At 36.9% G+C, this 62,874-nt stretch overlaps 1 protein-coding gene across 4 annotated transcripts; it reads right to left on the minus strand.

Moving 5' to 3' along the window:
* Positions 1 to 2,465: 2,465 nt before the first annotated feature.
* RBM26 (RNA binding motif protein 26) lies at positions 2,466 to 56,865 on the minus strand. 4 transcript variants are annotated; one of them, XM_054389335.1, is made up of 22 exons: positions 56,795 to 56,865; positions 42,928 to 43,046; positions 42,281 to 42,417; positions 41,239 to 41,327; positions 40,465 to 40,676; positions 37,467 to 37,727; positions 34,498 to 34,737; positions 32,982 to 33,122; positions 32,468 to 32,608; positions 31,419 to 31,530; positions 30,508 to 30,667; positions 28,907 to 29,071; positions 25,628 to 25,759; positions 24,473 to 24,544; positions 21,291 to 21,419; positions 19,038 to 19,112; positions 18,197 to 18,367; positions 13,619 to 13,723; positions 11,274 to 11,483; positions 9,113 to 9,199; positions 5,887 to 6,000; positions 2,466 to 3,146 (listed from the first exon to the last, which is right to left on the minus strand). In XM_054389335.1, exons 1-22 carry the CDS (start codon positions 56,863 to 56,865, stop codon positions 3,057 to 3,059), a joined length of 3,033 nt encoding a protein of 1,010 aa, XP_054245310.1. In that variant the 3' UTR covers positions 2,466 to 3,056. The 4 variants fall into 4 exon arrangements, with proteins under 4 accessions (XP_054245310.1, XP_054245318.1, XP_054245325.1 ...); XM_054389343.1 differs by having other exon boundaries at positions 32,468 to 32,623; XM_054389350.1 differs by lacking the exon at positions 24,473 to 24,544.
* Positions 56,866 to 62,874: the final 6,009 nt, after the last annotated feature.

Genomic DNA, 62,874 nt, shown 5'->3' on the forward strand with positions numbered 1-62,874 from the left:
TAATCCCACGCTCAGTTTTTCAGACCAAGAAAATCCATTTGCAGAACTGTTAAAAAACCCCAATGATTTAGAAAATCACAGAGGAGGCATACTTGGGAATGCATTCAGAAGGATGAACTAAGTAAAGAAGGAAGTGAAAATCAGCAGGATGCTTGGTTTGTTGATGCAAATGGAGGATGCTGCTCCAGGTGACAAGAGACTTCACTGAAGGCTATGCTAATAAGAATCTGATGGAACTGAAATGACAAGAGTTAGCTAAGGTAGTAACAAAACAAAACAAAAAAAAAAGGGAAAGGAGAGCAGAGGGAGACAAGGAATGGAAACACAGAGTAAGCCAAGAAGAAATACCAAGAAAGTTATTTCACAATGACAGAATAGGTACAGAACCTATTTACATCGCCACTTGGACACTGTCCTTGACCATACACGCATTCATTTGCGTTTGTCTCTTAAAGCAAGAGTAAGTCAAGCCACTCTGATCCAGGTTGCTTTCAATCATTCAGTGTCACAAGGTGGGGATGAGGACAAAATACACACCAGTAGAAATCCCCCCCCTCTGCCTCAGACACCCTTCAATTGATGGAAGTTTGGGGGAGGTGATAAAAAGAATTTTAAAAGGTTTCATTCTCCTGCATGCAGACCGGGGTGCAAACAGTTATTAAGAAATAAATCTTGCATTACCAGGCTGAATTCAAACTAGCAGTAAAATTGGACATACTGATTTGAAATTTTGTGATACAGCAATTTCAGATGATTTGTAAGAAGCATCCATGTAAAGAACAGACTAATCGCTGTCATTAATTTGCATTGATTGTCTGCAGTGAAAAGGCAGGCTTGGGCAGCATGCACAGTCCTTTCCTGTGCATGTACCTCTTCTCTAAGACAACACACAAAAATCTTTCACCTCCCAGACTGTCAATCTCGCACCCTTCTGATGTACTGAATTATTTAAAAAGAAAAGTAGGAAAGCTTGTATTAATTCAGTGAACTAGGACAGCTCATTCAGAGCACTGGATTAAAAGGTTCTTAAAATATTTTATTTTGCCTGAAATTCAGTTTAAAAGGAAATCAGTTTCCCAAATACAATTTCTTATGGCAAGATTTAGAACTTACTGTAACACGCATGGCAGTCAACTGTGAAATTTCAATGTGAAACTAAATCTATACAAAAAAATTAAGTGCATATTTTTGCACCAAGATATACATACACACAGGGACATTAAAAAATGAAACAACAGACAAAAAAAAACTTAACACCAAACCAAACAAAAAACCCACAAACCCCAAACACCCACGTACATATGCCACCCCCATCAACCCAGGATCACAAAAATCTACGATTTTGGGTAGGAAGAAATGTTTACAGGTCCCTCTAATTCAAACCATGTGGAAGGGAGAAGGAACACCTTCAAGAAGACCAAACTGCTTAGTGATCCATCCAATCTGACCCTGAATGTTTCCAAGAATAGGGCATCTACCACCTATCAGGATAAAGATCCAAGTCACAAAACCCCCTCACATAGCTGGAAAGCATAGAACAAAAAATTGTGCAGCTGGAGCTCTGTTCTCTGGGATATTACTGCTTCTGTTCTGGAAAGAAGGCAAGGACATGACATAGCAGTTCTCCCCCATCTCCATCCCCCCAAAAAGATATTGTTAACTGAAGTACTATCCCCTACATGATTTTGATAAATGAGATTGTAGTTTTTATGCTGCATTCATTAATGGGAAAAAAAGAAACAACCAAAAAAAAATCCCCAAAATAAAACCCACAAGTCTTAATATTAAATAAATGGATTTTCCTTTGAAATCAAATCTTTCCAGTGAGAGGTCGTTTACTGCAAAAGCCCAGGCAGTTCCCCTTCCTAGGAAGAGGAGAAACTTCAGACCTCACAGAACCAAACATCCAGTTCAAAAGATCCAAGAAAGTATTGCTGTGGAGTATACTGAATTTTGTGTATGTACATTTTAAAATGCTAAATATAGACTAGAGCTTAGAATTATACCTACCATGTATTTCACCTTCTAATCTGTTTTTCTAAATTACCGTTCAATAATTCATGTATTGTTGTGGGATGAAATTTTCTTCTACTCGCACAGTACAAGGGTACAGAATAAATTCCTTATTGTTGAAATATTCTTCTGTTTACTATTTGACTTGAATCAGTTTAAAATTCCAAAGTAATCCAAAAGCTTTTCTGCAACAAACTACACTTGTGTGTTAATGTAAATGAAATGCCATGATGTTGAGATTCCTTTTATATTCAATGCTATTTCAGTACAAGTGATAGTGATTAGAGCTCCTTTTGTGAATATGGGGGTGGGGTTGCCATTTGGAATGGTCTTTTTTCTTTTTTCTTTCTTTTTTTTTTTTTCTTTCTTTTTTTTTCATTATGAAGGAACATTGCCTCAGCTTTTTTTGGTTATTGCTTTTTTTTTCTTTTTTTTTTTTTTGAAGACCATTCCATTTCTTTATTTTTTAACATCTTAAAGTCATAAGGACTTATATGCAAAGCAGTCATACACTTTTATCATTAAAACCCATAGGTAAAATACGTACACAAATCCAACAAAAGGCTAGTACATAGTAAAGCCTAAGCATACTACTATGCAATATTATGAATACATAACTTCAGAGACTTTGATTTAGTACTGTTATCTATTCATTTCTGAAAACATTCACAAAGATTTTAAATGCAAATTTTCATTCCGTATCTGGAATAGAACAAAAATTATCTATGTTATAACAACTTTTGGTCATTTGTGTTTGACCAATTTGGTAAATTACAAAGAACCCAAAGAATTCTGTAACTTCCTGTAGAACTATGTAATAAAAACATTGCATATGTTCCTAGTATGATGTCTTTAGCAATCATTTACTGAAATGTAACTCAAACATCAATCTCTCAAAACATATAACTGACCAGCTGCTTTTTAGTCTATATCTGAATCCAAATTCATCACAAAACCCCTTTTTAATACAAAGATGCAGAAGTACATTAGATAATACTAATGCAACACAGGTGCAGTGCTAGCATTGCCATTGATCAGTTGAATCATCTTCTCCATGAACGAGACTCATTATCCTCCTCCTCTTCATCATCATCTTGAAGCAGCGAGTCATCCACCAAAGATTCTTCCTGAAACTTCAACAGAAAAAGGATGTCAGATGATGTTAAAGATCAAAAGGCAAAATACAAATCTCTGATACTTGTTGTTTAATAAAGAACACATCTATTTTCATCAACAGTCATGCTTTCAAAAAAGCACACCGTATGTGTATGTATCTTACACATATATTAATAAATGGCAAATGAAACTTTATTCTCTTTTCACTGCACTTCAGAATGATTGAGACACATGCACTTCATGTTTATCAAACAGCTCTTCTGATTCTTCAGTGTATAATTCGTGGCCAAGCTGCAAAGCTTTCATGAAATTTTAGATGCTTTATTAAAAACTAACATTAGGTTTTGCACATTCACAGTAATTACAATTCAGGTATTTTCATTTTTGACAGCTTAATCAAGCATAAAACTGATAAAAAAGTTTAGAAGACTGAAGCAGGGAGCAAGGTGTTTAAAAAATTTACACAAAATACATTAATATATTTTTAATTCCTTTCAGTAACAACATAGTAACTTGACAGATTTAATAGACTAGATTGAACTTCAGTGAATTAACATGAAGTTCTTCAACCCGTCTGGGACCTGGGGATCACAACATTATACTTCAAATACTAGCTTAACCATATGCTAGAAGCAATAAAAAGCTCACAGAAGCAAAGAATGGCATCTAAACACAAAATTGCCCAAGGAATATTGAATAGAAACCCTTCATGTGAAGAAATTTGGTGACAGTTAATTCAATTGTAGAAAATTCAAATAAAATCCATTCTAATTAAAGAAAGAGGATAGAAGAGCTACAAACATTTGGCTTGTTTTGCAAATGGGAAAGGGCCAGAGGTAGGTATTTCAATTCTGCTCAATTAAGGGGGGGGGGAATATCTGTAAATTCTGGGCCAAGTAAGAAGTTAGCATTGCCAATAACAAATGTTTAGGCAAACTAGTATTTTTAAAGATCTCATCAACCATACAAAAGCAAAGAACAGCTAGGGTGTTTGATCCAAAACCAAATCCTATACATTTTCCACAAGAACATCCGGCTGAGAAATGACTGCAGAAACAGTCCAGGGTCAAATGAAAACTGGTAAAGAACAAAATCAGATCTCAAAAGAAGTGTTAGAAAAATAAGTGGTCAAGAAAAAACAATCTATTATAAGGATAAACATTCCAATAAAGACATTTTCATTTTAAAAAATGTTACTTTACTCAAATTTTTAGAATCTGGCAAGTTTTAGATGAGGCCATCCATTTAGGAATTAGAGAAAACAGTCCCAATGCAGTCTTTTCCTTGAGTTTTCTTTTGGTATCAAGTGACTCCTGTTATGAACAACCATCACATAAAACAGATATATCCCACTACAACAAACACTTCTCAGCTGACAGGTTGTCCTCACACATCTAGGTCTGAAGTCTTTTCACGAGTAAGTCCCTCTTCATTTACCAGGGCAGTCGGTGCATAGCACTTGCTATTCTCTTTGTTCCCTTTTCCCCACTACCTGTACCCACCTACACTCTGTTTTCAGGTAGAGTTATAAGATTAATCTCTCTGTTATTCATCTACTCATTAATCTATACTTTCCTTCCTCTACTCTGCTGGTCTTTGCATATCCCTCCATGTCCTTCCTTCATTACACAAAATGGAGAAGTCTCAGTAAAGTAGTTACTCTCTGAGATCTAACAATACAGTAGACTTCTTGCAGCAATAAACATTGCTGTTGATCTTCAGAGGCAATACATCCTTGAAGGAGAAGTGACAAGACATCTAAGAAGCTCTGAAGATCCCCCAATATGGCCTCTTGTTCACTCATAGCTCATTACTATCTGACAATGATCGAGGTTTACATACACAAAGGAAATAGTATTTCGTTAAGTCAGAAGGCACAAAAGTCTAGTGGAGGTAGTCCTTCCACCCCACCCCCCCCAGAAAACTACAAACCAAACAACAACAAAAACATCCACACCAACCTCCACAAACCTTGAGAGTGAATGCTACAAAAAGGCAAAAAATCTAACCAAATTTGGCTATAATCAAAACAATCTTGTGAAGTTTATTCTATGGTAAGTCTGCCAAAACATCCCAGGAAAAATAGACAGACAAAATAACATCACCAAGTCAGCCATCCTATGGCAACTATGTACATGCAGTTAACTGGGAAAAGACTGTTTTGCCTGCTTCCCCATGTGGCATTTCTCTTTCAGAATTGACAAAACAATTCGGTATTTTGAGTATAATGAGTTAAATCCATCAAGAGATCTTGTCCCACTATTCCTACATTAACCAATTAAGGGTATATGGATAAAGCTTGAAAGTCTTTCATGCATTATGATGAAGATCAACACACAGCAGGTGTAACAAAGAAGTTACTAAATGCTCAAAATTATTCCTTCTCCTGTATTCTCCAAGCCATTTCTCCAAAAATGAAAATTACATTCTGATATTTGATCCTCTAGGATGGTACAAACCCATCTTTGGGACAAAATCCTCAAATTTCCCTCATGCAAGTTCAAACTGGACCCCTGCCATCTTGCTAGGTATATCCTCCAGAATTTTTGCTGGGTAAGAAATTAAACATTTCTGCCAGGAAAAGTAACATTTCTGGACTTTTAACAGTCTAGATAAACAAGAAATGTATTTACATATTAATCCACTTTCTGGTATTGAAACATGAGCTAGATTCAAAAACAAAAGGACGAATCAACAAATTCCTTTGAAAATGCTGTTGTCTTAAAAAAAAAAAAAGAAAAAATAAAACAAGCTTACTTCTTCTTCTTCAGGTTCAGCTTCTTCTGTTTCAACAGCTGACATAGCAGCAACAGGCTTGTTCCATGCCAACTTTAACTCCTGTCCTTTAAAACGAGACCCATGAATTGCAGCCTAAAACAAGTTCAAAGCTTTTAGTTACATCATTTGTCCTGGGTAAAAATTATTTCAGTAATACTTAAATGTCAGAAATAAACCAACAGCCTCCTCTTCCAAAAGAAAATTCAAGTCACAATATATGCTCACACTGAATTACTGTTAATAGGTTAAAACAAATCAGCTTCATTCACTGCACACAGAATTCACACATTCTTTCAGGAAAATAATAAAGATATATTCAGAAGAAAATAAGCTTGGGAAACTATAAATCATTTGGTGATGTGGGTAACATACTGAACCAAACCTTCCTAGTTCTTAATACTATCTTGACAGGTTATTCACCTTTCAGACAGACACAAAACTGCTAATGGATAGCTTATTGGAAGAAGTAAGACATCCCACAAATACAAATGACTCAAATTATTTAAGAAATGCCAAAACTCAGTAACTAGGAAAACCCCCTTTTTGATTACAACCTAATCTACTGGGAAATGCTCCACTTCCTGTAAAGCCATTGTAATTGAAATGTAAAAATTTTTAACTTATGGGATATTCATGCCTTTCTAAGTACCAGCTGCATTAAGTGGCTGCTTTGGAAAGAGTATGTTTAAATTAAAGTAACATGAATGAGCATAAATCAGCGTTAGCAACATTCCGAAATAACCGTCATGGTCACAAAAGATTTATAGTACAATCTGAAAGCACAGCATAATGTGAAGTGTAGAAACAATTACGTGTTCAATGACATCTGAACATGAATTGTGTGATATTAAAGTCCCCAGGTATAAATTTTAAATCTGTACATATAAATTTATGATAAATTTAAAAGATTTTATGCTTATTAAAATGCAGCTCAGGAGCTTTTTGTCCATGGTCTCATCACAATGTCACACAACTAGAATTTCTAGACGCATTTATACATGACACTTTAGGTCCAGAAACAACTTGTAATCTTTGGAAGAAATTACTACTACATAAAAATGCAACATTTTACAATAGGGAATCCTCTTCTTACTTCAAGGCTAGAAGATATATGGTCATAAAACCTAGGTCTACTTTCATTTAAGAAGGTAAAATATTAGCTACGTTTACTTCACAATTGGCCTCAACAGAGGCTTTTAATGATTACTTTCTACAGCTTCCCCAGTTGCCAGTCTTACAAGTCTGTTTTAGTAGTAAACACAAAAATTCCAGTGGAAACATATAGCTTGTAAGAACAACTTAAGGAAAATGCAGATTTTACTATATTTGAACAAACAGAGATTTGATAAGATTTTAATTTAAAAATGAAGGCGCAATTTAGATACAAAGTCATGAGACAGTTACAAGTTTTAACGTTAACTGGAACACACAGATCTCGAACACTGATCATGAATTCTAAGCCAGCTAGAAGATCCCCACATCCTGGAACATATTCTGAACTTCACCTTGAATACAGCTTGAAAACTCTATATATTCTATTTGAGAAAAACATAGCACTTCTAAATGCAGTGAAATTTCCTTTCTTCCCCTGCCAGCATTTTTCTGCACTTCTTTTTCAGGTGCTCCCCACCTCTATAATTTTATGTTTGGTTCCAAAATACTGCTTTTTGTGTAGAGAAATTTATCTATAGCCGAAATGATTCTCTATGTCAATTTTTCAGCAAAGGAAGTTGTAACAGTAAGTACTGTATTTTGCTGATCAACAACTCGCTGTAATAAGATACTGTCATGTTCCCTGTGAATCATACTTCACCTGGGAGAAGTTAAGATTTTATTTGAACAGTCCACAAAAACAGATTATTATTCTAGGTGACATTTTTATTTTCAGGGAAGCAGAAGTTCTTCTCTTGACTTAAAACATTCCTTACGTGAACTACAGCATCAAAGAATATGAAGGTGCAAAGTGACTACCCAGTGTTAGTAAGCACCAAAATTAAAATGTCAATCTTAATTCAGTCTACTTGCATGTAGACCCATTACAACAGATTTTGGTATCTATCAGTCAGTATACAGTAAGTAGCATTAATTATGTAATTATTCTGTAAAATGAAGCAATCTCCTTTGAGTTAGTGCTCATCACTACTATATGCAGGAGTTTCACAAACAAAACTTCTGTGTTTCCATATAACATCTCCGGCGCACACATCAAATTGTTTTTCCAAGTAAATCACAAAAATCTTATTGTTCAGTATCCAAAACTGCTGTGTTCACCAGCTAGCCTGCATTGTAAATAGCACTGGTATCTCAAAACAAATCAAACAAAAAAAATAAAAGTCTAGCCGGGTATAAAAACTGTGCTCAAGTAAACTCTACAAAATGAACTCTGCAAAAATATAAACATTGTGCAAAATATAAACATAAACCAAAATCTTTCCATACAACCATACCGTAAATATGAATCCATTCTTTCTGGAGTCCCTACTATTTTCAGGATAACTCCTTCCCAACAATGATGCAAGGATTTCAAAGAAAACAAAATCATTTGTGGAACAACTATGTTTGTTATTTTGCACAGGTTCACATATTGCCTACATCACAGGCTGAATAAGGCAGGGGTCTCACTATATAGAGAGTCCTAATGATCCACATGTAGGGATGCTGAAATATAACATAGGTCAACCCTGGATTTTAGTCTCTAAAAGTTAGTTGCGTAATTTTATACCTTTTTTTTCCATTTCCTAATTTAAAAATAAAATAAAATAGAAGAAAAAAAGAGAATCACATCACACAGGTTTTCAGGTAAAAATAAATCCAACTGATCCCAAACAAGATATACAGTCTTGCTATGTAGGTTGTCAGTTAGAGTTCAGAAATACTGTGAGGGTATCAAATCTTCAGGTGAAAAAAAACATGACAATGAAATACAGATAAACCAAGACATCCATCTATTGAATCCCAAGCATTTCCTTTAATTTGTCTTGCACACCCTGTATTTAAGTTTGCTATATATACCTTTGCTTCCCAAGTATTTGAATTATTTCATGAATATGTTGTTCTGATAGATTCGTTTAACCTGGAATTATACTTCTGTGTCAGACTTCTTTTAAAATGTTTTAAAGTAGTCAGCAGGATTATATTCAATCAACTATAGAAGTAGAAATGTAACTGAATGTCGAAGAGTATTTTCAACAAAGACTATACTCACAGCTTCAGCTTCTGCTCTTGTTTTAAAGGTAATCACTGCATGAAGAGAGGAGTCATCTATCTGGCAATCTTCAATTTCACCGTATTGCTTTTAATAAAATAGAATTTTAAAAAAGCTTAGCGAAATAGTTTTGCAACTTCATAAATGCTGTCCTAAATCACACACCGTCACAAAACCATGTAAAATTTAAACAATGTACCTTTCACAGTCATAATGCAAATCAGAGTACTTGTCTTTGCAAGGAATACAGTTATTTTACTTGCATTTTTAAAACATGGAAGAGTTGCAGTGTCTGGATTTCCTGGCTGTAAACATGCAGATATGAAGTAAAATTGTAACACAAAAAGAGGTTCTTCTGCTTCCACAAGATTTATTAGATACAGCGACTGCAGAAAAACTTTCAAAATTTAACAGAACTTCAGTGTCTGAAGAACCTGATCCATCTGTTCCTATAGTGGTCTCTGTAGCATTGCTACCTTAATGTTGCCATCACTGCAGGCTGTGATGCCCAACAAATCTGTACAGCTGGAGCACTGCTCATGTGCAGAGCTGTGATTTATCACAGAACTGGAAATACAGCCCAGTTCACTTCAATGGAATTTGGAGGAAGTCTGAAACAGCAAATGTACAGCTTGCAAAATTAAGTAATTTATCTCAGTGTTACACTACCAATATTGGGAATATGATTTTATTGGGGTTTGCTTTTTGTTTTGGTTTGGGTTTTTTTCTAAAAGATACTAAGTTTCATCCTGCAATAAAACTGAAGTATATAAAAAAAAAAAATATGTTCTGAGCAAATTCATGACCACAAGCTGACATCACATATCAAGTTTCTAACAGTGGCAAATTCTCAGTCTGTATTTTTATATTATTCGCAGTCAGTAACAGAAGTACATAATGAAATGAAAAATGACAGTGGCCAGCAAAACTTACATTAGCAAAAAACGTAAGGCAGACTAAATCACAATATGATGATGTAGGTTAAAAGTAAGTATTTTTATTAATGCACATCTTTGAAAGTGAAATGTCCTGTGGCTGACAAAGTGGATTATACCACTTCATTCTGAAGTTAGACATGCTTTTTTGTTGGTTTTGTTTGTTTTGCTGTCTTGGGGGCTTTTTTGCCTGTTTTTGTGTGTGTTTTTGTTTGGTTAGTTTGTTTTTTTTTTTTTACAAAGTAAGACAGGTCTTGTGTCTTGTCCTTTTGAAAAACTGTTTGCATGGCTGTCAGACAGTAATTACTAAGTATGCTGATTGGAGTAGAATCTACTGGCCTTGCTTGCTCTTGGACTTCTACCTTCAGAGAGGGCCACTGCAAATAAATCATGAAAAAAAACCAAAACCCTACCCCAATGCAGGGGAGGGATGGTGGACAACACCTGGATGAGCATTCAAACAATTACATGCCAGTAGATATTCTAGCATTCATTTCACAGAGTAAATAAATTTCTTTGAAATTTTTTAATGGAGGATAAGAGGTTTTTATAAATTTGTTGATTTCTTACTTTTTTATATAGTGAGAATGTATTTGCAAACATATATTCGCCAGTAAAATATTTGCTAACAGTTACATACATCAATTTATCATTTTCTAGAACAAAACCAGAAGAAAAATGTACAAAAAGTTGTCTTAAGCTTACAGACATGGACAGATGCCTTTGTCTGCCCTGCCAATATGTGTATGTATATAGTTGCATAATTCTCATCTTGATTCTTAAATTCAGAAAGTTATGCAAAAGCACTAAACATTTGCAGAGAAAAGTGTCATTGAATATTTGTTAAGGTATATCAATAAAGACAGAAAAACTTCAAGAATTGAAAGTTTGGTATTGAATCAGTCCTCGTTCTCACAACTCCTTCATTTATCTAAGAATCTGTAATAATTTTAACGCTTCTCCTGGACAAATAATTCATTACTTTATATTCCCATCCTCCCCTCTATGAAAACAAGCTTAGTTATAACTGTAATTGAATAATTGAATCCACTGTGCAATTTCTTTGTTTCAGCTTTTTCTGATGCATTTTTTTTTTCAGGAACAGATATATCATGTTAAAGATTAATTCCTAAATAGTATTTCCAGATTAATTGAATCCAGAGAAGAAAAATCATTCAAAAGACAAATGTCATCCAAAGAACAGAGAACGTGAAATTGCCACATACCGCAAAATGAGGAAGAAGATCTTCTCTGTCACTTTCTGTAAAGGCAGAAATCTCTAACGCCCTAGGTCGATGATCCACAACTGCATGCACAGGAACTCCTCTGCCTCTACCCCGGCCTCGTATTCCTCTACCTCTGCTACGGGATGCACCCCGACCTCTTGCATGAACCCCTCTACCACGAACTGAAGAAAGAATCCCTCGTTTGGCAGCCTACGATGTTTATACATAACATATTGATGTATTAAAATTCATAATCTAAATATTTAGATAAAATTAACAAATACATATTTGAGGATTTATTTTTAGGAAACATCAGAGTAAGTCCCAAAATTAACAACTTCAAGGTCTCAAAATAAGAAAAAATGAACATGTTATTAGCATTAAAAAGCTAACATCGTTAATTATTAACAGACCAAAAATAGGATAGAAATGGGAAAAAAGAACCAGGTATTAAAACCAGATTATAAAAAAAGTCCTCATCTGTGAGGATAATTCCTCACAGGAGAAAGGAACTGCAGAATAACACTTGAAATTTCATTAACAATTTTTTCTTTAAGTGATGGCTAACTACTTAAATTGTCTCTTTTCTCAGAAAGTCTAGATACAGATTTTATTCTGACCACAATTAACGCTGCGTAATAGCTTTTGGGCACAAAAAATTGTGAGGTAAGAATCAGAGGCTCAAAGAAGCATCTCCAAGGACAAAGTAAAAATCTGTCATTACATTCTCAGTAATTTCCACAACTTTCCACGGTACTCTTGTACCCTTTCTAAAAAACTGGCATGCAGTCTCCAAGAGAAGTCAAAAGTAGGGCATGGGGGGATGTTGGGGTTTGTTTGTTTGTATTTCATTTAAAACATTTTAAAATGATTAAATGATCAATCCAGGAGATTATTACATTGACTCAATAATCCAGCTGTATACTGTTTGGGTTTTCTCAGTGTAGAATCAGGACCACCTGGAACAGTACAGCTGGTTATGAGCCACAGAAGCAACAAATGGATCTTGTGGGAGTTAAAGTCACAAACACAATGTGAGATGAGAATATTTTCCTAAAGAATTTGTAGGAATACTAAAGAACCAGGTAAATGCCTAGGGGAAAAAATTATACAAGGGATATATTTCATGCTCTTCTTTGAAATATATTGGTGTATTTTACTATAAATAATAACCATGGTTTTCTCTGTTTTTTTCATCAGTACTTAGTAAAAAATCCAGAATATTTATTTTAATAGCAAAAAATAATTTCCTGGAAAAGCCACTTTTTTTTTTCCAATTAAAAATACAAAGAGACTCAATAAGGGGAACAGTACTAGCACACTCAACTATGGTGTAACTATCTTGAACAAGCATCTACATTCCTACTGCCATTTTACACATCATTCAATTTACATATTTTCTAAAATGTATTATTTATAAATAAGCTTTCAGTATATTTAAAGTTTGTTCACCTTTACAGCTTTTACATCATATCTATTCAATTGGCTTGCGTTACTAACAACCTATTTCCACAATTACCAAAGCTGAGTTAACAATTTAGTTTCAAAGTAAGATCTTAATACAACTTAGCCATACGTATGTGCACTGTATGTAACTGTAGTTATACATAAGACATGACCAAACTTCATTAAGACAAGAGCGATTTAAGCGACACAGCAGCCTGTTTAACAGTAAAAAGAGATAAGATTATTATGCAATTAAGCAGATACGACAATTATATAAGATGGTGCAACAGAACACAGAATAACACACACGGCATTCAGAATTTCTCAAACTTATTAAGAATCCTGCACAGCCTTCTGATTTTTTTTTTTTTCAAGGCAAGTACCTCAAGAAAAAGTGTGTTCTTATTCATTGAACACTCCTTAAAACATTATATTTGCTTTTGGCAAATCCTCCTCTTAAAACCAAGACATTTGAGCCTTTTTGGTTAATCTCATTAAGAGAATGCTAACATTTTAAAAGGAAAAAAAAAAAAAAAAAATCAAGCAGTGTTTCACTGTTCTGTATCAAACACATCATCACCTACAGGAAACAACTAAAAAACATGCCACACTACCCAGGAATTATTAATATCACATATCTACAAAATAGCATGTTATCTAAATAGTTACATAATTTAAATACATTAGCAATCAAAATTCAAGACTATTTCTCTACCTCAATGAAATTCAAAACCTGTTTTTTTTTTTTTTCAAGTATCATTGCTCCATGCTTCCACCTACATAGAATTCAATATTGCACTCTGGAAAAAAGAAGTTTATGGTACAATATACGATGTGATAAATAGATACGAAAATATTTGAATAAAGTGCAATTGCTACAAAAGAAGAGATACACATACTTCCAGCTGTAGCTCTGTGTATTTTCTTCTTAATTCAGTAACTTCCTCCCCAGCTTGCATCTTCTTGTATAAATCCAGTTCAGTATCTAGTAACTCTTTCTGCATCTAAGGAATTGTTATGGTAAATTATTAGTTCCACAGAGCACATTCTATACTAAGGAAACAATTTTCTCATAAAATACAAAACTCCATGGCTATGCTCCTATCAGCAGGCTATTTCAGAAATACACAACTACTTAAAATACTGGCCAGCACTGGTCTCCAGGTAAGGTAGAAGCACAGCAGCTCTATCTGAAAAACAGATTCCTAGAAAGTAAGGAAAGGAAATTTGAAAACTGGAAGCTGTAGTGAAATTTTAAAGTTGTGACTTATTGACATCACAGTGTAACTTTGCAGGTATACTGCTCAGTATGCTAGGTTTCCACTTCTGAAACCAAACCATGCAAAAGCTGAGGAGCCTTCTTGGCAGAATAAAAGCTGGATCTGCAAGAAGCACACTTCTGAGCTCAGTGATATGAAGACTTTTGACTACCACACAAAGCCAAAGTCAATGGAACTTTTTCTAAACTAGAGATATGCAAAATAGTAAACGCAAAATTATATGGTAGTGATGATGAGACAAAACAGTGTGCTATCAAAAAAGCTACAGTACAATTATGAATGGATACAGTACACAATCAGTATTAAAAAAAAAAAAAGGCATTTAAGTTTCATAGAATCACAGAATCAGTCAGGGCTGGAAGGGACCACAAGGATCATCTAGTTCCAACCCCCCTGCCACGGGCAGGGACACCTCACACTACATCAGGCTGGCCAGAGCCTCATCCAGCCTGGCTGCAAACACCTCCAGGGATGGGGCCTCAACCACCTCCCTGGACAACCCATTCCAGGCTCTCACCATTCTCATGGGGAAGAACTTCTTCCTCACCTCCAGCCTGAATCTCCCCACTTCCAGCTTTATTCCATTCCCCCTAGTCCTGTCACTACCTGACAGCCTAAAAAGTCCCTCCCCAGCTTTCTTGTAGGCCCCCTTCAGATACTGGAAGGCCACAAGAAGGTCACCTCGGAGCCTTCTCTTCTCCAGACTGAACAGCCCCAACTCTTTCAGTCTGTCCTCATAGGAGAGAGTTTATTACAATTTCATAATGCAAAAGCACAAATAATAGTTCTGTTCAGACTACAGTAGAAAAAAAACAGTAACAAGACTTCTGCCTGCAAAAGGTTGGTCTTTGATGTACTGGAGTTGCCTTCCAGAACGTTAAAAAAATATACTAAAAAGTTCAAACATTTGTGTAAAACTGAAAGGTATCTTTGAATCCAAATTTATACATGTTCATTACAGCCACTGAGGTACAGGTGCTGATACAGGTGCAGGAAAAGGCTTTATGTGACCATGACAATTTTACTTCAAGTGCTGTTGCAAATTAAGTTTCTTCCTCCCTTTTTTTTTTTTTAAATCTAGATGGGAAAACCAGCAGACAAATGTTCCAATGACATTACAAATGAAGGACAAAATTATAGATTATGGTGAAACAGTTTTACATTTACACTCATTGATCTAGAACAATAGCATGTCATGTATTCAAAAGCTGGTTGCCAAGAGATGAAGGCTTCACAGTTGTGACAGTTGGAAAACAAATATCACCACTGAATGACAAAGAAGGGGCAAGGGGCTGTTTGGTTGTTTTTTTCCTGGAAGCTTTGAAAGAAAAAGAAGCTGTATTATTTAAACCATTAACTTCAAACTGAACCCCCTTCAGCCCCACTTTCTGATTATCTACAACTATAACAAATGAAAAGAAAAAAATCCATTATTTCCTGTGTTATGGTTTTCTTAGTTTTCAAAATTGGAAACAGTATTTCTAGTGTACTTAATGAAGATTTCTCTTATATAGAAAGCTACACGGAGTCTCAAGAAGAAACTACGTTCTTCAAGATACACCAAGAGGCAGCAAAAGATTCTACACCTTGTGGGGAGGGGAAGAGTATTTTGTAATCTTCAGGAACTAGAGCAAGATAAAGATAGGTAAAGATTATGGCCCTCATATTCAAGTTGGCAGGATCTTCTGAGATGTCCCAGGTTTTAAAGGCTAAGAATATGGAAGACAATCTAGAGTAAAGTCTTTAAGAAAATTGTCAAAGTTGTAAATTTTAATTGAAGACTCTATTAATTCCTCACTTTCACAAAGGTCAGATGAGACTGATTGTTCTCACTCAAGTGCTAGCAAAACAGACACTACAGTCCCCCTCAGACAGAAGCCATCAATAAAATCAACTTCTCTACAGTTTGTGTATTTTGTACATTACGAAACAGGATTGCTTAAAATGCTTCTTCATTTTACATATTACAAAGATAACAGAAAACCCACTCAAGAACTTCATTAAAACTGTAATTCAAATTAGCATATCACCCCACTTTACTAAGCTAAACTGACAATCACAGAAGGAACTGGTAGACCAGGTTGCCAAGCAAAAAGTGATGTCGGCAGAAGAGATCTCAAGGATAACAAAACCAGTTTGACCTCAAGCACACACATAGCAACCTGCGTAAACAAGGGAGGGCCTACAGAACAGTACCACAGGGGAAAACACAAATTTGTTTTCTGGGAAATCAGTGTCTCTCCAAAGACTCTGGTACACTAATGTACACAAGGTGTAAAAGAGGAATTAAATGTCTGTGTGCAGTTATAGGGTTACAATCTCAGAGGGACCACAGAAACATCCTGAGAAAACACGCTATTGGAGCAGTGCAGCAGATGGATACTGCAGTTTCTTAAGGAAGGGCAAGTTTAGGACAGCAAGGAGCAGGAGCTGCCCTTTATAAGACAGGGCAGTATGAATGCATAGACCTCTGCCTGGGGACAGATGATTGCAGAAGTTTAGGAGTCAAGATTAAGATGGCAGATCTACCTGGGTGACATTGCAGTGGGTATGTACTACACACTGTCTCATCAGGTGAAACAAATAGTTGAGGCCTTTTTCATATAATTGAAAGAAGTGTCCTGTCTGAAGATCCAGGCCTAGGTATCTGCTAGAAAGGCAGGGTATTTTCCAGAATCATGTCCTCCAAGTTGCAGAGTATGCAGGAAATAAAGCAAAGGTGGCAGAATGCCTGCCTGGATGAACAGGGAGACCTAACAAAACTTAAATACAAACCAAGGTGTATAAGAGGTGGAAGCTGGGTCAGATCACAGAAGGAATATAAGGAATATAGAGAAATTAGCAGAGAATGCAGGCACTGGCTTGGAAAGCTGAAGCCCACTTAGAGTTGAATCTGGCAAGAAGAGAAAGAAACAAAAAGAAAAGCTTCTTTCTGCAAGTCTATCAGCAGCAAGAGGAACACTACACTGTCAAAAAAAGAGGGTCAGCTGCTGAATGCGCAAGAAGACCTGGCAATAGACATGAAAACAGTCCTGGCAATAGACGGGAAAACAGTGAAGATACTTAACAACTTCTACTCCTCAGTCGTTACTGGAAACACTTCCCTCCAGCAATCCCAGGACCCTAAGACTAGTCGGAAACGCCTGCAGAAAGAGACTTGCCTTTTATGAAGGAGAATCAAGTTAGGAAACATTTAAACAAACTGGACATACATAAAAATCCGGGACCCTATATAATGCAACCAGTAAATACTGAGGGAGCTTTCTGATGTCCTTGCAAAGCCAACCTTAATTATCTTTCAAACGTCACAGCATTTAGAGGAGATTCCTAGGACTGACAAAAATCGTATCTTTACTGGAAAATACTCTGTACAAAAACTTGCTCTTTTATTAGTATGCACTTCCTCACTACATAAAGCAAGAAAAGCTTGTAATATATTTAAAAGAACACTTACTAATTTGCTAAGATGCTATTTCTCAAAATCTTGCTTAATTCTTAACCACCTTGTGACCTGTTTAGGAAGGAATACTTCTATAAAAAGCAAAATAATTCCTTCTAAAATGTAATATAATTGCATCTTTAAACAGATAGGAAACTGGTTATAGCCATATACGAACGAGAACGACAGCAGAGAAGAGAAACACCCTTCACAGGTACAACCCAAGCATGGGTAGCTCGATGTAAGAAAAAGTGATGAATGTAATCTTCAATCTAAAATGTATAATATATTGAAAAATCTCAGAGACATAAAAAGACATAGAAAATTATGTATTAGTCAACTAGTTTCATTAAGGTTTATGCATTAAACCTGAACAGAGCTAACTGTTACATAATGTTAATACTTCTGCATAAGAAATACTGTTTACATGATTTCCACTCAAAATTTGAGAATGCAATAAAAGAGACACAAAAGACTGGGTAAAACACAGGAAATAATTGCACACCTTCTGTTTAGATTACTGATTTTCCAGATGATGTAGCATCTGTGTAACAGCAGGTAAGCCTGTTAGACAACAGCCATGGGTTTAAAATTAACTATATTCCTTTCAAAAGAAAGCAAACCCAGTGCCACTTGAAAGACTACTTCAAATTAAACAAGTATGGTTGTAACTACTGCTGATATGGCTGCACATTTCTGTTCTATTGACATAATCACAGGAATTCATTTTACAAAAAAGCTCACCAAAACTTCAATACCTGAGTCTTAGTTTTCATGCTTTTTAAAGGAGTGCCTCCTCCTGGTGATACACCTTTTAATTCATCCTTTAACTTGGTAATGCTGTTAGTCAAAATCTCCAGTGTTTTCATGATTTCTGCTTTGTCTTCTGACTTCATGGCTTTATTCTTCTCCAGCTTTGAAATCAGCATCTGTCCAATTTAAAAACTAGTAAGAAAAACCTTCTTACTCAGAAACCATTGCAAATCTGCTTTCAAGTACTCAGTACAACTAAAAGAAAACCAGAATATTGCATTTCTTGCATGTGATCCTCAATCTCATCATATAGGGCTGGTAAGAGCTTACATTAAAATCTTTGTCTGAATCTCTGATTAATTTGCTAATGAACTTGTCTGAATCTCTGATTAATTTGCTAATGAACATCTGATATCTCTAATTTAGACAGATTTGTTCAATATACTTAAATTATTTCAGAATTTTTATTCAACTACAATGACATTTTAGCCTTTTTCTCCTAAGCCTAAATGCAATCACGCATATTTTTCTATGTCGTTCTCTCCCACTCTCATCAAGTAGAGCTCTCAGGCTTTCACTTCTCCCAAAACGTGTATGCATGCTGTACCCAAATTAGGCAATTTCAACTAAAATTGGGGCTGAATTGCATAAACTTGTAGTTTAAGTGAACTGGTAAGACAACTTAGATTAAAATTCTAAATTTAAGATAGCATGCTAATATCATTCTAAGAGACTGCTTATTTTATAAGCCAGTTTTTTATCTCATGCTTACAAATTATGAAATATTTCAAGTGAACTGAGATTTTACAACTGAATTGCTTTGTTTCTTTAATGCTAACATTTTACCTTTTGTGTTTCAATGTGCTTCTCTAAGATTTCTTGCTTCTTTTTTCTCACATCTTGTTGAAGTCGTAATGCTTCCTAGAAGCACAAAAAAATGTAGACAGTTTCTAGATTTTGAAAAATAATGCCAGGAGAGCAATATACTATACCTAGCAACTGTACAGTAGCAACTTACAGTAACAGAGAAAAAAATTCGTAAGAAATTCAAAGTACTAATATGCAATATTTCAAATTATGTTTTGGAAAACAATGCATCACCAAATTAGTGAAGAATCTAATGATCTTTCTTAGATCTGTGCTGGGAAGACTTCATTATCACATGTATACAGAGTAAGTAATCCCTTACATAACTCCACAGAAAGCTGAAAGGCAACCTAACACCAGGACCACAAAAGGTGCGACATAGAAGAGTTTAAATATGCAAGGACAGCAACCGCAAATCAAATTCATCAATAAAAACACATTAAGTAAGGTTACAAGCAAAATAAAATAAATTCTGTTTTCTAAAATTAACATGTTACCTAAAGAAAACAATTTCTTTTGCATCTGAATGCTATAATTTAGAAGTGACAAGCACTACCACTCAAGGAAAAGAAAAAAAAGGAACTGACATTGCAACACGCTGGTCGAATTGAAACTGAGAAATTTGAGACATACTGCACTCAGGAGAAGCAGGAGGAGGTACCACAGCTGCTGTGTTCAGCTCCTACTAATGCTGCTTGAAAGAAAGCAATTGCTTCTTGCTCTCAGATACAGACTATAGAAGCCTTCAAAAGCAAGATACTTGCAGAAAACCAGGGCTTAGTTATCAGCATATTTAATGGGGTAAGAGAGGACAGGAAGATGATGATTTTACACCTCTAGATCACCAACCAATTGGGATCAGACTACAACTAGATTATCTTACACAAAGAGTGCAAATGCACAACAGCTATAAAAAAAAGAGAGATAAATAGGAATAAAGTTTTTGTATCTCTTCCCAAATACTGACAAGTTCTGCTGCATGAAATGTTAGATTTGCAAATAGCATGCAATCGTTTTTCTGCAGGGAAAGGGAAGATAAGACAAGGGGATGGATGCTAAGAAAAATTAGGGAGACAGGAGGAAAGAGGGGAGTGAGTCCCACAAAATCATGTTTTTCCACAAGTACTAGCATACTGTAATAGAAGCCTCTGAAGAGAGGAAGAAGCATAAGAGCGCATGAAAAGAGCCAATCACTTCGCATATCTTCAGTGTCTTCTCTTAAAAAAAAAGCTGAGCTTTTTGCCATTTCACAGGAACTTAGCATCTTAAATTGAAAGGTAAAGGCTCTAATTCTGAAAATCACGTTTTAGGGAACAAATATGAAATTCAATCTCAAACTTGTAAGCGATTTTTTTTAAGTCCGGGCCAATGCCACAACTGATGTGCATCTACAAACTGCTATTTCAAATTGTATTAGACATCAGTTACTGAAGCGTACCAGTAAGTTATTCTGCTTTCAAAAATTACGGTTGAATCTAACTTAGTATTGAACTACTGATATGTGGTTTGAAACCAGTAAGATAAACACTGTCCTATATATAAATTTTTCTAAATGACATGAAGAAACCTGGAAAAGGAGCTTTACTGGGCTCTTCTGAAAATTCTACATAAATTAAACTACAATTGAGTGACCATTTAAGGCCAAATGCATTTTTGTTGCATCTCCTCTCTAACATCATAGAAAGAGAAAAAAAAACTAGTACTATACCAAAAAAAAAAAAAAAAAAAAAGGTAAAACCAGAACAACTTCAGTTTGGAAACAAAACACAGATTCATACAGTTCTCAATTCTCTCAAATAAAGAAATAGTTTTGGTTGATCATAATAAAGGCCAGTTCCAGAAAGGCCTAAAAGAAAGTGACTACACTTCACTACCTTCTCACTCACAACAGACAAATCGGGTCTCAACATGGAGATTCTGCTTCCAGGAAAAAGTATTTCACATTTTGAACTTTTGGAGTTTTAAACCTGCATCTACTTCCTGAATATAAATAAATCGGGGAAAAAAAAATGGTGCTGAATTTTCTAGTCCTTTGGGAGAAAAAAAAACCACAAAACAAAAAAACCCCAACAACACAACAAAACCACAACAACTAAAAACCACATTCTAGTGAATTTAATCTTATAACTAATTTCATCCATGCTCCTAAGATGAATATACATTGTGAGCTACCTCTAATGGTCGCAAGTTCCCAGTCTATTTCCATTTTATAAAGAAGCATATGTAATTTACCTGTTTTTTCTTCTGTGCTTCATTAGAGTCTAGCACGGAAGTTGAAACAACAGGCAAAGATTTCTGTGCTGCCTTCAAAGCAGCAGGGTTGTACACAGTTTTTGTCAAGCCAGTAGAAGTAGATAAAACCTATAGGAGGAAACCATTTTATATTTTTTGCCAGTGAATTTCAATTTAAAAAAAAAAAGAGTGCTTTAAAAAAGTGTCTTTTCTTTTATCTATTTTGATGATAATGGAATATAAAAATTTGGTGTAACATCTATCTAGAGTTGCTTCAGTTAAACAATTTTTAAAGAGGCAGCCCCACATCCATATATAAGAATTACAAACATCAGAGTATAAATTCTTTCTGCTTCCAAATTTCAAACATATGAAACTTTACAAATTTGATCATAATTAAGGAAACAGAAGACTGAGACTTTCCCAAGAATAACTGAACTTTGTCTTTTTAATTTTGAAGTTTAAAACAGAATTTGTCATGGCTGCCTGGATTTTCCAAGAAAAAATCAACATAATTTCAGAGACTAAGGTCCAAAGTGGATACAATAGTTCCTTTTCACATGCAGTTTGTGCAAAGTAGAGCTTGCACAATCAACAAAAAGTAATTCAAGTACAGGGAAGTCTTCAACATCATACAGCAAAGGATGAGACTCCTGTGTCTCTCTTCTATGTTTGTAAAGAGGTATGAATTTTCTCCACAACTTACTGAGAACACAGCTATCTGCTTTACAACCTCTCTAAGGTATACTCTGTACATTACACAATACCTGAAGACTTGAACTGTTCTGTTTTCTTATGTTACCTTTTGGCCAAGTTAGAATAGAAAAATTCACTGCTAAGTGCTGAAGATAATATGAGAAAGATCCTATCCTCCCTGTTAGCAAATCACACCAATTACACAACTGAAATAATTTCTAGGATTTTAAAAATACTTTATGCATATGTGGAAAGTCAAAAGATGCATGCAAAGTCTTTTGGTCACCATGCACTCCATAAAATAGACACAACACCCATCAACAGGAGAAAAAGGAGACAGTCAAGAAACAGAATGACAGAAAAGGTCAAGCGATCAGAAGAGTTTACAACAGGAATGTTTCATATAAAGGCTTTTCACTTTGTTGTGCTATTTATACTATTTCTTTCCACAGTATTTTCTAGAGGAAGCAGTGCAGAGAGAAGCACAACAACAAAAATAAAAGCATGTTAGAGGGTATGATACAAAGTGAAGTAAAATACTCTAAGGAGGTCATTAAAACGAAGATGAAGGAATTTTTATTTTAACTTATTAAAGCACATCCCAATTAGACAGTTTCTATTACAAAGTAGTTTTAGGACAGAGCACATCGCTAACAGATGACCAAGTAAAGTCAAGAATAAAGACACACTCCTTTGACCCTGAACTGTCTTTATGACAGAGTGAACCATGCCTCCTCATCTCTTTTAATGTAAGGAGAGATGCCACAGCAGATGTACCTCCACCAACTACTACAGAAGAGCAAGAAGCAACACATTGTCTTCTAAATCCCTTAATGTTATTCAAGAGAAATAACAGTGTGTGAATGTCTTCAGAAGTTCGTAATATCCAAGTCCCTATATAGATCTGAAAAGGCCTTACAATGACTGTTTCGTCTTTTCCTCCTGCTCTTTGGGAAGCATAGCTACTGACTTTTTTGCTGTAAAGTTCTTGTCAAACTCTGCACTCAGAAGCAGAAAACATCTAGGAAATGACACCCATTTTTTTCTGACAGCTGTCAGTCTGATTTCTAATGGTTAAAGAGCATTATCATTGCAACCAAAACCAAGGTTATTTCCTTGTACACAGACACAGTAGCAGATAAAACCAAGTCAAATCAAGTTTCAGAACACCAAGAAAAGTGCCGGAGGAAACATACTGCTTCACACCTAGTCCATTCAACAGCTGAGTAGCTAATCAAGATCAGTCATTACTATTAAGACAACATAGCAAAACACCATTTTAGCATGAATTTACTCCTTGTAGAAAAGTGCTTTAGGATAACTCAACTCAGACAATGAGAAGACAAAGTATTTCCACTCAAACTGAAGCAGACTTATTTCTGAAGTAAGCATACAGAATGTATGTAGCCTCTATTTCAGGAACACACAGCAAAACATGTATCTGCAACTCATTTAGGGCAACAAAATGCAACCAATCAAACCAACAAAAAATATAGGCAAGAAGTCAAGATTAGAGTATTTAATCGGACAGCTTGGCTTGACATGAGTAGAAGAGACATCCTCTGTAATTGTAACTCAACACTGTTGTACCTTTGTATGCTAAATACAGCATAGTTTCTTTGAAGATAATTTTTATTAGCTTTCACTAAATGCATTAACTGCTTTTAGTGGCAGGGGGGGAAATGAAGTGGATGCTGCATTTCATTTCAAGTCAAGGCAATTTCCCAAGAGAAAAGACAGGTACCTAAGTAGAAGAATCTTGTTACCAGGTAAAACTTGCTGCCTTCTTACCCCAAGCTGTCTCAATAGATGTTATGAACACTGGGAAAACCCTGTTCCCTAAGGTGCCAGACAGTTCTGGAAACATGCATCATGAACTTTGCTATTGAAATAAACACATCAACAAATTCATGTTCTGACAATTTTCTGACAATTGCAACCACTGGGCAAAATACATTAACTCATAACCACAATTCAGATGAAACCTTTCCCACCTTACCTTTCTTTGTCCTTTCTATACTGATTAATTTCCACTTTTATCTTTTCACAAGTACTGCAAATTTTAAGACCAAACAAGTGGGTAAATGTTTACAGCATCATCTTTTCAGTGACACAGAAACTTAAAAAGTTTTTACAGAAAGGCTTCCTACAGATTCAAGAGCAGTGTAAAATTTTTCTTCTTTTTTTTTTTTTAATGTATTTTTGTATCAAGTCAGGATCCTGGAACATATCTAGTTGTTTTCATAACTAAATAAACAGAACCTACTGTATTAAAATAAAACCCAGAGAAAAGCAACTTCTGTCCTACCATGTTTTTTTATTCTTATAATCATTTAGCCATCTGCTGAGTTTTGATTACTCTAAGTTGTAAAACTAGCCTCTAACAAAACTTTATTAATAGTTCTGAAAAATCTTACTGCCCACACTTAAGTTTTTCTCTATTAAAATTAAATAGGAGAGGAAGAGAATATGAGACATTCTCTTACCTTTTCAGTTGCTGGAGTAACTGGCTTTGATACAAAACCCAGTCTGTCCTTCACAGATAATTTAGTCACATTCTAAGGGAAAAAAAAAAGTTTACATATACTTTACTATTTCCTCAGTAATTCCAAATGCTAGGAATTTATAAAAAAACATAATAAACTTCTCAGAAAAAAAATACAAGAAAAATAATATTCAAGCAGTTGATAAAAGTAATTTCATATTTATGATTTTACAGTTATATCTATCTATAAATACGTAAGACACTGTCATAGAATAGAAAAGAATCATGGAATGGCACGAGTTGGAAGCGACCTTCAAGATCACCTAGTTTCAACCCCCCCTGCCATGGGCAGAGACACCTCCCACTAGCTCAGATTGCTCAAAGCCTCATCCAGCCTGCTCTTGGAACACTTCCAGGGATGAGATGTCTCCACCTTCTCTGGGCAAGCCATTCCAGTCTTTCACCACCCTTATAGTAAAGAACTTCTTTCTCATGTCTAATAGATGAAGCCAGATTTGGAATCAAATATTATACTATGCATTTTTTTAAAAGAAGTCCATGACATGCTAGCTGACAGAGGACTATCTACATAGACCCTTTTAAATAACTTGGTTTTGTTATTTGAATTTAAAAAACTAAGCATGTGACACTATCTTTTCAGAAGTGAAGCTAAAGTAGTGCCATGATGCTACTTCTAACATAATCTAAAGGCTATTTCTAGTAGAAGCAACATGCCAGATTCCATCACTATTCATATTGGCACTGTGGTTACATTCTTTCTCGTAGTGAAGTACAGTGAGAACACTGTGGTTTAACAGATATAATGTTAAATAAGGAGAGCTTTATTTTGAAATCTGAAAAGTAGAACTTGACATTACTGCAATATTTTCCGAATCTTTTGTTGTTTTGGGATTTTTTTGTTTGTTGGAGGTGTTTTGGTTTTATTTTTTAAACTAAGTAAGAAGTTATGATACTAAAAACTCAAAGCACCAAACAGCACCGGGGAAAATTTTAATACGAAAACACCACTCACAAACTAGATAAAAGTAGTAAACTTCTGTCTTCACTGTGAGTAATCATAACACATTCATACATTATGCAATCTATTACAGAAAGAAAAACATGCAACTGATTTTTTTTTTATTACCATACATACCTGAGTGACTTCCGTATTGGCACTCTGTGCTTCTGCAGGTTCAATGTTACTTGCAGGTACTGGACCTAATCGCTCCTTGACTGATTGTTTCACTACTGGTAAACTAGGTTGCTGAACTAAGGGTTGTATTACCTGTAACACCACCCCAACCCCAAAAAAGCACATTATTAACAACAAAAGGATGCCTCATATGCAGTTCAAGAAACACATAATGAAACTGCTGCAATAACATTCAGATTTACATTTCTTCCTTCCATTCTGTAGCTGTTTCACCTGATGGCAAAAACAAACACTTCATGAGGCTGAGGACATGATGCTGACTACTTATATAGTGCACAGCAAGAACACCTATTTTGCACTTGCAGGTCACAGAAGCAGTGAGGTAACTCTGGTATATTTCTATTAATCATGTCTACTTAGACTATCTTAATTTCCTCCTGTTAGAGCTCAATAAAAAGTAGTAAGCAATCTTCCAATTTCTTTCACATGGCCAACAGCATCCTGGCATGTATCAGGAATAGTGTGGCCAGCAGTAGGAGAGAAGTGATTGTGCCCTTCTACTCAGCACTGGTGAGGCTGCACCTTGAGTACTGTGTTCAGCTTTGGGGCCCTAACGACAAGAAAGAAATTGAGCTGCTGGAGTATGTCCAAGGAAGGGCAATGATGCTGGTGAAGGGCCTGGAGAACAATAAAGCCTGAAGAGCAGCTAAGGGACCTAGGGTTTAGTCGGGAAAAAGAAAAGGCTCAGGGGAGACCTCACTGCTCTCTATGACTACCTGAAAAGAGGCTGCAGTGAGGTGGCTGTTGGTCTCTTCTCCATAGTATGTAGTTACAGAATGAGAGGAAATGGCCTCAATTGGATATTAGGAAAAATTTCTTTATGAAAAGAGTGTTTGAGCATTGGAATAAGCTGCTCAGGGATGTGGTGGAGTCACCATTCCTGGAGATGTTCAAAAAACATGTGGACATAGCGCTTCCAGACATGGTTCAATGGCCATAGTGGTGTTAGGCCAATGGTCAGACTTCATGATCTCAGAGCTCTTTTCCAACAACAACAATTCTATGTGTCTATTATCTGCCACAGATGTGGAGTGCACATTATTTCTACTTCTTGGCAGAAGTCTTGTATTTGAAGATTTATTATGGTTGACTCCCATCATCTTTACTAAATACTTCCACACCTTTCAGAATTTCCACAGTAAAAAAATCTCCAAAGTAATCCTGCTGAGGAAACAGCAAGACTCAAGAAACTGTGCAGGACCAAATACTACTGAAGGGACAGATTACAACCTAACTGATTTTACACTGGAAAAAGATTCAAAAGCCAGTCTTCAGTGCCTGACAAAAAGCCATGGAAACCATTATAAATATAACCAAAACTAATTCCATTATAATTAATACACGAGAAATTTTGACAAGAATTTCAATACTTGAAGTGTGAGAAGTACTATAAAGGAAAGTTTTCATAGTACTTCCAGATACTGTATCATATGTCAATTTCAATTAAAAGGGAAGTAAATGTTCATGCTCCTGAAAGGTTTCTGGATTCAAAACACCTGTTTACTGACTCAACAATTTGGCAACTTTTGCACTTTTGGGTCAGAAGAACATGAAAGCATTGCACTTTCAATTTTAATTTCTTGCTACTGTGTGCCCTCTATCACTTATGAAGCCTCCAAGTTGTAGTCTCCTAAGACTGTTCTTTGTGAAGAGGGAGCCCATAGTACTGTCACCTCGTATCAAGGGGAATTCCCAAACCATCAAGGTTAACTTGCCCCCAAAAAATTGTGCTGGATAGTAAGTATCACTAAAAGCCGTATGTCTTTTATACAGATCAGATCTTTGTTTTAGAAATACACAGTTATTACTGCATAATCAGCAAATAAACTGATGGCAACAACTCTTCAAGCCATCCTTCTCAAAAGACGTAATATTTGTATGAATGCAAATGGCATACTCCACTGCCCTCTTCTGGCTGATGAGAGGTAAACCAAGCTTAGAAAACACATTTTGAGTAGCACTAGTTCAGATCAAGGTTATTTATAAACTGGATTCCAAACTTAAGCATAAAGGATGATAACTAGGAGACAGTGAGATAGGTGTGGTTAAAGTTTATCTACAAAATGAAAAAGTGTAGCATTTGTAAAAAAAGAAACTGTTAAAACCCTACATTAGGACTGCTATGGAGAACTAGGTCATTAATTCTGCATGATGATGACAACATACACCATTGAGAGAAAGAAGGAATTCAAAAATTACAGCAGCCATTGAAAGCATCCTCTAATAACTCATTTGTTCATTTTATCAGTGTATATTAATAAATGAATATTACTTCTATACAACTTGCCTCATTTTCTCAGTGTAGACCACATTGTTCTACACATAGTAAACCCAACAATGCAGACTAGTTCAGACGGCAGAGACCTACAGGCATCAGCAAATCCAACTGCAGGATCATTTCAGGGCTGAACAAAAATTAATACATGATATTAAGGCTATTATCCAAATGCCTCTTTAAACACTGACAGGCTTGGGGCATCAACTGCTTTTCTTATAAAGCATGGTCCAGTGTCTGACCACCCTCTCGGTAAAGAAACGCTTCCTAGTACGAAGTCTGAATCTCCTCTGATGCAGCTCTGAACCATTCTCACATGTCCTGTCACTGGGCATCAGGGAGATCAGCCCCTCCCTCTCCACTCTAAAAAAAATGCAGAATGTCCCTGATTCATTCCTACAGAATTAGTTTAATAAAGCTCTCCTCTTACACTGTTGTTTGCCTGCCTTACCTCTCTACATACATGTAAGGTAGCTTTGAGTAAAGCAACTTCTACTCCTTTCTGTAACAGTGTGCATGCTCATTAGTAATAGAAAACAGAAGACTGGAAAAAAACCAGCACCTTCTAGGAGAAAACTTAGATTATCTTAGAACAAAGAAATATAACTGCTGTATTTCTTACACTCACAAGAAGAAAAAAAAGAGTCTATACCAGCTAAAGCAAAATAAATGTTATTCAGCAGACAGTAGCATTAACCTTGCTTCACATGAGATGACAGAGAGGAATTCTCCACAAGTCATAGAAGTTCTTTCTTTAAATACCTTCAGTCTTAGCTTATCTGACCCTGTATCTGAGGTCAAAGAATAAAGAGTAACTCTTGGAAAATAATTACATAAAGTATCCCTATTTTGAAAGTGTTTAGTTTAGCTTCTCTAAACATTTTTTAAAATGTTTACAAGATTGTATTTTTCATTAATGTTCAAGATGGACTTAGATCTTCTACCTTCTGTGTGGTGGTCTGGATTTGCGGTGCACTGCCCTCTCGATGCCAATAAACTTTAATGAAACGATTATTTAATACTGCTTCTGTACTTGATATAGCTTTCTTTGCTTCCTCATGTGTGGCAAACTGAATAAGGGCACCTTCTGGATCACCCTGATATGCAACCTAAAATTTAAAACAGAAGAACAAAACTTACTGCATGATTGTCATTCGTGTCTTACCATAAAATCACTTGTATCAAGGCTCAAAAGCTTGCAATTTGAACACAATATGGGTTATTAGGGAAATATTTCACAATCATGATTCTGTTTGGAAAGTCTGGTGTTATGAAGCAACCTTCAAATTAAGCTAATAAACTTTAAAAATACTTAAAAAAAAAACCAAATCAAAACCAAGCCCTGGAGTAAAATACCCTCAACAGTTAAACACTATTTCTAATTGCAAATATGAGGTTATTTGAAAGAGTAAGCATCACAGAAGTAAATTACTACCAAAAAAATACACAGAGGTCAGTTAATAAATATCCTATCTTGTATCAGAGGTAGACAACAAAGTTGGTTTTGGTTTCCTCCTTTGAACATTATGACATTTTAGACACCTTTAAAGGATAAAATCATACATTCTGGAAGAAGAGCATAGATAGTAATATCTATCTGCATATCTGTCTGTCCCTTTATATACATCCACACACCATTTTTACTGAATTACATTGCTTGCTAATACACCCATATTCTTGTGTGAACTATGAACAGGCTTAAAAAGTATTTAAGAACAATTAAGAGAACTTAAACTTCTTTGGTGTTTAGATAAGTACAGTAGACTTACTATATACTGCATCAGTATGCAAAAAATTCTATTACAACTCCTCATTCAACCTCTCAGTGCAAACAAGAAAAAGTACATAAAAACACAAGCTAGCACCTGAAACTTGTTGATAATGAAGCATGATGAAGGATCAGATTGAGTAGCTTAGAGAGCAGATATGAAATACTGGTATTTAACATACAGCCTGCAATATGTAACACCAGTCTAAGCTAGACTCTAGTTCTTTGCATCTCTTCTGTATCTTTCTCCAATTTTGTGCATTACTCAGATACACCACAAAGTAAGTCTGACAGACAAAATGCCACTGCTTTGAGAACAGAAAGCAGCTGCATCATAGGGACTGCTTTCTGGATGAGAAATAAAAGTTTCCTGTATGCACGATTTATCTCAAAAAATACTGTTTATGATACCAGATCCAGACTTGAGAAAAGGGCTGAAGAAGTAACATTTATCACCAGTTTTCAATCTTTTAAACAATGTGTCTTGAAAGCCTTATGTGACACGAAAACATTTGTTCAAAATCTGAAAGAGGACTGGAACATTTAATTTTTTCCACCTTCAATTAAATTTATTAAAAATGGAATTTATCTTCAATTCCAAAAAAAATGAATGCACATTCAATTAAATTTCATTAAAACAATGAGACCATGTTTAAGAAACAAATTGGGAAAATAACGAGAACAGATTCAGGGAACCAGTTCATAAACACTTGGCTTCCTCTTTTCAGCATCTGTCATTAAGTCAAAGCATATTGACTTCTCTTTGTTGACTCTTACCTGCAAGTTGACTAAGTTTCCAAACTTACTGAAGTGCTCATTAAGTTTGCTGATATTGTTAAGTTCTGGGGGAACTTTTCTCAATTCAAGTTTTGTATTTTCATTTCCAAATTGCACCTTCTTCTGGAAACCTGGACTGTTTGTTCTATTAAAATTTTGCCTGCAACAAATAAAAAATCAAGCCAGAAATCCATAGCAAGCTAGCAAACACAACGTTAGATTGCACATGCTTACACATAAGCATATGTGTACGAGACAGAAGTATCTGTAGACTTAAACACAGTTTTAGAAAAGTGTACCAGAGTACAGCACACAGGCCCATATGCCTGCAGCTTTCCCCATTGATACTTTCAGCACAGAAATCTGGGAGACAATTCACAAAAACGTGCTTCTGTCAGTAAATTCTGACTTCCACATTGCTTCTGTACAAAAACTATTTCTCAGCTACAACACAGCATCTTCTGCCCATTTCAACAAACTTACTGCAAGGCTCTCCCCAGTCCCAGTAATCTCTTGAAATCCCTCCAACCTTTTGCCACCTGGACACTAAGCACTGCACCCTGTTATTTTCTGCCAGTAACATACCTGGCAATTCCAACCAAAACAGCAATGACACAATTCACAATTGACAACTAAAATCAGTCATCTCGAAGAACCACCATACTGCAGCTTCTCTGCTTCTTAGATCATTCCAGCTTTCAAGGAACAGATCCTGGTATCATCCAAAGCAACTTCAACTATCTCTCTACTGCCTTTGAGCGAAGACAGCCTAATACAGATAGTTCCACAGCGTGATTATTTTAATACAATCAGCTTATTCACAGTTTAACTTGCTTGCATGTTTCAGATTGCAGGAAAAAGCTCCACAGAATTCCAAGTATTAAGCCAAGCTTCTGTTAATGATCACTCACTTGTCAAACCAAGTCTTCTTTGTAGGAACTCCACCATCCCCTGCACCAATTGTTCTTTTCCTGGATTCAGCATCTACCACTATTCTCATACTACTTTTATTGGGAGGTTTTTCTGTAAACAGATGAAAAGATTTTACAGTATTTTTCATATCTTCTCTGTGATTGTAAAAAGGTATTCTGCTCACACTGACTTTGCATTGAAAAGCCTAATTGTTTATTTGGAAATTACTATGATCCTTATTCGAACTGAATCAAAACTGTCATAGATTTTTCTTCTTAACTATCAACAAATGCTGTGACAGATAGAAATAACCAACAGCTTTCATCTTGTCACAGTAACATCACACATATGGAAAATAAAAGTGTGGCAGAAGGCATGTGCCTCAAGATGACTGCCCTTCCTGATTCACAATGTCCTATACAACACTCTGAGGCTCACACCAGTTCTGCTAACACCTCCATTCTACTATTAGATGGCAAACACAAGACTTAGGTATAAAGTGGGAAAGGAGTGGCTCTTCATGAAGAATCTTATTACAAGATTTCATAATGAAAACATCAGAAATATAGCAAGATTAAGTACAAATATATACAAATGTAAACAAAGCCACATTTTAAAAAATCAGGGGGTTTATCCCTCTTCCCTTCTCATTTTGTGTGCTGCTGATTCTTCTCAGGGCCACAAGAACTACGAGGTTAAGATTAGCTGTGCTACCAGACAAAAATTACTCCCTCCTCTCTGCAGCAAAAATCTTCTTAAAATTCTGTACAGAAACATTAACGTTTTTCTGTATAAAAGAGGCCAAAGTGACCAGTTACTACAGCCAAGGATAACTGTGCAATCCTCTAGCAAAGTTATTTCATTTTACCTGTAAAAATGCACACACAAAGCAACTACAAGCATCATTTCCTATTCAGTTAAATTTCTCTTAACTTCAGATTTTTAAAAACGCAATGTTTTCCAGTATTACATTCTCTGGAAACTGCCTCAATCTGCATTAATGTATGGAAACCAGCTAAATTAAGTAAATGCAGCTTTGAGAGCATACCTCTGGGTGGTAGATCCATATCACCTGATGTGAGTCCTATCAAATTTGGTCTTTGGGCATGTACCCTATGTCGATACATAGGTCTTGAAGTATTTGTTATACTTGGAGCTTCTGGATTATAGCCATCTGTGTCATACGTTTCTGGTAACAAATGAAATTGTCTAATTAAAATATAATGCAGTTAAGACCCCTAAAGTTTCAAACATAATATTTCATTTAATTACAAGACACAGTTAAAATGGAAGAACTGTATAAGAATTATCCTAAGAAACTGCCATGTCAAGTTTTCTGCTTAAACACAATGAAAATATTATTCCACAATCAAGATTCACACTTTACTTGCAAATTTCACTTCTGTCCAAAGTTATAAAACAAGTGTTAAGTTACTGTCACAGTCTAAATTATACAAACATTCTCCCAAACTATGAAATTATAATCTCTAAAAAGTACAGTATAATATGAATCAATGTTATTCTATTTAGCAAACCTTGTGGGCAAAGCCTCAGTACTACACCTGCTGTAAAAAGAGAGGGTGGAGCAGGAGGCGGCTGGTGATGAATCCCCGTTGTAACGACAGTGGGAACTGAGCTAGTTGCTGAGTTTGGAGGGGCATCCATTCCAGCAGGCTGCAAAGGGGGAAGTGGAGGGGGTGGTCCTGTCAAAACCAAAGGAAAACACTGCATTCATTTATTACCCACTGGAACTGCATTACACTCAACTCATAAAGAATTGACCTGAAATCTTTTCAAGGCTTTTTTAAATATATAGGGAAAGAGGGCATGCATATAGACATGATGCTATACCACTCATTCATATGGAATAATCCCTAGTAGGAAATAAATCAATTTAGAGAGAAAAGCATTTAAATAGTTGAGCATTTCTCCAAATATTTTTTTTCTGTAAGTAAAATTTAATTGCTAACACAGTCTTTCACCTTACCAACAGAAAGCATTTATAGTGCTCTACAAAATCCCCTCAGTGAAAAAAATTCTATTTTTAATAGTGTAACAAAAAAAATTCTACAATGACAGTAGCTAACTTGACTGAATTTATTTTTCTTGTGGAAAGTCAAATGGATCCTTCTTAAAACTGTGGGAGTTTTTTGTTTTTAGAATAGATAACATGACACTTTCACTTTCAAAGCTAAGTTTTGAAGCCTGACCAATTTTAATTTTTCAAAACCAAGAGAAAAAGATTTGGACTTTCCACACAACTGGAAATAGCACCTGAGACAGAACTTGTCACCCTAGCAATAGTTACTCTCTGTACTCAGTGAAATAAATACATTCGGACCTTATTTAAATATACTATCAACTGCAAATTAAAACAGTTTAAGAAACTTCCATGCAATAACAAATATCAATTATTCTTGAGTATTTTTAGCAAGTCGAGTACCTAAGTTAATAAAAATGAGACTAAGGATTAATCACATAAAACTAACATCACTTTTAAACCACATAAGGAAACTGAATACTATTTTATAAATGAGAGCTAGGCACACAGGTAGTTTTTAGTGCTTGAGTCTCTAGTACAAGATGGAAAATCTTATCTTCGTTAGAATTTTTGTTTTTAAATTAATTACAAATTACATTTTCAGGTGTAAATTTCATGTAGTCATGAATTCTATTTTATTATTACAAATTTAATGCCAAATATCACAGAATCACACAATATTATCTGGTTGGAAGGGACCTCAAGGATCATCCAGTCTGTTGTTTCCAGGATCTTCCCTTCTTCTCTAACTATTCAGTTTCAGGCAACTTCTCCTGTAAAACTCAAGGAACTGAGTTTTGCCATGCCCTGCTTTTACTTAATCACAATTCAAGATTCACATGCAAACTTTACAAAAAAAACCTTTGCAACAATTGCCTTAGAAACCAATTGTTTTAGATAAGCTGTGCCATAGTAGAACATATTACAACTTTCCAAAACATAGCTGACATTGTTAAAATAGCTTTTTGCGCTGCATTCAACCCAAGGAACATCCAGGCCTTACTAATGAAAAGTAAGTCTTAGTCTTGTTTCATTACCTGTTACAGGTGGAAGGCTAGGTGGTAAGGGGCCTGGTGGAGGTACTGGAGGTCTAAGGTTAACAGGAGGAGGACTCAGAATTGGGGGAGGGGGAGGAAGTCCAGGAGGAGGTGGTCCTTCAACAACAGGGGGTTGTGCTGGAAAAGGCAGAATGCCAGGAAGATTCACATCTTCTACCACTACTGGATCACTTCCATGATCAAAAGGGCACATGTCTCCTCTCATACAGAAACCTTTTTCTGAAACATCAAAATCAAAAGAAATTTTTGTTAGTATTCAACAGCTGTACTTTGATTCAGAGCAGATGAGACATTCTATGTGTAATGCAACGGTTCGTAAATTAAAAGCTTCACATACCAGCAGAAATTTGTATTAGAAAATGAAATTGATCATTTAACAGTCAGCACAGAAACTGCAGTGACATTCTTGCAGAAAGCATAAAGGAGTCAAATTTTTCTTGAAAAAATAATCCTATACCAAATTGTAACAAACTGTGAAAGCAAAGAATGGAGGGTATCTAAGTAAAAAAAGGGCAGATACTTACACTGAGAAACTCTATTAAAGATAGAAGTTAGTATTATAAAATTCTAACATGAAAAAATAAACTCCAATTCTGTTGTTCTCTTTTACAATTATTTCAGTAAGAATTATTTTGCTATAGTTTAACAAAACTATGTAAGAGAAAAAAATTCTTTTATTTACATATGTATAGTGTATGTATGTGTATATATATATACACACACACACATAAATAAGAAATACACACATACAAATCAAACTGGATATATATTCACTTTTTTTTTTCCTTTACATGAAAGTAAAACATTGGAGTGGGTCTGGAGGAAGGCCACAAAAATGATCAGAGGACTGGAACATCTCTCCTGTGAGGAAAGGCAGAGTGTTGAGATTTTTTCCCTGGCTCTGGGAAGACCTTATTGCAGCCTTCAGGTATTTCAAGTGGGCCTAGAAGAACTGCAGAGATGTTTTAGTCAAAAAAGACCTCACAGATTGAGTCCAGCTGTCAGCCTAACACCACCATGACCATTAAACCATGGCCTGAAGTGCCACGTCAACAATTGTTTTGAACACCTCCAGGGATGATGACTCCACCACCTCCCCGGGTAGCCATTCTAATGCCTGACTACTCTTTCCATAAAGAAATTTTTCCTAATATCCAATCTAAACCTCTACTGAGTGAAGCCCAATCTGAGGCCATTTCATCTCATTCTATCACTTGACAGAAAAATGGGGACAAACTTCGTAATAAGGCATGCAGTAACAGTACAAGCGGTAATGGCTTTCAACTAGAGTGGATTTAGACTACATACATATATATGTGTGTGTGTGTATATAAATATACATACACACAAAATAGGATGAAATATTTTACAACGGAGGTGGTGAAACACTCGGAATAGGTTGCCCATAGAGGTGGAGGATGCCTCATCCTTGGAAACACTTGAGGTCAGAGTGGATGGAGCTCTGACCAATCTGGTCTAATTGAAGATTTCCCTGCTGACTGCAAAAGGGTTGGAACTAGATAACCTTTCAAGGTCACTTCCAGCCTAAACCTCTGGTTTAGCTGTTTAGCAGCAGCACCCACCAAAAACCCAATACAATGCAATATGAGGGGCAAGCTCAAAACAACTTCCGGTATAAAAGGAAGAAAGATGAGTGTCCACTTTCAAACCAGTGCTGAGTAGTAGTCTGTATTACCTTTCTTCAGCAAGTTATAGAACATGCAATGTTGAAATGTTAAGGAAAAATTAAGTTCTGCAGAAAGAGAGTGAAAGGAAAGCAAGGAAGACAACAAGCAAGAGATGATCTTACGAATTTAGAAGACACAAATAGGCATGAGAAAAGTAAAAGGAAGACAAGTCTACTAGAGATTTTAGTAATAGTCAGAAACAGAGTCAGAGGGAGAACATCAAACAGTAAAAATTTGATGACAACTACAAGTTTTCCCAACATCAAAATTTGGTTTGTACTCAGAAACTGGAAATCATGTGCTATTATAAAAGGCACACTGTTAAAGATGTCATCCTTTATAATGTTACTCCAAAAGTATACTAGCCTGCACGTTTTGTTCCTTTATAAAAAAGCTGCAAAGCTGGAAGACCATGACACAACTGTCTGCAGCTCAGCTTGCATCAGAAGAAAACTTCAAAAAAAACTTTCACAACTCTACTTGTTCTACAGTATTGCTGTGCCTTATACTGGAAAAACTATTCTTCACAAGTACGAGTCTGTCAACATCTCAGCCTTTCACTTTTTTCACTAAAAAAAAAATTAACCCATTCTAATAAGAATTCTCAATGTAAACTGGCCTAGATCTTAAACTAGTCATTGTGGTAAGCAACAGGAAAACAAAAATCAGAAAAAAAAACTATAGGGTGAAATGTGAATTTCTCTGAGCTAACAGGTCGATTGGCTGAATTTAGCCAAGATGCTGCCAACTGCAGCAGCCTTTTGTGCAGATTTGGGCACAAGCCATGCAAAACAATAGCTATTGTGGGTTTTTGTGCTTAAGAAACATCTACACAGAAAATGAGTTAACGTGAGCCTGTGAAGTTGCAGGCTTTAGACCTTTCTAGTTAAAAATTACTCTTCAACAGGATGGAATAGAAAATAATTATTAGGTCACTAACGTGTTCCTCACAGTCAAAATTATCCAATACATTATTTGGCTTGAACGTGATGTATGACAGAATATCTGGGTAATAATGGATTTTTAACTTCTTTGTACAAATATACTACTTTTCATCTGTATAAAATAATTCTAATAACTGAAAAACCTTATACAAGCACTAATAAAGAAAATCTAAGTTAACAAAAAATGAGATAAAAGTTTACATCCAAGAAATGTGTAATAGAAAAAAAACACAGTCTTAAAGAAGATAAGGAAACTACCTCTTTTTTTTCAGGAAGGCAACAATCATAGTTGCAGCAAGCAGTAGCACAGGCTTACCATCATAATCTCGACAACGTTTCTTTGGCAGCGGAGGTCTTCCATAGGAGTTGTGGTCTAGTTGCTCTTCATGGAACTCTGACCAGCTTTCAGTAGTGTTATTTCCATGATGAGCAGGAGCAATAACAGTAATAGTGCTGCTCAGTGTAGGGACAGGGTAGTGGCCAGATGAAATATTTGTCACAGAAGAAACTGGAGTATAATTGTTCTCTAATGGATCTGTTCTATCTATATCATATTTTGGCTTTCCCAAATCCCTTTCTGCAAGAAGAAAAAGAAAGCAACAACATTACATTGGAGAATTTCTCTTGCACGTTTTCAAAAGAAGCTGCCACTAGCCTGTATTAAGTATCTATATTCCATATTAATAAATCTCGAAGTATAAAAATGTTAATTGAGATGCTGTACAGGTTGCCCAGAGTGCCTGTAGTCTCCACCATTAGAGTTATTTACAACTCAACTGGATAGGGTCCTGAGCAACCTGCTCAAACTGCAATCTGCTTTGAGAAATAGTGTTAGAACACAACATTCTGAGGTCTGTTCCAACTGTCATGGATTGAATTGAACCTGCTGCTGTTATTCATACCATGCCAGAGTCATGCCAGCTTTAAAAATTAAAGTGCTGACTGGAACAAGGCTTTATGGGGCTTGAAATTCAGATTGCAACAAGGGAGGCTTCCTGTTCCAGTTGCTGCCTCTGGGTTCCACATTTTTTGGGTGTTGGCTTTTTCCACTCAGATGGCAGGGGGACAAGGAGGGATGGGGGAGTACTTTTCTGGCTTGGGTTTTTGGTTCACTTGTTTCTGCTTGTTGCTGCTTTGTGCCATGCTTCTTCTGCAAATAGGCTAGGATAATTACGCATTTTCTACCATGTTTATCTGATTCTTGATCAGTAAACTCTATTCTTCTCTCATTTTTTTGTCTCAATTCCATGTTTTTTTGTATGTTACTTTTTCCTCACCTCTGTGTTGGGGAAAATAGCCAGGTTAACCCACTGGTTTGGTTTGACCCATGTTGTTCTGATTCAAACCATCACATATATTTTGGCACCCAACGTGGGGCAGCAAAAGTAGTTGTTTTAATTAAGACAGTCAATTTTGGCAGCACACCAAAGGATTGAGATAACAAAAAACAGAGATATCAAGAGGATTCAACTAAGGCTTGAAGATTGTTAAAAGTTTTATATATTTCCCCCTCCCCCCCCCCCCATGCTGTGTTCACTATGTTGGAGTATTTGCTTTCTGGCACCTGGCTCTGGTGTGCTGGCATTTTGTATATATTCCTTCTGGTGACAAGCTTTATCTCAGGGGAATGGCTTACAGTTCTGATGATCCTGTGTTGGATACCAGCAGGCCAGAGTTTTTGCAGAGCAATACACAACTTTAAGAATATCACTGAGAGATCTGCCCCAATGCTGAATAATGATGAGTAGCAGGGTCTATGAGAATGTAAATTCTTAGGGCAGTGGAGCCCTGTGATTGTGTGGAAATTCACCCCTGAGCAAGTGCAAAATCCTAACAAGCTGGTGAAATGTTTAGAAACATGATTCTACGTTCCAAAGGTTTAAGCGGAAAAATAACAATCTGAAAGTACACAGTCAGACACTGGGTATTTTAAAAATACCTATACTGACAGTAAAGCATAAATCCTATTCAAGTATATTTATCTACACTGATAAATATATTCTAAAATCTTCAGATGGAAAGTTACTCTGAAAAAAAAAAAGCAGCGATGGGCAAGAAAAAGATAACCACCACTTGAAAACACTGTAAAAGTTACACATATATAATATTGCAAGACTGTTAGTTGTATCATCATGTTGTTTACCTTTGTTTTATCTGCATTCAAATGCATGTATTTATTACATGCAAAGCTTTGCCATGACTAGAGAAGAGTGCCTGACAGGTGTGGAACACTCCTGGATAGATACAGCAGTAGCATGACCTTTTATTCTGAATACAAACTATTGTCTTGATTTTTCTTATGCTCAAATAAATGGTAAGTATCCGTATTAAGAAGGAAGAGCTCTGTCATGAGGTAGACCATTTGGTAGACTCAACTCCACATTAAAAGGACAGTAATAAAAACGTCTTAAATATGGCAGATGTGTGGGTAAACATGCTTCCTTAATGTGTTTAGAAAAAGAAACAAATCTTTCACTGTGAAATATAATCATTGTAGTTTATGTAAAATAATCTGAGACTTAGTCACATTGTAATTTTTCAGTTAGACTGCTACATGTCCTTTAACTTGCTTCTTCCTAAATTGTTTGGAAAGTATCTGCTCTCCATTCCTCCTTTTAAGGCTGAGTTACCAAGGCCCATTCTACACAAAGAAAAATAAGATACAGGAGACTTAAATCAGACTGTGTCTCTATCTGTCTAAGACAGAATAAAGATATAAAATTATTCTCAATGCTCTTTTCCAACGTATCAGTAATTACTGGGGGGGGGGGGAAGCACTCTTTTCTGCTGAATAAAGAGCTTTGTTTTTAAAGAAGTTTGGTTTGAAAAGCTAATGTACTGAAGCCTTAAGTCTCACAGGTATGTACATATGCAAATATTTACTGTAATCATTTCAGCCCCTATGATGCCCAGAAAAAGACAAGATGAAAAGAGGAAAGCTGTATTGTTCTGCTTGACAAGTCATTTGCTGCCAAACATGTAACTTGTCTCAGTTCTACCTCTGTAGATAGGTATTAATTCCTGCTTCTTCCCACATGATACTCTCAGTTTCCTGAAATGTAATGAAATGTAATTAACTTGAATTTTTTTGCTTCTTTTACAACACTGCTTATAAGTGGCCACCACAGTCAAAGGTATTATAGAAGAATGAAGCATTGAAAACTTATCATGTAAGCCTTAATTCCATAAAAAACCAAGCTACATTTGAACAAAGTAATAAGAACAATAGACAAAATTTTGGTACATCTTGCTAAGTTTAGTGTCTAAATTTTGTAGGCGACATTCACCGTATTTTAGAGACCAACTGTTGGTACCTCTGCTTCGTGTTCTACTCCGGCTTCTACTCCGGTCTCGATCCCGGTCCCGCAATCTCTCTTTGCTCCAGCTTCTACTTCGACTTCTGCTGTAGCTTCGACTCCTCCCTCTTCTCCTGTTATATCGATCCCTATAGGAATCTCTTCTGGGAGGATTTCGGTCATAATCTCTCTTTCGAGAACGTTCATCTTTTTTCCTTTCATCACGGCTTCTAAACATGTCATTTTGTGAGTGAAATTACAAGAATTAAGCTGTATTTTAAAACCTTAACTACTTATAGAAACCTCAAGAAACAGCAATGGAAAATTGAAGAAAAGCTACTATGGCCCTTCCTGTATTCTGGGAAGACTTTTAAAATTCTTTGATTTATGCATTACACTTTACTATCAGTAAGATTTTAAAACATTAAATTCCTTTTCTGACCAATGATGCACTTCCTAAGTTGGAAATACAAAAAAAGTCAGTCACTGAAGGGCAAGCTCTAAATTAAAATCATCACAATTCAATCTCAATACTGAGCAGAGTAAGTATTGTAACATAAACCACAAATCTAACATAAAACTGAATCATAGAAGTCAAATGTGATAGCTGTGCACAACTCAGATAGCTCAGACGTATATGCTCATCATTGAGATACACATGGATAAAAGCACACAGTCTTATTTTTAGGTTTACTAGGTGGTGATACAGAAAGAAAACATTTAGAAACATCATAAAAACCCTGATCCATTTGATTACTGTCATTATACAAAAGGTTAAGCAAAATTTATTACCTGGTATCTCTGTAGCGAGAACTTGACTGAGGAGGGCTGTGATTTAACCTTCTAGAAAACTTCTTCTCTCGCTCTTCCTCTTTAACTATCTGAATTTCAAGTACATGTATGGGATCAAAACATGAGTACACTATAATGGAGACTTCTGTACAATTAAATAAAACCAAAACCTCAGAAGCTGAGCAAAGTCAGCAGTAACACTGAACCAAACCAACATTTTTGATCTAACGCAATTGGAGAATCTTTGTAACATAATAGATTTCTCTTTCTAGGAATATTCAAAACACGGATTAGGAGAAAACAAAGGAGAATAAGCAATCTTTACTGTGCAGCACTAAAAATACTTCTGCTTTTGCCACAAGTGAACAAAAATCAATACTAAGGTGAAGTGACAGATCTGGGAAGACATAATATTCAACAATTGACACAGCAAGGTTGTCTTCTTCATCAGCAGGTTAGCTGGTTCAGATCACGGTTAAACAGTCTCATGCAGCCAAACGTAGGCTGCTGCTGAAAAGGACAAACCTCTTCTGGCTCAAAGAACTATATGAACACTTGTGTTGGAATAAAGTTGTTATCTGGATCAAGCACCTGAAGGAATAAGCACTGCCATTTGGAATGGCAGCCTGGATTTATACTGAATTAAAGAGTGTTATAACTACAACGGCAATTCTCAGAAAAAAAATTAATATAGGGATTGATACGCTACTCAGTAACTTTATTGACATCTGCCTAGTCAGAACCATTTTGGTTTACCTTTGAAGCACCCACTTACATTTAGAAAAATTGTACGGCAGCACTCAACACACTAGGCACAAAATCTTCTGATATATTTCAATACTGTAGTGTAACTTTTGAGACTACTATTAATAAAATAATAAAAGTAATGAAGTTGAACCACATAAAGAAACTACAAGGATGAGAAGAAACGCACAAAAAAAAAACCCACAGAAAAACAAACCAAAATAAAACAAAACAAACACCACCACCACCCATCCCATCCCCCTCCCCCCCAAAAAAAAACCCAAAACACAATGCCTACCTCTTCTTTTTTTGTCTCTTTTTCTTGATGCTGAAAAAATTCTACTTTCAAGCTTCCTGACGATGGTTGTTCTGGTGGAGGTAGGTAACTTTTTGTATTCACAGCATCAAACAGTTTTTCCACAAATATCTGAGTTTCTAAAAGTGTACAAGCATACATTACTCAAAACTTCAGTTAAAATTTGCTTTTAAAATAAATAACTGCCACCCCCACCTCCAAAATTAGCATTCAACAAAAAGTTAAAATTACATGATCACATGAAATGGTATTAAAAAGGACATTTACAGAGTCAAGAAATATATCAGTAACAATGATGTTTCACAAATTTTCAATCCTTGAGACATTAGATAACATCTCATATTAAAACATCTAGAAGAATACTTCTTGAATACATAGAGAGCTCAAACACTTATGGCATTAACTCCAACATTCATAATGTTCTTCCAGGAATTCAAACAGACATAAAACATGCACTTAATATACACATTTTGTGCATACAACTAGTTTATAAAACCAGTTACTCCAATGTCAAAAGTAATAAATCTAATGAAGAAATGAATGTATGATTCTGTGCTAAAAGATTGTCTGAATGAATTAAACATGACAGTCTCTTCAATCAGGCTTAAGTTTTATGTGAAAGACCATACCTTTCTGAAGAAATACATCCAGCTGATCAACACACAGTGCCTTCAGCTCCTTCTCGCTTTTATCCTTTTTTACCAACGCCAGAACATATTTAGCTAGGGCAGATGGATCTGCATCACATCTACAAATAGATTAATTTTTAAAATAGACAGAATTAAGTTACATAAGTTCTTGTCTGAAACCGGTATGGCTAATACATCAAAACATTTCCTATCAAAGCAACTGTAGAACACTCAGGGGTACTTTTTAAGACAAAGTCCAGATACATAAGATTGTTAAGTATAACATTTCTTTTCCAGAGACGTAACTGCCTAGAGTGTTTCCAAACAGTATTCCAAGGAACACCTTATAGTACACTAGAACTATTTAGAATGGAACAGCCTCAACTACCTAATTGTCTTAAAACCAATTACAACTATAACAAATACTTCCATAATTTCCCAATGATGAAATCAGTAATTCTGATTGTAATATTGAGTGACTGTTCACAAGGAAAAAGGGAGGTCGTGGATGCCCCCTCTCTTGGTCAAGGTCAGGTTGGATGAAGCCTTGAACAGCCTGGTCTAGTGGAAGGTGCCCTTGCTGGAACTAGATGATCTTCAAGGGCCCTTCCAACACAAACCATTCTATGAATCTATGAATACAGTGATGCAGTAGAAGTGATTTATGCTATAAATAAATAAATAAATAAATACATTTTTTAAAAATTATCGGAGACTCTCTTAAAAATATTTTTTTAGAATCTTATTACTACCTACATATAAACACCATTTTAAAAATGAAAATAATTTTAATTTTGAAAGCTTAAAGCATTCATATATTACCACAGAAATCACTGAGAGGGGCACACGATGAAGGGAAATTAAGGGGATTATTATCCATATCAGACATCTAAATTCAGCCTAAAATTAAGTATGGAGCACTTCCATGTAGAAGCTGATGGTCTCATGCACATCAGTAAAGAAATCAGAACCAAGTGAGCTGTATATCTACAGTAAGTAGAACATTATTTAATATAACTCGTGTAATTTTATTATAATGCTTTGTGAATTGTAATCTACAATGAACTTTGTAGTAGTATTACAGAGCAAAATCTGACAAAGCAAATGAGAACACTGCAGAACACTGTTTCACACTTCATAATTCAAAGCCAGTAACTAATAAAAGCGGTAAGATACTGATTTATCAGACAGAACAGCAGCGTTTTTTTAAACTATTTAATCCCATTATTTAGCATAAACCATGAAAGACCCTCAGATTCCACAAAACCAGGCAGGATCTCACACACACACACACACACACACACACACTTATGTGATACAGACGTTAAGCTTGTTTTGGTGGTGATCAAAGTTAGTATCAGTGTTTTTTAAATACTACAATAAGAGGAAAAAAACTTGCACTGATGCATCCTAACTGTATGTTTTCTTCAACAAAAGTAATGGGGGAAATAAGTAAAATTGAACAGTAGTCAGGGAGTTGCACTAGCACACAAATTACCGTTCTAACACAGAAGTCCACTAGGCACAATAAAGGAATAAAACAGCAGTTCCCAATTTCAATCACATTAAAAGAAACTAAATTTCACTGCTGATCTTAATTATAAATTTGAATGTTCATCATTTAAATGACATGTATTTTAGATACTGGGCACAAGAAACCAAGTACATCGCTATATCGCACCAGCAAATTCCTCTCCCAAAACATTATCTCCTGCACAGCAAGAAGCATCCTCCTATCCAATAAGCAGAGGAACCAGGTTTGTCAGCATCCACCCTCAGGAGATACTCTGGATAGTCTGGGCCCAGCCTAGAGTGCTCTGAAGTTAAAGGTCAGAGCTTCAAACAACTCAGCACCCTCTAGAAAGTAGGCAATAGCAGAATTTCATGCTGTAAAAGCAACTTGAGCTGCTAGGGGAGGTACCGCAGTATTCTGTATTAGTCTGCATTATTTATAGATACAGGAGATAAGAGGTCACAACCAATCCACATTTCAGAACAGCCTGCATGCAGTCAACTGACGAAACGCAAATAAACCCTGCTAATCAAAACCCAGACCGCACATCAATTGAAAACTGTTCAGAAACGTTCTCCTTCGGCTATCACACCTAGTTCACTTCATTCAGATTTAAAAATTCCTTATCCAGAAGAAAATGCCATTCAAGCACCACATCATCTTGGAAGCAGGCACATAACCACCTACAACAAGAGTGATAGGTCTGCACAGTCATTTTGTGCTGTTAGTCCCTAAGCACATCATACAAGCATATTAGCAGAAAGCCTGGTACTGAACAGCTGTTCATCATAGACTGCCATGAAGAGTTCTTGCCTGGGACTGCACACAGAAGACTCCAAGGTCAACATTTCATAACTTGGCTGGAATTTGCAAAGTTATTTATTTTTTTACTGTTCCTTAGTGCAACTTCAGTATTACTACAGAATCACAGAATTAACCAGGTTGGAAAAGACCTTCAAGATCATCAAGTCCAACATATAATACAGGGTTTTTTCAGTACTCTACCACTTTCAAGCTGAATCATGCCTCAGAAAATGAGTGTACTATTTTCATATTATCTATCTGTAGTTACAACAGGAAAACAATTTGGGAGGAAGGGAATATTTTCGCATGGTAATTCCTAGTTCTTTTCTTCTCCTTTCTATTATCCACAAAAATTCAATACACTACAAGTATTCAGTTTAAAGTAATTCCTTTCTCATGAGCAGTATAGAAAATGGAAAAGCCACCTAGACTCCAAAAGGTATTAAAAAAAAAACAAAACCAAAAAATAAACCCACACTTCAAAAAAACACCACCCACAGATGAACAAAACCTCAAAACACAAGCAAACACAAATTGTTGAAAAATGAACAAGTAGTGCTTTAACTGTTCCCCACCATGATGATTTTGAACTCATAGCAATATAGACCATGCTAGAGTAACCTCAGAATTTGAATATATCCACCCATCTCCAAGACACACTCAAGTGTACATAAACGTTACTTTTAATTTCCAAAGCAGAGTCACTTTCTCCTGTGCAGTATAACCACATATGAACAATGCAAACAATCATACTAAATTCTACTACTATTACACAGTGTTAGTCTAGAAATTCCCCTGCACATAGCAGTAAGAATATTTATTTTGGTTACTCAGCACATTTTTTGAGAAATACTAATAGACAAATTAAGTTGATGCCAATTAAGTAATAGTGAATACAACACATTTCATGGTACAGAGATGGAGAGAATGTTTTGTGTAAATAGACACTAGGATTTTATGATTTCTTTTCCATTTTTAACACTAAACTTCAAATTATCTTTACACAGCCAAAGGCTGACTTTTCTTTCTATATTGACTTAAAACAGAAGACTTCTCCTCTGTATCTGTTCAAAGCTTGAAGACACCCACAAACTGATGTTTCTTCCACACTATTATGAAGACCATGTTTGTTTCAAATTGTGGAAATCATCTTGAATAGTTTTGTTTGGAAAGAACTGCTGGTTTAAAGGCAAATCCTTTCTGAATTCTGAAATATTGTGCATAAATTCTCCACCATTTTGTTGGGACAAAATCTGCTGGCTTGGACTGTAGGTCCTTTGAGTTTTTCTGATTAAAAAGTTCTTATATTTTCCAGTTTGTAGTATTTTCTTACAAAACAGCAGACTTTTTATGTGAAAAATACGCAATGTGCTGGCTGTATCTTTTTTGTGCATACACAAAATTTTCAACTATTTTAAGCTAACTTTACCAGTTCTTCCAAGCCTCTCTCTTTCAGTCAATCTTATTAAGTGATGTCAGCAGGAAAATATACTGTGCAGCTCAAGAACTTAGCATACAGTATGCATCATGCTATGCTCTTGGAGATTACAAAAGAAAGGTCCTTATTTGACAATTCAGTTTGATTTTGTGTTGTTTTTTTTATTTTAATCAAAATAGAACCATACAATCAACCAGGTTGGAAGAGACCTCCAAGAACATCCAGTCCATCCTATCACCCAGCCCTATCCAATCAACTAGACCACGGCACGAAGTGCCTCATCCAGTCTTCTCTTGAACGTCTCCAGTGATGGCGACTCCACCGCCTTCCTGGGCAGCCCATTCCAATGGCAAATCACTCTCTCTGTGAAGAACTTCCTCCTAATATCCAGCCTATACCTCCCCTGCAACAACTTGAGACTGTGTTGCCTCATTCTGCTGCTGGTTGCCTGGGAGAAGAGACCAACCCCCACCTGGCTACAACCTCCCTTCAGGTAGTTGTAGACAGCAATGAGGTCACCCCTGAGCCTTCTCCAGGCTAAACAACCCCAGCTCCCTCAGCCTCTCCTCATAGGGTTTGTGTGCCAGGACCCTCCACCAGCTTCGTCATCCTTCTCTGGACACATTCCAGTACCTCAACATCTCTCTTGAATTGAGGGGCCCAGAACTGGACACAGCACTCAAGGTGTGGCCTGATCAGTGCTGAGTACAGGGGAAGAATAACCTCCCTTGTCCTGCTGGCTACACTATTCCTGATACAGGCCAGGATGCCATTGGCTCTCCTGGCCACCTGGGCACACTGCTGGCTCATGCTCAGCCACCTGTCAACCAGCACCCCCAGGTCCCTTTCTGTCTGGCTGCTCTCCAACCACTCTGTCCCCAGTCTGTAGCACTGCTTGGGGTTGTTATGGCTAAAGTGCAGAACCCTGCACTTAGCCTTGTTAAATCTCATCCCATTGGCCTCTGCCCACCCATCCATCCTGTCAAGGTCCCTCTGCAGGGCTCTCCTACCCTCCAACAGATCAACACCTGCTCCTAACTTCGTGTCATCTGCAAACTTACTCATAATGGACTCAATTCCCTTGTCCAGATCATCAATAAAGATATTGAATAGGATGGGGCCTAGCACACCACTAGTGACTGGCCACCAATTGGCTGTGGCACCATTCACCACCACTCTCTGGGCCCGGCCCTCTAGCCAGTTCTTGACCCATTTCAGAGTGAATCTGTCCGAGCCATGAGCTTCCAGCTTTGCCAGGAGCTTCTTGTGGCAGATGGTGTCAAAGGCTTTGCTGAAGTCCAGGTAGACTACATCCACAGCCTTCCCCACATTCACCAGGTGGTTACACACTTCAAATAGCCTAAGTTGCATTCAGAATTAGAAATAAATTTATTTTGCAATTCTATTTTTTGCAGAGTGATTAAGTATTTACAATTATTAGACAAAGTTTTGCATCCTTAGCTTGACTTTAATACAGTGTGGTACATCACAAACCTGAACATAGATGGTATCAGTGTGCTAAAGCTGACTGAAGTTTAGACATAACTTCATTTTTATGCTTTAGAAATTGGCAACTATGAAAACAGTCACATGTACTGGAAACTGTAAAACATTTCTCCATTTTGAATCCCTTCTCTTCATCCCCTCAACTTTTTGTACGCATGTGCTGTAAGCAGTAATAACAGTAATGAGATACATTTCTCCTCCTATTTCATCTTTCATGTTTTCTTTAATAAGCAAACAGCTGGCACAAGCAACTGTACTCATTTCCACTGCAACAAGTATATAGAATCATAGAATGGGTTGGGTTGGAAGGGACCTCTAAAGGTCATCTAGTTCATCTGCATCCCAGTTCCTGATACATTTAAACATTGCAGCATACTTTCCTGCACTCACTTTCTGAATGCATGACCCTACCCAGTAAAGCTACATGGTTTTACCTCTAGTAATGCTTTTTTTACAGAGTCTATTTGTCAGAGAATATGAAGTGTCTGCTGCTGTGTTACTACACATGGGAGATTGCTTTTCTAATCCTGCTTTAATAAACAGCATTTAATATACAGACACAGGTGAAAGGACTGTCTTATTAGAGCTCTACATGTTTCTTCAGAGAATGATCTGGATAACTCCAACTGCTAAGCACCATATAAAAACTTTAAAAAGTAATCATACAATCAAATATCATGCTTAATTGTAAAAGTAAGCATTCACAACGGCAAAAGAACTCACAGAAGAGTTCAAAATCCTTTGTTTCTGGTATCAAGTTATTTTGCAGTCATGATTTGAAATTATTTCAAGTAAGGAAAATAAAGGAGAAGAGGAATGGTTAAGTTGTTAAGAGTAAATTGAAGCCTTAAAAATAAGTATTTTTAAATAATGCAGTTTTGAGAAAGCAAAAGTAATTTAGCTGGAGAGGACTCACTTCTCTGTATGGTCACGGTTTTTCTATTAATTCAATAGTTAGCAATTCATTAACCATTGATTTATCTATTTTCAATACTCAGATTTACATATTTTCAAGTATGAAATACTAAACATATCTTGAGAACCCACCTTGATTTTTATAGTTGCCACACAATTACAGGCATTGGCCTTAACTTTTATATTCAGTGGATGTGGAATACATATTAAAGCTTTTTGCAAAAACCAGATCTTACTGGTGTAGCTGTACACATAAAACCCCTTATTAAGAACAGAGCTTATACTGACTTAGGCTTCACCATAATAGCTAGAAGTAATTTAAAAAGGCAGATAAGCTAAATCAGCAAAATACCCTTGCACATAAATATCACAGAAGAACTATTTTAAAAGACATTTGAATATAAGCACACATTAAGTATCCCTCAAGTATTAAGAAAGAATAAATACAAACTTTGAGTACAGTATGCTAAGGACATATTTTGCCAAGTTAGTGCCTACAAATGTGTTTCTCAAAGCATCACTATGAAAAAAAAGTCATGTTGTTTGAGTATTTTTAATGCAAAAGGTATCAAAAGGGAAGGCAGATCTGAAAGTGTCTGTTGGACTAAATATCCCACTATCAACTGAGAACTTTGGGCATGTGTCTCTAACAGGGCCCTGAACTCTCAACAAAGCAAGTATCAATACAAAGCAAATACTATGAGGCCACTAGGACTTCTGTTCAAATACTCACATCAACAGCAAAAAAAAACCCAAACACCTGATGAATTCTTAAACCAAGAGAAGGAAAAAGAAAAGCAAGGAATTAAAAAATGGCAGGTGGACTCAAGAATGATAGTTGTGAAGTTGATAAAATAACTGAAAAATTCACATATTTAAATAGCTTATTAATGTTGTCTATCCTACTGTAGTCTGACTTCCTCAAGTAACATTCTCCAACAAGACAAAGCACAGAATTCTAGGTTTCCTACATACATACCAAGCTGAAGCCTTTTAAAGTATTAACAAATTAACCTGAGGGAAAAACTGAAATACCTGAACCCAGATATTTGCCTCTCAGAAAAAAAATATACACCTGTCCAGTGCGCCAATTTCCTCATAATGGAATTCATCATTTAAGTCAGTTTTTAATAAGTAGCCACTTAGAACTGGAGCCATATGAGAGTATTTATTTCTGGTGATTTCCTTTTTTTTAAAGTAGTATCTACAGTATTTGGTACAGACCTGCTACTATGGTGCTGTAGTAAATTTCAAAGAAAACAGGTAAACATGAGGAAAATCCTTTATTTTGCTTAAAATCTCATTGGCATTGCAAAAGAAACCACTGCTTACATTTTACAGGTAACAACAATTCAAGCATGTGGAAAATGAATTGGATTTTCTAAGCTTTTGGCAATATAATTTAATTCATACTTTTCTCTGTGTCTTGAAAAAAGAAAGCAGAACTAGTGTTACAATCTGCCCTCTGGTGATAACGTTCACGAAACGTATGCACATTCCCAAAGGCAGATATACAGAAGCAGTGTTTAACTATAGACCATGTAACCTTTTTACCATCTGGAAGAAAAAAAAATTCCCACGCTGAAGCTGTCAAACTGTAATCTGACAGTTTTCCTTAAATGAACACAGCTACTCACTTAAGGGGAAAAAAAACACATGCTTTGGGGAGGGAGAAGAGTGAGGACCAAAAAGAAACTTCGATAAAGTAATATTAGATCATTGTATCTGTTCATTTCAGCTACATTTCACCACCTTTAATTCAAACGAATGCCAAGATCCTCAATTTAGGCTTCATCTTGGACACAGCTATTGTGTGTGCACTACTTGAAACGGTAAGAGAACCTACCTGAGTGGGTTTTTCTTCATTTTTTAAAATGGATGTATTGCGAGTCCTGAAACTAGTTCCTTGACAAATTTACAATATCACAGTACTCTGAAACTGCAAAGGTATGTATGAAGTCCTCCAGACACTGAATGGTCTTCCATAAAGGAAATAACATGTAGGTATGAGTTATTTCTCATACTCTGAACCTGAGAATTTACAACCAGAGCCAAATTTTCTGGCTTACAGATTGAAATTATACTTCTCTAGAACACTGCTCAGCTCTTGACACTAACCAAGGTGGACATGGTTACATATTAAAGCTGAGAGACGTGTGTTGTGTTTGCAGGGCTGAGTGGATGCAGAAAAATATATGTTGCACATTGGGCAGAGCAGTTCGTCTAATTTAGGCAGTTGTACCATTCTGTTGTGTTTCTACCTTAAAAAGAAATCAAAACCAAAACACCCACGAAACAAAAATCCCAAACCAACCAAACCCACCTCCCAACCAAATAAATCCCCTATTAAAAGCCATAGTGTCAATCAGTAAAATGAATGACAGACTCATTCTGCAGATCCAGCTTTGATCTCTCTCTACTGTAAAGGAGCGGGACCACTTAAAATGTTTGCTTTCATTATTTTTTGTCAGTATTTAAAGTAATAGAAATACACTGAGGAATGCAACAGCTTCTAATGATGGTAAATAAGTTACCCATGTCATTACAATAGTTCTAAATTCTCATGATACCCAGATCTGACATGTTCATACAGCTGCAACCAGTAACCAGAAGCTTAAATGCCACCCCTAAATTCAGGACAGTTCTCATGAGGCAGAAAAGCTGTCAGCTTGCTGGCTATCCAACACACATTAAATGAAGAAAGCAAAAATCATCAGTGTCTCTGATTTGCAATGCAACCACAGGGTTCCATTTTGCTGGTGATGCTCAGTGTAAGAACAAGAAAGGAAGTTTCCTGTAATAAGAGTAATTTTCTCCTCTATTTTCTGCTTTCAACCTCACTTTATAGTAGCAATATTTTATTTCTATCATATTATTTTTCACAAAAGTTTAGCAGTACCAGCAGTGTAAGTTAGGAATCTCAATTTCTCAAATACAGTAGCCCTCCCTGAGTTACTCTGCATTACAGAAGAGTAACTTCACTAGTGTTAAGACAGTGACATACCAAAGACAGTATGTCTTATCTCTTAGTCATTAATAGCTTAATGTGAATAGTTAACAGAGTAAGTGAAATTAAAAGAAGTATCTATTGCTTTTAGGAATTTTCACAGGAAAAAAGACTGAAACTTCCTGGTGGGCCAATAAGTGTAACTGGTGGGATGGTGTGCTACATGTGTGGAGAAAGGAATACCAACATTTTTCATTTTATTTCTATTCTTTCCGTATTTTGGCCTATTAGCATATTTGTTACACCACTGTTAAACCTTTCCCCCCCCCCACTGCCTTTCTTAAGTAACTAGGTGAAGATAACCAACTCATAATCTATTAACAATTAAGCAAGGTTACAAACAGCCAAAAAATTCTACTTAAGGTTGAAAAGCATAATAAACAAAAATAGAACAGTGAAAGCATAACTGAATACCTAAGTATACTGACTGTTTATCATACAATAGTCCCATGATAAATATACTCAAAATATTCTTTAAACAATTTGGATTTTATTCCCTCTGACATAATCATGATCACTTACAGAAATAACCAATGAAAAGAAAAAAAAACTGCATTTTTAATGGATGTATACAAACTGCATAAATATTGTTTTAGGTATTTTTTCATCTTCCTTTTAACTCTAATCCCGTTTGTCCGCAAACCTTCATAAAAGTGCAAATACAGTGAAGCTGGAAAAAAAACACATAATGGAAGACTTCATCAAGTTGTAAGTAAAATTCAGTGGGCCCACAGATGATTAATTAATTTTATTTTACACAAAGTAATTACAAACAAGACAATTTTCCACTGGAAGAACTAGGGCAAGGAGAGAACATTATGAAGTCTTAAAATTCAAAACGATGAGTGCAGCTTTAGTACAAGAAAGCTATTTCTTTTTCACAAGTAGAGTTTCAAATTAAAAAAAAAAATTCTGCTTAGAAATTTGCCAACAGACTGTGATATTCCAGCAAGGACTACATACACATTTTATACAGTTACTCAACTTGCAGAGAAGAAATCTATCACAATAGACATGGCTCAGCAAGGACCTTGTTAGTACAAAAAATTAGACGTTACAGATGTAAGGTTACATTCCAAGTTTAACGTGATTTTCAAACACTTTAACAGGAACCATGCCATGGACAAAAAGCATATAACAGTAGAAACTAATTATATTGCTCTTTACAAGCAATGAAAATGACAAAAACCTTCTTTAAAAAGATGACTGTAGTTGAACCTACAAAATAGTTTCAGTCAAATACACAGCAGCCACAGCACAAAAAAATACTCTTGCCACTTTGTTTACACTATTAATTACTACATTCACATAGCTGTATCTGTTACGGTTTTGTGTGCATATTTAGTAGTACTCAGTACACCAAACTGAGCTACTCAAAGAGTTATTTCCAAAACCACAAGAATAGCCTCTCTGGAGAGATGTAGGAAGCTACTACAGAACTACCACCCCTGAAGTAGAGCTGGACTGTGCAAATGCTTCAGCATAGCAGCATTTGCAGTTTCTGCTTCACTGCAACAAGAGCAAATGCAGATAAGGACTGTTTGCATGGAGCATCACCAAGGCTTTGCTTGCAAAAAGCATTGGAGCAATTCAAAATGAACGATGCCAACAACGCACCGCAAACAAACAAAAAATTCCAAAACTTAAATCCTCCATCATCCCTCTCCTCTTAACATTCTTGTCTCTATGACCAGTGTTTCCCAGAGGCACCACATGAACATAATCCAACAACCAAATGATGTCCAGTCCATACAATTATATAATACATGTTTTATTGCACTAAAAAGTTAGCATTCTTGTTAATGCTTTAGCATAGTTCAGAGATAAAACTTCATGACAAAATGAACCAATCTTCAGGGATATTGCTATCTTCTAGCTCTGAAACACTACACTTCAGAAATACCTATGTTACAGCCTTTGGAACAAACTACATAAACCCTTACTAAAAGCTGCTAGGTATTCGGAAATAGGCAACTTGGAAAATAAAGCATGTTCTAACTACTCAACTAGATAAATACAGACATATACATGTGTGTATAAAATTTATTTATGTATCTTCTTAAATGCACTTCTCTCCTTAAAACTGCCATCTCAATGAGGGTCTAATATATTGTCATGTTATCTTCTAGCTAAAGGTTTCTGAAAGAGCCACGAGATAAGAACAGTTGGCATCTGTTTTTGTTTCCTATCATTAGGGGAAAAGACAAGTTAGATGTTATTTTCAGGCTATGGTAACACCTCCAGACAGACAGCACTTAGGTCCTCATTGTACTAGTACTGCGCCAACAGTTACTTTTTAAGAACTGCACACTAAAATGTTCATACTGCCAGAAGCTATAGCTGTAGGCATACACTTCAAATAGCTAAGATCAGAAGCAGATCCAGGAGTATTTGACTGCTAGAAAATAATACTTCTCTACCAATTCCAACATTTACTAGAATAATGCAGTTACATAGGACACTGCACAAAACTCAATGACAGTTGAGTTTAACAGTCCCTGCTGGCTTGCTTCCATCCAAAGCTAAAAATTCAGAGAACTCAACATAGTCCAGAACAGCAATTCCTGACACTGACTCCAGCATAAGAACCACGTTTGAACTGCTCACACACCACATGAAACTTAAAAGAACCACCATGTTTCTGTTAACACTGAAAAGCAAAAAATAGCACTGATCACAAAATCTGGTAATCCCAATTTCACTCTTTAACTCCTATCACTAGCAGGTATCACAGTGCAACATTCAAACGAATAGAGAAACATAGAACAGAGTTTACTACCAGGATATAAAGTTACTACTACAAATCACAAACAAATGGAGCTTGGTAGAAAAACCCGAGGAGCCATACTGACCTCTAGCTAAATACTATCTGGCAAGCTTTAGATGCTTTTTATATTGTAAACAGGAAACCTTCATTATTCACTGGTGAAAGTTAAGCTTCAGTTCCTGATAGATAATACTCAAGAAACTGCAGAAAAACTGTGTAAATTAATTTTAAATACAGACCTGCAAAATCCAAAGAACCTAATGTATTTACTGAAGAAAAGGCTTACGAAGTCAGCTGAAACCCTCATGTAAACACCACTAGCAGACTTCCAGTTTCAGATTTCACAGGATTTTAAAATGCTTACTGCTGTTTAAAACTATCAATCCCCAGCTGCTGACCAACTGAGAGGTAAGTGCATATTATTTACCATTTCAAATTACCAATATGTATTTTGGAAAAGACCAGACCAAGCCTTTTGAACAGCACACCCTAAATGCAAGTATCAAACTGCTGATTGCTATTAACAGAATCATCATACAAGTAACAAGAGACTAAAAAGGAGTATTCTGCACCAGAGGACTAGCCAGTTCTATTACCACAGAACACAACCCGCTGTTGTTCTGATGTTACCTTACACTGACCCAAAACAAAGATTGATTCACCTTTCCAAAACTACACCCTTACAAGAAGATTTTTTTCTTAATCATAAAATCTTTTATAAAAAGACACTCAGCATAATACGCTGCAGGTTTAATTCAAAGTCTGGTGAAATTAAGTTCAAGATTCGTCCATTTCAGTGCAGTTTGGATGAGGCCCCGTGGACCCTACAAACACCACACCCATGCCCAAAACGTAAGTGAAGTTCTCCTAAAACTGTCCCAGCATTTACTAACTTCAAGTTCTTTCAGCATAAGCCGAACAAACTACACATATACATGCCTATACTTAACTAATGGCCACGGCGGCATACTGCTTTTTTTTTTTAAACGCCCATTTCATAGCATCAGAGTTAAAAACAACAGTGGACACACATCTCAGAAGTTCGAAAAAATAATGTCTAAGTTCTAGTTCTATTGCCTCGAATCAGACTTCAACCATTTAATTCAGACATGTTAAAATGGTGTTTCTGAATGACAAGTCCCGTGTGTGCTTTCATCTCTAATGTCTATAGACACCACACTTAAGATGAAACCTTCAAAACAAGTTCACGTCTCGGTTCCACTAAAATCAGAGAAAGACCTTGACTATTTGCAGAAGAAATCCAATTACTCACATGAATGCTATGCTTAGAGACCAAGTAGGTATTCACAAACAGACAAATTGTTCTCCGAGGTACCTACTCCCAAGCGCTCTACTGATGCAATTTTTATTCGGGAGGGGAGGAAGGGAAACAAGTCTACGTCAAATATCGAAAACAACTGAGAATGACGTACAATGAGACTATGAAAATGCTACTGGGGAAGATCTCGGCATCCCCGAAAACATCCCAACAGCACCTGAACTCTCTCAGAGAAGATCGCCGGCCAGGACGGCAGGCCATGGCTGTTAACCTGGCCTCTACGGGGGCTGAGAGGAGGAAACAGCGAGCTGCACACGCAGACACATTATCTCCCGCTTACCCAGGGCTACAAAAGGAAAGACGAATGCGGTCGCTAGGGGGGGAAGCTGCATCCTCCGGAGAAAGACGGTCCTACCTCTCAGCCGAGGTCGCAGCCGGTAGAGTGGGGGAACGACGTAGCCCCCTATAGAAAGCGACGGGGAAAGAAGGGCGCTGTGGAGGGCATCTCCTGGGATGTCCTCTCGGGCCTCTCCGGCAAAGCGTTTCCCATCTCTGAGGACCACCGTGTTTTCTAAGGGACGGTTTATTTTGGAGGGGACGGGGAGAAAAAAAAGAGAGAAAGGGTCGCGACTACTCACATGGGCTCCAAGGTTTTGCTGAGCCAGGATTTCAGCGCCTCGAAGTTTTCTATGATCATTTTAACCACCATCCAGAGCGGCCCGGGCCCCCCGCCTCCTCGGCAGAAGCAGCGACAACGGCGGCGGGGTCCGCGCCGCCCCACCGGCAGGGACCCCGGCTCCTGCCGCGCCTCTCTCCACCCACTGAGGCCGCGGCTGCCTCTCGGTTCGGCAGAGAGCGCCTGGCAGAGGCAGGAGGCCCAGCCACACGAAGGGGGCGGAACCAGCCGAGCAGCGGCTGCTCCGTGCGGGTCCCGCTCACGCCGCTCCTGAATAGGAGAGGGCGGTCTGGTCGGTCCGCAGTTCCCTCCCGCCTCAGCGGCGGGCGGAGGACAGTGCTGCCAACGGGCCTCAAAAGTGTGGAGATCCGAGCGCGGCTGAGAAACGCACCACCCCCCCTCTCCCCTCAGCCGCAGAGCTGGACTGAGCGAGCGAGCGGGTAAGATGGCGGCGTACCGCCGTCGCGAGATTAAAGAGTCTCGCGAGAACGGGCGGCGCGCGATGGCTGCCGGTCCAGGTGGGGAGGCGGCCGTACCACCAGCTGTGATTGGTGGGGCGCACGGGGGAGCTGCCTCCCGCCGTCCTCCAGCGAGGGCAGAGCAGTCCCCGTCTCTGCCGGATGTTGCTTGTACTCGGGAATATTCTGTAGTAACGAAACGCGCCCTAAAGAAGGCGGAAGGCGCAGTGAATGCTGCCTCCCTCGCGGCGCGAACTGGATATTTGCAATTGACAAGAAGAATTAGTTGACTTGTTGGGGTTTTTTTTTGGGGGGTATTGTTTTTTGCTGAGTTGGTTGGTTTTTGTTTGGGTTGATGTTTGTTTTGGGGTTTTGTGTGTGTGGTTGTGTTTTGTTTTGTTTTTTAAGGGCAGAGTAAAAAAGTTATCTGCAAACATGAACATGGGCAGCAAAGTCCAGTGTCATCCCAACGTAAGCCTTGATTGGAGTGGGGTGGTGCACTGCTGTGGGCTGGTTGGTGCAAACACCTGTCTGATCCTGACCTGCATAGGGTGGTTCCCCAGTTGCTTTGGGCTGTGCAAGGTGGGCCTGATGGAGACGCTGAGCAGAAGCTGAGCCCACGTGGGTGCTGGGTCACCCCTAGAGGCCATCGCACTGCGGCTGCATGGACTGGACCCGTAAAAAACAGTGCCCACCAGCCTTCCCATTAAAGGTTAATGCCTGTTGCTGCTTTCACTGGAAGCCTGGATTAACTGCAGAAAGGCAATAACCACAGGGTCAATGTACCACAGCGGGCTTGGTGGGTTTCCAGGTGAGACCAGTGTCTCACCTGAACTTCCAAGTAAGGTGTTTTGTACAGTTGGTGAACAAAGGTGAGTAAAGCAAATGGATGGCATTTAAGCTGCCTGCCTGATTTTCTTGGGTAGGAAGTAACTTCTGGTAATAGCAACCATGGTCTTGGATGAGTTTGTAATTTATACGAGTAGCCTGAATTCCTACCTTTGTCATAAGGAGTTGCGATAAGAAGCAGAGGGAGCCCCAGGGAGCAGGGGTTTTAAGGCAAGTTTGGATATAAGAATCATGGTTGCAGTTGGAAAAAAAATAAGATCATCAAGTCCAACCATTATCTAACTACCAAGTCGGGTGCTAAGCCACAACCCTTAGCATGACATCTTATGTGTCTTTTAAATGCCTCCAAGGATGGGGATTCAACCACATCCCTGAGAAGTCTATTCCAGTGTTTGATAACTCTTTCAATAAAGAAAGTTTTCAAAATATCCTTAATACCCAATCTAAACCTCCCCTGATGCAACTTGAGGCCATTTCCTCTCATCCTATGACTTGATACTATGGAGAAGAGACTGATGCCCTCCTCACTACAACCTCCTTTCATGTAGTTGTAGAGAGTAATAAGGTCTCCCTTCAACTTCCTCTTCACCAGATTGAACAACCCCAGTTCCTCAGCCGTTCCTCATAAAACCTGTTCGCCGGACCATTCACCAGCTGTGTTGCCCTTCTTTGGACATGTTCCAGCAGCTCAATGTCTTTCCTCTAGTGAAGGCTACAAAACTGCAACCAGTACTCAAGGTGTGCCCTCACCAGTAGTGAATACAGGGGGTCAATCACTTTCCTGGTCCTGCTGGCCACGCAATTCCTGATGCAGGCCAGGATGACTTCGTGGCCACCAGGCCACACTGCTGGCTCATGTTCAGATGGCTGTCAATCAACACTCCCAGGTATTTTTCTGCTGGGTAGCTTTCCAGGCATTCTGCCTCAAGTGTGTTGTATTACATGGGGATGTTGTAAGCCAAGTGCCGGACCCAGCACTTGACATGGTTGAATATCATACAATTGGCCTTGGATCCAGCCTGTCCAGATCTCTTGCTACCCTCCAGCAGACCAATATACTTGTCCTTTGCAAACTCACTGAAGGTGCACTCAATTCCCTCATCCAGGTCATTGATGATATTAAAGAGAACAGGCCCCAATACTGAGCCCTGGGAAAAAAACACTTGTGACTGGCCACCAACTGGATTTAACTCCATTCACTACCATGATTTGAGCCTGGCCATTCAGACAGTTTTTAACCCAGTAAAGCATCCACCTATCCAAGCCATGAGCAGCCAGTTTCTCCAGGAGAATGCTGTGGGAGACAGTGTCTAGGGCTTTACTAAAGTCCAGGTAAACAACATCCACAGACTTTCCCTCGTCCAAGGTCACCTTGTTGTAGAAGGAGATCAAGTTTGTCATGCAGGACTTAGCTTTGTGAACCCATGCTGACTGGGCCTGAACACCTGGTTGCCCTGCACATGCTGCATAACGGCACTCAAGATGATCTGCCCCATGACTTTCCCTGGCACCAATGTCAGATTGACAGGTTTGTAGTTCGCCGGATCCTCCTTCCTAACCTTTTTGTAGACAGGTATCACATTTGCCAGTCTCCACTCAACTAGGACCTCCCTGGTTAGCCAGGTCTGCTGGTAAATGATGGAAAGTGGGTTGGTGAACACTTCCATCAGTTCTCTCCGTACTCTTGGATGTATAACATCTGGCCCTATAGACTTGTGTATGTTTAAGAGGTGCAGCAGGTCACTAACCATCTCCTCTTGGACTATGAGGGCTTCATTCTGCTCCCCATCCCTATCTTCCAGCTCAGTGGGTTGGGTATCTAGCAAACAACTGGTCTTAGTACTAAAGACTGAGGCAAAGAAGGTATTGAGTAACTAAGCCTTTTCCTCATTCTTGACCAGTGTGTCCCCTCTGCATCCAATAAAGGACAGAGATTCTTCTCAAGTCTTCCTTCTGCTGTTTATATATTTGTAGAAGCATTTCCTATTCTTGTTGACAGCTGAAGCCTAATTAATTTCTAGCTGGGCTTTGGCCCTTCTAATTTTCTCCCTGCATAGCCTCGTGACATCTCCTCACTGGCCTTCCCCTTCTTCCAGTGACTATCAACTCTCCTTTTCCCAAAATTGCAACCAAATCTCTCCATTCAGCCAGGCCTGTCTCTTTTTCTGGCATGAGAAGTCCTTCAAATTCATCCCCAGTTTCACCAAGCTCATGGGAACCCACCACAGACTTCTAGTACTTCTGTTTAAAAAAGCTCAAGTTTACTTTGCTGCATCTCTAACAGAGCAAGGGTCATTGGCAATTATCACCCTCATTTATAATTTTCCATGCCATTGAGAAGACCTCAGCTGAGGGACTGTCAAGAACTCCAGTATCTGGCCAGACAGCTAAATTAGAGCTAGATGAGTCTAAGGCTGCCTGCACACAATTATTCAATTATCATCCTTGAAAATTTGTGGGAAAATGGTGCCAAAAAACCTGCCAGCTTAGTAGGTTCTTCAGTGAGAACTTCCCAATTACAACATATACTTTGGTTTCCTTCCATAGTTGAGAGTGAGCAGCACATGCAATCCACAGACAGAAAATCACCAGAGCCTGAAATTCTCTGGAGACTGTTTTGTAGACATCTAAAATGTCTTTGGCTCACAGTCACCAACTTGTATGTTAACTTCTCCTGAACATGTGAAAAGGGACACTAAGCTTGGGATTATAATGGGTCTTCATAGGGACAGGGGCATAGAAATTAGGCGTTGTGATAAGAATCTAAATTTGGGGTTGTATCTGATCCTTAATCCCTTGCAAAAGCCAGTGTCTAGTGGAAATAATTCAGGCAAGCACTGTGTTGGTCCACATTACTCTCATCTTGGTAACTACCTTTGATCTTTGAATATACAATATCCAGCAAGAAAGCACAGGCTCTAAGGCTTCCCCACATAAAATGTGTAGATATAATCATGGTAGCAACTTCTCTGTCTTTGATGTTTAATTTTCTAAACCACTTTCCAGCCATTCAGAAGCACAGTGCTGTAAGTAAATGAAATCTGTGATCATAAAAGGATTTCATTAATACATTTTATGCACTGGATAAGACATGTCTGCATGTGGTAATTTTTGAACATTACTGTGTTGATAGAAGCATGCTGTTATCACACTTCTATGGCAACATTCAAAATAGCTGCAATAAATAAATACATAAGTACATAAAAAAAAGAAAGTAAGAATAAATAAAGCTGGTGACATTTGAAGTTCTAGAGTTTGCAGACTTGAAATCTGAAGGCCTTATAAAGATTTTGATCCCACATCTTGCAATGTTCTGTAGCATCTTTCAGGCAATTTTTATTTAATATCATGGCAGGAGTACAAAGTAAAACTAATTATTAGAGGAGTACAAAGTAAAACTAATTATTAGCTGTGAAGAAACCATTTCCTTTGAAATATAAAGTGGCTTATATTTATCAAATATTATTTCTATGTAAGGCAGAACTTCTTTAGGTTCTTAATAGCAATTTTAAAACACAAAACAAGAAATAGTCTTCACTTAAATCAAACTTCAGTCACATATGAAATCAGTGTTTTAACTGAAAAAAATTCCTAAAGATTATATTTCATTTAATGAAACATAATCAAGAACCTGTGCAAAGGGTCAAAGTAATTATTAACTTCTACAATGTCATATTTCCGTGAGACAAATAAGTTCCTATTTCTCCTGTAGCTATTCAATACAAAATTAATGAATTGTCCAAAGGAAATATAATATGCCCTAAATTTCATCTGTAGCTGTATAATTACAGCCCTGAAGAAGAAAACAAGGGGAAAATTAATCTTTTAAGTTATTGGAAAGGAGCAAGAGCACCTATTTTCCTTAGGTTTCAGCAATTTAACACCTTGATTTAGAAAAACAGTTCCTGTTGCTAAATGACAGTGATGTTCTGTATCATGTATATAACCTACAGATACAAAACATTTAAGAGGAACTAAGTAATAAAAACATCTCAAATGTACAAATATGGACATATATATTCTGTGGCTTAAAGTAAACAATGCATTTTGAAATCAATAATCTTAAAACAATTAAGCCGTTATGTTAATAACCCTTTTGGTTTATAAAATCTTTGTTAAGTTCTTCAGAGTGGTACAGATGTTTTCATAAAAAATAACTTCCAAAGTTCATAGGTTTGTGTGCACTTAGTTTGCAGTAGTCTTATCTAATTCAATTTAGTGACCTTTGAAATCTAAAAATAATGGCTTGTATTTATTTGCATTTTTATTTTTTCATCTACTCATGTGAGAGCTGAGTGTTGCCATCCAAGAGAGACATATCAATCCTTCCTGAGATTTGAGATTTTATTTCCACTGACTCCTCTACAAAGCCATTGGACTTCTGCTCATAAACAATCTTTGTCAATGAGAAAATCTGAGATTTTAAAATGTTACATGTTTTTCTTTGAAAGCTAACATTTTCTTAAATGACCATTGATCTCTTTTTAACTCAGATTTGTTCCTTTAATCTTCTAATACAAAAAGTAGTTGTAGAAGAGAATAACCTTTGGGCACATCCATGTTTTTGCCAGACCTGAACTACCTTCATCAGTCAGTGTTTATGTCACACAGGAAAAAGGTTAATTATTACTCTTTTTTATTTGTTTGTGTGTTTGTGTCTTGTTTTAAGTGAGTTTAATTTTTTAGAAGCTACCAGAGTGGTCTATGGCATCATGACATTCTTCAGTCTATCCTC

This window comes from Indicator indicator, chromosome 1, assembly GCF_027791375.1.
Source record: "Indicator indicator isolate 239-I01 chromosome 1, UM_Iind_1.1, whole genome shotgun sequence".
Taxonomy (NCBI): domain Eukaryota; kingdom Metazoa; phylum Chordata; class Aves; order Piciformes; family Indicatoridae; genus Indicator; species Indicator indicator.

Bases quoted from the DNA above. Each gene is read 5' to 3' on its own strand.
- RBM26 (XM_054389343.1), bottom strand. From the start codon at position 56,865: ATGGTGGTTAAAATGATCATAGAAAACTTCGAGGCGCTGAAATCCTGG. The intron at 43,047-56,794 runs GTGAGTAGTCGC...ATCTATTTGTAG, and splicing joins AGCAAAACCTTGGAGCCCAT to ATGTGATGCAGATCCATCTG. The intron at 19,113-21,290 runs GTAAATTACATA...TTGTGCTTCTAG, and splicing joins AAGCACAGAAGAAAAAACAG to GAAGCATTACGACTTCAACA.